At 42.7% G+C, this 72,089-nt stretch overlaps 1 long non-coding RNA gene across 1 annotated transcript; it reads right to left on the reverse strand.

Annotated features, from left to right (window-relative positions):
• Positions 1 to 12,770: 12,770 nt before the first annotated feature.
• Positions 12,771 to 34,017, reverse strand: LOC115476536. Its single transcript, XR_003943190.1, has 3 exons — positions 34,006 to 34,017; positions 19,043 to 19,049; positions 12,771 to 12,899 (listed from the first exon to the last, which is right to left on the reverse strand). It is a non-coding gene; the product is annotated as an uncharacterized LOC115476536 (long non-coding RNA).
• Positions 34,018 to 72,089: the final 38,072 nt, after the last annotated feature.

A 72,089-nucleotide genomic window follows, 5' to 3' on the forward strand; every position in this document is an offset into this window, starting at 1 on the left:
CCACCGTAGAAAATATTTTTTTCTCTTCTACCTGGGGGGGGGGGGGGGGGGGGGGCCCAGTGGTAATTGGCAGTGCGGCCACATTACTACTACTATAAATCATTTCTATAGCGCTACAAGTCGTACGCAGCGCTTCACAAATGAACATGAAGAAAAGACAGTCCCTGCTCAAAAGAGCTTACAATCTAAATTAGGACAGACAGACAGGACCAATAAGGATAAGGGTAAGACAGACAGAAGGACACATAGGGAAAGGGACTATTGAAGAGAGGAGGACAAGATAAGGTTATGAATAAGTGACAAGTTAGGAGTCAAAAGCAGCATCAAACAGGTAGGCCTTAAGCTGGGATTTGAAGGTAGGGAGGGATGGAGCTAGTCGTAACGGCTCAGGAAGTCCATTCCAGGCATAAGGTGCAGTGACACAAAAGGAACGGAGTCTGGAGTTAGCGATGGAGGAGAAGGGTGCGCGGGGTTAGCATGTGAGCCCTTACCACCAAGTAAATAAGAGGTGGTAAGGGCTCACGCGATAACTTGCCCGGCACTAATTTTGAACTTAGTGCCTGGTTATTATTGCTGAAAGTAGAAATTTGGTATTTTGACAGACATGCTAAGAGGTGGCCTGAGTGCACAGGAAAATCACCCATTAAAAGTAGCACAGACCACTTTTTAGCATGCCTTTGTAAAAGGGCCCCTTATTGTGTAATTATAGAATAGCGGTTAGGTGTGCTACTGCCATTTAATGCGTATAAGCGTACACTTTCCTGTGTGAATGGCAGTATTCTATAAATTAAAGCATGCAAATGGCATTTAAATTTAGGAAACCTGTTATAGAATGAAGTGGTAAAGGATAGAAGCAATATTGAATTACCTATTCTACTTTTACATTCGGCCTGAATATCACCGGCACCTGCATAAGACCCATCTCCTCCCCTACATGCCCCTTGACCCACCCCTGTCTGGTCAATTTTTTGGGGGCCGGTCAGAGGCGATATTCAGTGGCACTGCCCGGTTTAGTGCCGCTGAAGATTGGAGGTTGGGTGGGGACAGGCAATTTAAGCAGGCCAAAGCCTCTCCAGCCTGCTTAAATCGCTTTCAAAATCGGCCTCATTGCATCCTTTTTGGTCTATATCCTAATAGTCACATTAAAAGAACCTACATGTTTAAAAGAAGAGATTGGAAAGGAATTTCCTTTTCATGGCTGAATGGCTCATCCTTTGTTTTGACAGTTAGAGTTGCCCCTCTGTCATTTAACTGCTATATGTCACTGCAATTCTCGTGGATCCCTTACAACATCTCCATAATATGTTCCGACCATACTGACCCTGAAAGACCTATGCAAAAGTTCTCCTGCTTGCCTTTGCACATCGGTACCCAAGGTATAATGTCAATCCGTATATCAGCCCCTAAAAAAATGAAAGGACTTTTCCTATCTACTCCAGTTTAATCATTAGGATGAAAGGAAGCTCTTAGCCAATAGCTGGGCTATTAAGCTGTCACAAATACAATCCTGTCCAACCTATCAAGCAGCCTTGGGGGATTATTATATTCCATCTTCAGAAGCAGTCTTCAGCTTGATAAGCAAACTGTACAATTCAATATAGATCACAAATTGACCTAAGTCTGAGAGCAGGTTATCAGACATGTAGAAAGCATAGCATTTGAGATGAAGAGATGAATAGTGAGCTACTTAAGTGTACTCAGACTGCTTTGGGGGAAAATCTATTTGGCAGCTGATAAAAAAGTTTTATCTATCAACGGAACTTACTAAACTAGATCTTTTTACTAAATCTATTCAACAATTCTTTCACCTTCAGCTCAGATATTGTTTACGAGGGAGGTAGGGGGACCTCACTTACAGCTCCTTTTACTAAAGCTGTTAATATATGAATTAGGGTGTATTAACTGCTACCGCAGAAGCGCATTAACAGCTACTGTAGTGTCATGATGGTTTGTGTGTACTAATTCATTTAACTGCATATTGTTTTGGGGGCTGGAACTGGCAGAGAATGGACAGTGAGTGCACAGTAATTAATATGTGCTAACTTCCATTTGTGCTGTCAGTGTGATGTCAATTAGGGGTCCTTTTACAAAGACGCGGTAGGCTCTATGCGTGTGCAGGGTTTGCCAAAACAAGACTACCACCAGGCTAGCGCACCCCCTGGTGGTAGATTTGGCTCAAGCCCATACTTTCGGGATAAATTATTTTTTTTCCTACCCCACGTGGCATTTCCGGCATTAATTGCCAGTTGACTTGTGCTGACTGGTCACCATGCGTGTAGCATGTGAGCCCTTACCACTAGATCAATGGGTGGTGTTATGGGCTCAGGCTGTAAATAGGCACATGCTGATATCAATTTTACCGCAGGCTCTGTTCCCGGCCCGTTGAAAAAAAGCTCTTTTTCCATGACATGGTAAAAACTGGTCCGGCATGCGCCAAAACCTCACACCTACACTACCGCACCCTTTATAGAATTTTATTTATTTATTTATTACATTTCTATCCCACATTTTCCCACCTATTTGTAGGCTCAATGTGGCTTACATAGTACCGGAGAGGCGTTACAGATTCTGGTGTAAACAAATACAAAGTGATGTTGTGGTAAGCTAAAGTTCATGTGGCACAGCCACACTAGGGAATCGTACAATGGAAGAGTTGTGTTATGTCCATTACGTTCTTTAGTTTTGCTGTGTTGTAGAGATCAAGCATTTATTTTGGATCGGTAGGGTATGCCTTTTTAAACAGGTTAGTTTTTAGTGTTTTCCGAAAGTTTAGATGGTCGTTCGTAGTTTTCAAGGCTTTTGGTAATGCGTTCCACAGTTGTGTGCTTATGTAGGAAAAACTGGACACGTAAGTTGATTTGTATTTGAGTCCTTTGCAGCTTGGGTAGTGCAGATTTAGGTACGTTCATGTTGATTCAGATGTGCTTCTAGTTGGTAGGTCAATCAAGCCTGTCATGTATCCCGGAGCTTCACCGTAGATAATTTTGTGAACCAGAGTGCAGATTTTGAAAGCAATGCGTTGATTGGGAGCTAGTGTAGTTTTTTGTGAAGTGGTTTTGCACTTTCAAATTGCGTTTTTCCAAAGATAAGCCTAGCTGCCGTGCTTTGAGCAGTCTGAAGTTTCTTTAAGGTTTGTTCTTTGCATTATGTTTAGTGCCAATTCTCACACCCTAACTTTGGATGACAGATTTACGCCTGCTGAAACCTGATGTAAATGTTGGTACCACACATCAACTTTTTGGAACACCCTCGACACGCCCATGCAGCTCCTAAGGCCCCACCCCTATCAAGTGTTATAGAATAGCACACAAAAATCAAAAAGGGGTTGAGAACAAAAGCCAACTACAGCAACAAATTCAGTATATAAGTGTTCTCACAATTAATACAGGTAGAAGCATAAATGCAAGAAACGGAATGAAAAAAACTCAAAGAGCTCCAGGTAAAACTACCCTTAGGAGCTAGAATATTTCATCATCAGCATTAAAAGAATTGCCCTTTGCTGTTGCTTGTTGTTCAGCCAGGTTTTTGGAGCAATTGTACACCACTGATCCTGATGCAGCAAGGCGAAACGCTGGCCATCATCAAGGCTCTACACATCAATGGTTGCAACAATAGTGCTAAGTTATATATTTTTCATAAAATAGAATTGAGTTTTTTTCTCCTTCCTCCCCTTATTGCATATGTATTTATGAATCTTTCCTTTGTTGATATGTGTGGGATTATGGTCTTTATTTCATATTTTGTACTGTCTTCTTGTAGCTTGTTAGCCACATTGAACCGCATTTGTGCGGGAAAATGTGGGGTATAAATGTTATAAATATGTATCTGCAAATCCTAATTGGAGCCAATTAACTGCAATAATTGGTTGTTAGCACCCAATTATTGCTAGTTATCAGTGGTTACCCAATTAAATTTATTTATGTTATTTATTTATTTGTTTCATTTGTATCCCACAATTTCCCACTTATTTGCAGACTCAATGTGGATTACATAGTACCGCAATGGCGTTTGCCAGTTGCGGTATGAACAAATACAGGTGTTATTGTGGTAAAAGAAGGTTCATGTTTGGTAGATACATTGGGGAAGTTAGGGAGGGGGGATGAGGGTTAAGGTATGTCCATTACAGTCTTTGGTTTTGCAGTGTTGCAGGAACTTAGGATTTTGTGTTGGGTCGGTGGGGTATGCCTTTTTGAACAGGTTTGTTTTTAGTTCTTTACAGAAACTTAGGTGGTCGTTCGTTGTTTTTATTATCTTTGGCAGAGCGTTCCATAGTTGTGCGCTTAAGTATGAAAAGCTGGATGCATAAGTTGATTAGTATTTGAGTCCTTTAGTACTTGGGTAGTGGAGATTTAGGTAAGTTCGTGCTGATCTTGTTGTGTTTCTTGTTGTGTTGGTAGGTCTATGAGGTCTGTCATGTATACCAGGGCTTCGCCGTGCAGCCCTTAAAAGCAATGCGTTCTTTGATTGGGAGCCAGTGCTGTTTTTCTCGGAGGGGTTTGGCGCTATCATAAAGTGTTTTTCCAAATATAAGCCTGGCTGCTGTGTTCTGGGCGGTCTGAAGTTTCTTTATAATTGTTCTTTGCATCCCGCATAAATTCCATTGCAGAATCAGGGGGAAACCTATAAAGGGTGCCAAAAGTTTGGTGCCAAGATAGAGCACTCTACACGCTAATTCTAAAACAGCACCTAGGTGCCCGTATTCTGTTATATAATACTAGTGTGCATTGGCATTTAAATGCCAACATTTTGGTTTGTTCACGTACGCTATAACAATAGCAGATGTAAATGCATTTGCCTAAATGCCACACTTTAGCCCATGCCCAGCCCAAGGCCAACCCATATGTACACAGTCTTGCATTTACACGCTAAGGGGTCCTTTTACTAAGCTGCGGTAAAAAGTGGCCTATGGTAGTGCAAGCACGTCTTTTGGGTGCACGCTGGGCCGTTTTTTACCATGTTTTGGGGAAAAAAAGACATTTTTTAAGGGGCGGAAAACAGACGCGTACTAAAATAGAAACCAGTACGCGCCCATTTTTGGCCTGAGACCTTACCACCACCCATTGACCTAGCAGTAAGGTCTCACGTGCTACCCGTGCAATAAGCATGCAGCGTGTGGCAACTGCTGTTTACCGCCGGGTAAGCGGCCCGTGGTAGAAAATAGAAAATTATTTTCTACCATGGGATTTGGCACACGCCAAATTTGGAATTACTGCCTGGCACACACACCAGCCAGGTTGTAGTGCCAATTTGGCATGAACTGTACATGCGTAGGCCCTCCCGCACCTTTGTAAAAGGGACCCTTGGGGAGTTATTCTCTATAGCTTATCTACAGTGGAGAAGTAGCCTCATTGTTAATGTAGTGGGCTGATACCCTGGGGAACCAGGTTCAATTCCTACTACAGCTCCTTGAGACCCTGGGCTAGTCACTTAACCCTCCATTGCCACAGGCACTAAACTTAGATTGCGAGCCCACTAGAGACAGAGAAAGTACCTGCATATACCCCCTGATTTGCATGTGCAATTTAATAAGATAATGTGCCAATTAGTGCCAAAACTGCAACTAATTAGATTTTATTGGGCGTTATACACGTAAGGTTAAGTGCATGATCACACCTAAAACTTACATGTGGCCTGAAAAAGAGGAAACAGAAAGGGCATGGTCATTGGCGTTTTGGGGTGGAACGGGGACATAGTTTTGAGTTCCATGCATAACTACAGAATAAGGGTGCACTGTGCATAAATGTAGGCATGGGCATTTGCACCATGTTTTCGTTGGTGCAAATGGTGGCACCTAAATTTACACGTGACCATAACGCATAAGCATTATTCTGTAAATTGTGCTGAACATTAGGTACGGCTTATAGAATATCACTTAAGTAGGGGTTTTCGGCACAGATTTTTTTAGGTGCCGTATATAGAATCTAGTCACATATGTACAGTGCTGCGTAGATCTAGTGGTGCTACTGAAATGATAAATAGTAAGTTAGGAGCCAGGATGTTGTGTGTTAAGCACAAATTCCATATCCACAATTACGCACACTATTGCCATTATAAAATACTAGTGTAAGACTGCAGTTATGCGTGTAACTTTAGGCTTGAGTACTTATTCTAGCTCAATGGCTGGTGAAAATGCTCCATCTAACTGTTGTTGGTTAGGCAAGTAGCTATTAGTATTCTATTACATGTGCATGTAAGTGCTGGGCACATCCCTGATCTGTCCATGACCCTCCCAGGTCCACACCTGCTAGCAATTACGCGCTATGGATTTTGAGTGTTCAATTTCTAGAACCCCAACTTGGAGTAGTTACACACACAACTGCTAATTAGCTCCAAATAAGACCATTTATAGCCAATTGGTTGTTAAGGATAATTAGCAGGTAATTATTAAATTAAGTTACACATGTAACTGACACTGTTCTATAGCTTGCAAGTATAATATTGTATACGAAGCATAAAAATGGGCACGCAAGTTTATAGAATTAAGAGATAACCCCCAAATTCTATATATGGTGCCTTAAGTTGTGTGCATTAATTTGGCTGCACGGACAAATTGCATGCACAACTTAATTGATTAGCAAGCCAATCAGCTTGTTAGGCATGCCAATACTGAGCATACTTAGCAACCAATTAGCGGCACTAATTGGCTTTAATTAGTATTTACACACACAGTCGAAAAGGGGGCATGGCCATAGGCATGGAATGGGCAGGTTGTGGGCATTTAAAAAAAACTATGCGCACTATTATAGAATACATCCAATCTGCGCCTAACTTAGGTGAAGGTATTTAGGCCTGGTTTTTCGTAGCCTAAATGGGTACGCCTACATTTTAGTCATATGAACAGCACATGAGTGTATTCTATACACTATGCCTAACTTTAGGTATAGTTTATGGAAATATGCTAACCTCGTGGTTTTACGGCACCGATTTTTAAGACCTATTTTTATAATATCTGTTTGTTCTAAACGTCTACTATGTTACTCAAATTCTCTATGTAACAACATGTAATTATTTTATAATCTCTGCTTGTTTTAAACTTCTACCATGTTACTCAAAATTTCTATGTAACAATAATTGATTCTGTTCTAATCCATTACCACCAAATACGATACATTGTAAGCCACATTGAGCCTGCAAAAAGGTGGGATAATGTGGGATACAAATGCAATAAATAAATATAGAATTTCCCCCTAAGTGTGTTGTGTGCCTAAGACTATTACATATGGGTGTAACTGTAGCAATCATGCAGGTAAACACTAGTGTTCTCTAATGAATGCATGCAATTAGGCAACCTGTTATAGAATGAGAGGGATAGTATATTATGGGGCAAGAAATGGTAGAATGGGGGCAGGGAATGGGGGTGGACTGCTCAATAGTTAGCACATGGTACAACCACCTGCAGTTAGGAGGCTGTAAGTGCATCTGTGCTAACTGGAAATAATCCTGTGGTAGACGGCATGCCCCCAACAATTAGGGGGAAATTCTATTAATGGCACTCAAAATTCGGTGCCAAAAAAATCATAAGTAAATAAGTAATGCCATACTGGAACAGACCAAAGGTCCATCGAGCCCAGCATCCTGTTTCCAACAGTGGCCAATCCAGGTCACAAGTACCTGGCAAGATCCCAAAAAAGTAGAAAACATTTTATCCTGCTTATCCCAGAAACAAGCAGTGGATTTTCCCCAAGTCCATTTTAATAATGGTCTATGGACTTTTCCTTTAGGAAGCCGTCCAAACCTTTTTAAACCCCGCTAAGCCAACTGCCTTTACCACATTCTCTGGCAACAAATTCCAGAGTTTAATTACACATTGAGTGAAGAAAAAGTTTCTCCGATTCATTTTAAATCTACTACTTTGTAGCTTCATCGCATGCCCCCTAGTCCTAGTATTTTTGGAAAGAGTAAACAGACGAAACAGATGCTTCACGTCTACCTGTTCCACTCCACTCATTATTTTATAGACCTCTATCATATCTCCCCTCAGCCATCTTTTCTACAAGCTGAACAGCCCTAGCCACACTGAATGGTATTTTATAATGAGCGTTCCAGGATTGGTGCCCTTTATAGAACAGCATGTAGCACTGGGATCTGCACTCAACTTTGGGCATGAGGAGTTACACCACCTGAGACCAGCTGTAAATCTCAGTGTGCAAGTTGAGCGTGGATCCTCCGAATTCTATAACACTGCATGCATTTTAAGGGAATGCCCCTGACCCGCCAATGCCCCTACTACGGCCATGCTCCCTTTGGAGATCCACATAGAAGCATGTGCTATTCTATAAATAGGCGCGTGTGTTGTCATGCGGATCTGCCATTTACTATTTTTTTTATTTTTCCAAATTAATATCCTGCTTTAAACCAAAGCGGATTACAATCAAACATTCATAATTTAAAAAAAAGACAAAAATACATCATATTAATCAGTTCTCCAAGAAGTGTCAAAACTACAGTTTCGGTGCCTTGCATGAGTTAGAACATTTTTCCGTGCTGAAAATTCAGTGCAGAAGTAGTGCCTAACATTTGAGCCATATATAGATTCCCCCCTTATCCCTGAATTCTATATAGCACACCTAGAGGGACATAATCGAAAGGGACGTCCAAGTTTTGATGAGGACGTCCTCGCAAAACATCCCCATCCAGGGGCGGGGAAACCCATATTGTCAAAACAAGATGGATGTCCATTTTGTGTTTCAATAATATGGTCAGGGACACCCAAATCATGAAATTCGGTCATCCTTAGAGATGGTCGTCCCTAGACTTGGTCGTTTCTGATTTTTGACATTAATGGAAACTAAGGATGTCCATCTCAGAAACGACCAAATGCAAGCCATTTGGTCATGGGAGGAGCCAGCATTTGTAGTGCACTGATCCACCTGACATGCCAGGACACCAACTGGGCACCCTAGTAGATTTAAAATGAATCGGAGAAAGTTTTTCTTCACTCAATGTTTAATTAAACTCTGGAATGTGTTGCCAGAGAATGTGGTAAAGGCGGTTGGCTTAGCGGGGTTTAAAAAAGGTTTGGACGGCTTCCCAAAGGGCACTGCAGTGGACTTCCTAGGGGGCTTCCTAGGGGGCACTGCAGTGGACTTCATAAATTGCTCCCAGGTACATAGCTCCCTTACCTTGTGTGCTGAGCCCCCCAAAACACAATACCCACAGCTGTACACCATTACCATAGCCCTTATGGGTGAAGGGGTGACACCTAGATGTGGGTACAGTGGGATTGTGGTGGGTTTTGGAGGGCTCGCTGTTTCCTCCACAAACGTAACAGGTAGGGGGGGGGAAGGTCCTGGGTCCGCCTGTCTGAAGTGCATTGCACCCACTAAAACTGCTCCAGGGACCTGCATGCGCTGTCATGGACCTGAGTATGACATCTGAGGCTGGCAATCAATATTTTAAAATATGTTTTTTGAGGGTGGGAGGGGGTTAGTGACCACTGGGGGAGTAAGGGGAGGTCATCCCCAATTCTCTCTGGTGGTCATCTGGTAATTTCGGGAACCTCTTTGTGCCTTGGTCGTAAGAAAAACATGACCAGGTAAAGTCATCCAAGTGTTCGTCAGGGAAGTCCTTGTTTCTTTCGATTATGGGTTGAGGACGTCCTAGTGTTAGGTACGCCCATGTCCCGCCTTCGCTACACCTCTGATATGCTCCCTTGAACGTTGGCTGTCCCTGCAACGGAAAGCAGTTGGGGACATCCAAAATCAGCCTTCGATTATGCCGATTTGGACGACCCTGTGAAAAGTGCATCCATCTTCCGATTTATGTCGAAAGATGGGTGTCCTTCTCTTTCGAAAATGAGCCCACTAGCATTCTGCACTGAAATCCAAGCATAATCTGTAACAATGCGCATAACTTAATTGGCTTAATAAGTCAATCAGCATTGTTAACAACACTTAACAAGTAATAATGAACACTAATTGTCAATAATTAGAATTAACGCACACAACTCCATAAGCGTATTCTGTACCACACTGCATCTAAATTTTAATGCACGCAGGCAAAAAGGGGTGTATTATGGGCGGGGAAATGTGTTTCATGGGCATTCCAAAATTTACACGCATTGTTATAGAATATGGCCCTCTGCACCTAAAGCTATGCACCGGGATTTACACCACATCTTAACTGGAGTAATGTAGTTTTAGTTGCTGGAATATCAACTAAACGATTTCCATATACCATGCCTAAATCTAGGAACCACTTATAGAATACACCTAGGCAGAAATATATTTTGCGCAGATTTTCTAGGTGCCATGTGTAGAATCTGGCCCTTAGTGCATTTTAATTTTTGCATTGAACATGTGGTTAGTGCAAAACTTCATTATACTTTGGTAGCCAAGCCCTATGTCTGCCTTAGTGATCGCAGCACACAGTGCCATTAATTTGTATCTAAAAAGCGTACCATATTCTGATGTCAGTTTGGGTCATCTGTAGGAAAGTCATTAATCAGGTAAGACGGTTAACTTGAGGCTAATAATCTATCAGGTTCAGTTTGTTAATAAACCACTCTTTGGCCCTTGGATGTTAATATTTAATGAAGTCCCTGCATTAAAGGGAAGCCATAGAGAATTGTTTACTATGAATAAAATATTGATTTTGCTTGTGAATTTGTTAGTGACAGAACGAGTGTACATTAGCCTGTAAACAGCAAGCAGCAGCTTGGAAAGAGGCTATTAACAATTATTCAGTCAAAATTAGTGTTTGCACTTTTCCTGTCCATCGTCATCCTAATTGCTATAATTAGAGCACTTCTACTCATTGCCAAACAGTTTTCAAGATCATGAAGCCTGTGTTGTCAGACAAGTGATGATCTAGTGTAAGGAATGATACTACCCACAATTTTTCAAAAAAGTATAGTGAAGATGCACTCTTTTATTTACAAAGAATTTCTAAGTGTGTGTGTTTGAGAATCTTTTATGTAACAGCTCTTTTTGACTCCTTATTGTATTTTAAAGTAGTATTAATACTAGTCAACCGTTGCTTGACTCTGTTTCCTTTTGGTTTTATTCCCAGTCTTCCTTTTTTGTCCTATTTTTTAAAAACACTATTTTGGAAACAGGTGAGCGCCTTTCATAACATTGACAGCTATAACATAACCATCTTGTCTATCCCATCTTCATTCCGCTTTTTCATCTACAGAAATTCACAGCAATAAATCTTTTACTGAAAAATGAGTACCACAGTATTTCTACGTTAAAAGTAAACTTTAGTTCCTCACAGCCAAACCAGCTATCTAGAATCTTTTGTCACTCATTTGGATCTTTTTGAACGTGTTTGCTTGTCTCCATTGCAGTTCGAGTGGAAGGTGGCGCACATTACTGACCCTAATTTGTTACTTTTTTTTGGGGGGGGGGAGTAAATTACTACTGTCATCATTAAGGAACCTAGGGGTCCTTTTACTAAGGTGTACTGAAAAATGGCTTGCGGTAGTGTAGGTGCGGGGTTTTGGCATGCATGGCAATCCATTATTCAGCGCACCTGTATAAAACACCTTTTTAAAATTTTTGCCAAAAACGGACTTGCGGCAAAATCAAAATTGCTGCGTGTCTATTTTGGGTCTGAGACCTTACCGCCAGCCATTGACCTAGCAGTAAAGACTCGCGCAGTAACCAAGTGGTACTGACCTACCCACGTCAACTGCCACTTGGCGTGCATCTGTTACGCGGCACCCCAAAATAAAAAAAATATTTTTCAGACGCGCGTATTGGACGCGCACCAAAAATGAAATTACTGCAAGAGCCACAAGGTAGTCGGGCGGTAACTTCATTTTGGCGCATGTTGGGCGTGTGTATATGCTTATGCGGCTAAGTAAACAGGCCCTCTAGTGAGTACAAGGTAAGGCAGTCTCTGGTTTGTCCATATGCCTTGCCCATCAAAGAGTTAGCTCATCTAATTTTAGCACATTTTGGTCCCCCAGTATGTTTGCCAGCTAGAAGGTCCTTCTCTGGCGTAGGATGCCCCATGGACATTTAGCAGCTAGTTGCTGGCTGAGATTGAATTGTGCTGTAAGACATTTTGGACAAAATTCTATAAATAGTGCCAAAAAATTGGCACTAAAAAACCCAAACTAAGCGCTATTCTATAAGAGGTGCTGAAAGTTAGTCACCGTATATAGAACAGTGCTTAGTACCAGGATCGGTATCTAACTTTAGATGCAAGGATTTGCACCATATAAGCCTTATGCCAAAATTATCATTTATTGTTTATCACATTTGGTATACTGTTTCTCTTGTGGTCAAACCAAAACAGTTTAAATTGAAATTAAAACAATTAAAAACAACAAACATAAAGATACAAGGAACTCTATAAAGCTCAGATGCTCAAGACCAAACACTCAACGCAAACATTCTCCAATTCAATCACAAACAGGCATGGATTTCCCTTATTTTAAATAGCGCACATGAATTGTAGGAATGCCCCTGATCCGCCCATGACCTTCCCATGGCCAAGTTTCTTTTTCAGCTGTGCACATTGGAATTTACACGCACCATGTTATAGAACACGCCCAGAAATGTATAAGCGTAAATTCTAATTAAAGTTAATTAGTGCCACTAATTGGATGTTAACTACCAATTAACAGCACCGATTTGCTTGTTAGTCAATAAAGTTGTGCGTGCCATTTGGCCGTGCAGCCAAATTAGTGTGCACAACTTAAGGCACCATTTATAGAATTTGTAGGTCTGTGTGCAAAGATTCCCAGAACTTTAGTTTGGGTGAAGTTGGAGCTGAATCGTAGTGTTTGCACATACTGCCAGGTTCTATATATCGCACCTTAATTTCCATGCGGAAATCGAAGCATATTCTGTAACAATGCATGTAACTTAATTGGTTATCTAGCTAATCAATGCTGTCATTTGGATGTTAGCAAGCAATGATCAGCACTAATTGGCATTAAGATTTAGCTCACAACTCGCTAAGCATCTATATATATAAAACTCACCCTCAACGTTCTATTGGCTTCTGACGTCACTGAAGCCAAGGTTCGTATGTTCGAAGCTCTGAAGCCTCGAAAATCACAGTCTCTGGGCCCCGCCCTCGCGTCAAACCTTATGACGTTGAGGGCGGAGGCGGAGCAATTCACCGCCCTCGCATCAAACGTTATGACGTTGAGGGCGGAAGCGGAGCAATTCACCAACATTGACGACGGGTGGGGGGGGGGCCACAGGAAAGCCTTGCTAGCGCCCGTTTCATTGGCTCCAGAAACGGGCCTTTTTTTACTAGTAATCTATAATGAGATGCATATAAATTCTAATTAACACCAGGGGCGTAGCTAGACTTCGGCAGGAAAGGGGTCCAGAGCCTGAGGTGAGGGGGCACATTTTAGCCCCCCTCCCCGGTGCCACTGACCCCCTCTCCCGCCACCACCAACTTTGCCCCCCCCCCGCCGACAACCCTCTCGACCCCTCCTCCCGCCGACAACTCGCCGTCGCCTACCTTTGCTGGTGGGGACCCCAACCCCTGCCAGCTGAGGTCCTCTTCTTCCCGCAAAAGGCTTCCTTCTGTTTCTGACGTCCTGCACGTACCCTTGGCTGGCAGGGGTTGGGGTCCCCTGCCAGCAAAGGTAGGCGACGGCGAGTTGTCGGCGGGAGGAGGGGTCGAGAGGGTTGTCGGCGGGGGGGGGGGGGGCAAAGTTGGTGGTGGTGGGAGAGGGGGTCAGTGGCACCGGGGAGGGGGGCTAAAATGTGCCCCCTCACCTCAGGCTCTGGACCCCTTTCCTGCCGAAGTCTAGCTACGCCCCTGGTGTGAATTAGAATTTATATGCATCTCATTATAGATTACTAGTAAAAAAAGGCCTGTTTCTGGAGCCAATGAAACGGGCGCTAGCAAGGCTTTCCTGTGGCCCCCCCCACCCGTCGTCAATGTTGGTGAATTGCTCCGCTTCCGCCCTCAACGTCATAACGTTTGACGCGAGGGCGGTGAATTGCTCCGCCTCCGCCCTCGCGTCATCGAGAGGGTCGTCGGCAGAGGTGTCCAGGGCCAAATCTACGGGGGCCCAGGCCCCCTGACCCCATGTAGCTACACCACTGAGTCACACAGATGAAAAGGGGCGTGGGTTGTGGGCATTTCTAAAATCTTTGTGCGTTGTTATAGAATACACCTGCTGTCCCCTGATCTATATAGGGCACCTAGAGATCTGCACCAATTTCTATAACAATGTGCGTAACTTAACAAGCTTAAGCTAATAAGCGCTGATAGCACAACAAGCAATAATGAGCACTAATTAGCACTGATTAGAATTTAGGTGCAAAAGTCTCTACGTTTATTCTGTAAAAATGTGCACTGAATTTCTAACGTGCACAGGCAAAAAGGGGTATGGTTATGGGTGAGGAAATGGGCATTTCTTGAGCATTCTGAAATTTACACACCTACTTAAGGAATATGGCCCAGTGCACCTAAATCTATGTGCTGGGATTTACACCACATTTTCAATGCTGTAAATGGATGCGAGTAGAAATATCAACTAAGCGTATTCTATAATCGGCACCTAAATCATAGAATACCCTTAGTAAGCACTGATTTCAGCGCCAAAGTTTTCGGCACCATGTATAGAATCTCCCCCTCTGCACCTAATTTAGTAGTTGGGATTTACACCAAGTAACATGGCCTAAATGGCCACGACTAAATTTGGTCACATGGAGAGGCACTCAGCATATTCTGTATACCACATGGAAATTTAAGCCTAGTCTATAAAATGTAGGCATCCTTTAGAGAATACGCCTAGGTGTATTTTTTTTTTCTGCGTGGAATTTTCAGGCACCATATAGAGAATTTAGTCCAAACTTCATAAATTACATCCTCAGATAGCAAGTGTACATAAGTACATAAGTAATGCCATACTGGGAAAAGACCAAGGGTCCATCGAGCCCAGCATCTTGTCCACGACAGCGGCCAATCCAGGCCAAGGGCACCTGGCGAGCTTCCCAAACGTACAAACATTCCATACATGTTATTCCTGGGATTTTGGATTTTTCCAAGTCCGTTTAGTAGCGGTTTATGGACTTGTCCTTTAGGAAACCGTCCAACCCCTTTTTAAACTCTGCTAAGCTAACTGCCTTCACCACATTTTCCGGCAATGAATTCCAGAGTGCATTGTGATTAATAAAATAACCCCCAAAAATATGCTGTATTTGTGTTTGCTTAGTCTCATGATGTGACTGCCTTTAACTGAAAATCAAAAATTTCAAAATATAAATAGGTAATTCTTTTGACATTTTATTGTCCATTGTTTTACTTGGGTATACACAATAGCCCTGTTCTGTTTGAAATTGGAAAATCTTAATCAAAAAGTTATTAATTTCTCAGGGCCCCTTTTAGGAAGTGATGGTAAAAGAAGCCCTTTGGTGTCGTTGGCATGCGGGTTTGCTGCGTGCCAAGCCCCCCCCCCCCCCCCTTTTACCGCCGCCCTTAAAAAGGAAATTCCAGGTAGGGGATAGAAAAGGCCATGCGGTAAGTGAAACACTTGCTGTATGGCCATTTCCTGGAGGATTCCTTACCACTACCTATTTAGGAGGCAGTAAGGTCTCCTGCGCTACTCTGGCAGTAAGCCCCCGGTGCAAGAAAAAAAAACCCTGACACACCAGAAATGGCATACGTTGGGGCAGGCACCTCTGGGTTCCTGTAGGAGCCTGGTGGTAGTGCTAGATTGGCACATGGCAAAGCGGCGGTACAAATCCCACCGCTTTGTAAAAGGGACCCTTAATGCTGCCGTTTTACTAAGCTCCACGGTCAATTTAGAATAGTAAACCAGTTTAAAGCTTTATGAAGCATGATGAAATGTGTGATTCCAGCCTTTATAGGAAATGTTTGAGTGCAAGTACAGCTGTTTGCCAATAACAATAGCAAAAGCAAATTGCCAACATCCATTACCTTATCAGTTCAAATGAGATTACTTGCTACATCTACAAATGTAAACAAACCCATTAGCCCTGCAGTTTCTACTTTTCAAACAGGATTCGTGAGAGGTAGAAAATAGATGTGTGTTGTTCATTGACTTCAGTTACATAACAAAAACTTCTCTTAGAACTTGTCATAAAGGGAAACTGATCTGCACAGTCTCATTGGTTATAAATCCCACTAACATGTTTTTAGCAGTTTCTGAGAATGTGGCATGCAGCTGCTCCGTTGCGATGCTATGCACCGTAAGAACGGCAAGGCCCCTCCCCCCTCCCAACCCAAATGCCTTCCAAGATCCCCCTTTCAATGCCTGCTCCCAACTCTCACCCTCCCCCCCGGAAGCAACAGAAGACTCCCCTCTGGATCCCCTTGTCTCCCCCCACTCCCATCTCTGATAATACAAGCCCCTTCCGCACAATATTATCACACTTACCTGCTCGTTTGCCTGGTGATTCAGTGCGGAAATGGGCAGGAGCAATACCCACTCACTCCTGCCCATTGCAGCAGCCTCCCAAAAATGGCTGCCGTAACCTCTAGCAGCAGACTTGCAGTGCATCAAATATATATCAAATGTATGGCCCGTGTCCCATATGTAACTTATGACTTAGGGCTAAAGCAATGGCACAAGCCGCAGCCTTCAAGATATTGATGCTTAATGTTATTTCTGGCAGGGCTGCCGAGAGACTGGGTCAGGCCCGGGGCAAGGCTGCCCCCGGGGGCCCCTCCCCATCCCCCCAAGGTCGCCGCCACTGCTGCCCCTCCAAGGCCGTCGCACCGCAGTCCCCAGTCTCCACCCGCCCACCCCTGGCCACGTCAACAGCCCCCCTCTGTCTGCCATCAGACCGGGCCCCCTGCATTCAAATCACAGCGCCTCACCTCCATGTGAAAGTGCAGCAGCGCAGATCGCCTCCCTTCGGGCCTTCCCTCCCTGTGTCCTTCCCTCGTGGAAGTTACAAGGGTGGGACACAGGGAGGGAAGGCCCGAAGGGAGGCGATCTGCGCTGCTGCGCTTTCACACAGAGGTGAGGTGCTGTGATGTGAATGCAGGGGGCCTGGCCCGGTGGCGGATGGTCGATGGAGCCGAGGGCGGGTGGGTGAGACCGGGGACTGTGGCGCCGGGCGTGGGGAATTTTGTCCCCCCTGCCCCCCCCCCCTCTCAGCAGCCCTGATTTCTGGGTCCCCAGGTCTCTCTCTCAAGGAAAGGAATTTTAGATTTAGCTTATGCATTTTTTTTCAGTCATAGCAAGCTGCATTACATTTAGGTACTTTCCTGTCCCCAAAGAGGTCCTTTTACTAAAGTGTGCTTAATAGATTTACCCCCGTTTACTAATCTGCGCTAGCGCCGACAAAGCCCATTCACTTTGAATGGGCTGTATCGGCATTGCATGTTAATGAATTAGTGTCCGTTAAGTGCCGTGCAGCCCATAGGTACACAATGGGTTGCTCAGCATTTAGTACGCGCTAAATCCATTAGCACACCTTAGTAAAAAAGGACCCCTTAATTTGTACCTAAGTCAATGCTCAAGATCACAAGGAACTACAGTGGGATTTGAGCAGGGGTTCCCTGGTTCTCAGCCTGCTGCTCTAATCACCAGGCTAAACCTGTCACTCTTTTTAATATGGCCAGTTTGCCAGTGTTTTTTCTTTTTTTTTTTTTAAGTAAAAAAAAAAAGTTCCTTTCCTCAGTTTAATCCCATATTGTTTGTGCTATATTTAGACTTCATGAATCAATGTAAAGCCTACATCGAACTCTGAGGATGACCCTCACAGCTAGTTTAACTATAATAGCAATCTAAGGAGTTCTTTTATTAAGGTGCACTAACGGATTTTGCATGTGCTAAATGACGAGAAGCCCATTATATTCCAATGGGCATCTTATCATTTAGCGTGCACTAAATCTGTTAGTGCACCTTAGTAAAAGGACCCCCATAGTATGAGAATACCATCATATTCTTTAGATTTGTAAACAGTGAAAATCTGAGGAATAAAATAAAACTAAGTATGAAAGAAGGGATAATTTTAACAGTCAAATACATCAGGGCCCCTTTTACTGCCATTTGATAAAAGGGCCCTGTAATACGCCGAGCGGGTTTTGGGCGTGGCTGGTCAATAATACAGCTGGACAGGAGGTATGGATGCAACAGAAAAGTATTCATTTACAGGAACAAATAGTCCCGCTCCTGTTACTTCACAGGGGCCAGGTCGCAGCAAAGATAACCCTCTTTGGTTCAACAAGCCAATTATTAATATAGTAACATAGTAGATGACGGCAGAAAAAGACCTGCACGGTCCATCTAGTCTGCCCAACAAGATAAACTCATATGTGCTACTTCTTGTGTATACCTTACCTTGATTTGTATCTGCCATTTTCAGGACACAGACCGTAGAAGTTTTGCCCAGAACTAGCCCCACCACCCAAACACCAGCTCATGTACTCTCGGGCCTATCCTTTCCAGAGCCGAGATGTAAAGAGGGGCGCCACCCCAGTGGTTCAGCAAGCAGCCATAAGCCAGCCTCTGGCGGTGGCTCAAAACAGTCCGCGGCTGCTGGGTTCCCACACCCAAACCACAATACATTGCTTCTATTTGGCAGGGCGGGTTTCACCCCAGCCCAGCCCAGCCCAGCCTCCAACACCCTTATACAGTTCAGTGTAAGTAATGCCAAACATTCCAGCACTCTTACACAGTTCAGAAAACATTACTAATGGTGCAGTACTCTTATACAGTTCCGCTCCTTAATTCCCACACGTACACAGTAATTACATCTCGTGGCTTGCTCCAGCCATACACCATCACTTATTCTCAGGGCTTACCTCAGCCAACTCACAATGACTCTAATCCAGTCAATCAATCACACTCTGGTCTCCTGTGGTTCTCATCCAAGCACCTCTCTTGGCTAGGTCTCTGTATCAGGACCCAGCTCCTCCTGGGATTCTTCCTCCTGGGGCCTCTCCTATCTGCTCTGTCTTAGGGCTTTTTAACTTCCTGTCTGACAGGAAGCCACTCCTTCCTGAACAGGCAGCCTCACTTCCCCATAATGCACTGGATCCTGCCATAGTAGTTCTACAGTTCAGCCAGGAATGCAGCAGGTCCAACGTCCCCTGCTGTAGGATACCGGAACTGCAATTTCCCACAAGGAATATCTCTAGGGACATCTACACTAAGGGCCCTGTTTACTAAGCCGCACTAGAGGCGCGTTAGTTCTTTTAGCGCGCACTAACTGTGTAGGCAATATTCCTATGGGTGCCTACACAGCGTGCACTAATTTTGTGCATGCGCTAAAAACGCTAGTGCACCTTAGTAAACAGGGCCCTAAGTCCCTCAATGCCTCACAGGCACATAAAAATTTTAATTTTTGCTACATTTGTACTCCACGCTTTCCCACTCATGGCAGGCTCAATGTGGCTTACATGGGGCAATGGAGGGTTAAGTGACTTGCCCAGAGTCACAAGGAGCTGCCTGTGCCTGAAGTGGGAATCAAACTCAGTTCCTCAGAACCAAAGTCCACCACCCTAACCACTAGGCCTCTACTCCACTTGGCATTTCTATTCCATTAGAGCACCCGCTGTGGTGAAAAAGGCCTCAGCACGTGGCAAAACCCGTTTTACCACAGCTTAGTAAAAGGGCCCCTCAGTTCCTAATGTGTGTGCACGCTGCGTCAGAGTGAAAGTTCCTTTACAAAGACACCACGCCGTCTGGGTAGTTCCTGTTCCTGGAGGGCTCACAATCTAATTTTGTACCTGAGGCAATGGAGAGTTAAGTGATTTGCCCAAGATCACAAGGAGCAGCAGTGGGATTTCAATTGGGCATCTTTGGACGTCAAGGATGGTGCTCTAACCACTAGGCTGCTGCTCCTCTCATAGATATTAGACATTGGCCCCAGTAAAAGGGAATAACATACACTCCTGCTACATTATTACTTTACATAGCCTCCAAGACCCCTCCCAAAGGCCCACCTTCACCGAAGCAACAAATATGTAAATAATATAAAGAAAACCAAAAACATCCATCATACTTTCTTCTTACAGAGATTAAAAATGAAACACACACAAAACCCTAAAGGCTTTTTAAAAGGAAAAGCAATGCTAATTTGTTTATCTTATTAATCCTTTAAAAAAGAAGTTATGATAAAGGAGTCCCCACTGAGGACCATACTTTGCAACCTCAGTGTTATTTTAAGGTTTCCCTCTGGTTTACAGTGAAACCTTTCAACTTCTGTTCTATGGTGCATGTTGGCACGGGACAGGAATTTCAAGCAGGATTGTGTTAACCAATAGGATAAATTGATTCAATGTGTCATTTCTGTGTTCCATAACTTTTATGAGCAACTCTGCTGGTGGTAGAGTAGACCATATTGTATATGATGGATTGTGATTTCTAATCTGACCTGAAGACATGGATGATATTGCAATACATAGTGTGCTGGAGCCAGCTCGCACCGGCTCGCAAGAGCCGGTTGTTAAATTTTTTAACATTTTGCGAGCCGGTTGTTCTGGCACGGCGAGCCGGCTCCGGTAAACAAGGTAAGCATGGCAGGCGGGCGCCTCAAGCCATGCTTACCTCACCTCCCACAGCCTTCGTTTGCCTGCACCCGCCCCACGAAGCCCTGGGGGTTTAAATCTTCTATTTACCTCCATCGCAGCAGCCACATCAGTGAAAGCCTTGCCCGTCTCTATCCTTCCCTTCGTGAGTTCGTTCCCTCAGAGTCCCACCTTCTTCTCACATCATTTCCTCTTTCCGCGAGGGTGGGACTCTGAGGGAACGAACTCACAAAGGGAAGGCTAGAGACAGGCAGGGCTTTCAATGATGTGGCTGCTGCGACGGAGGTAAATAAAAGAAGATTTAAACCACGCAGGGTGGCACTGTGGCAGGAACAAAAAGGGGGATGTTGGGAGGAGAAGAGGGCACAGAGGTGGACGAGGGGCGCAGAGGTGGACGGTGGGGGGGCACATAGGTTGTTAAACATTTACCAGCACACCACTGCCCATGACTCTCCTATGCCTCTCACATGGGCACATCCCCTTTTGGGTGTGCACGGGAAAAGATAAGCCCCAAGTTTTAGAACAGCGCACAGGGAGATCCACCCACAAATTCTAGCTTCCAGCTTTGGCAACCTATATAGAATTGGGTGGTTAGTGATAAAATTGCCATTATATGCCAAGATTTATTTACATGGAAGGCTCAGAATGGAGGGGGTTGAATCAGAGTCTTCAGAAAGCTTTAATTTTGACTGGCTCTTCTGAGAACTCCCAAGATACCATCAATACAAGATCCATCCTATTGATCTCCTTCTCCAAGAGAGATAAACTGTTGGTACTGAAGACTAACCTTGGCACTCGCAAAGCAATCCACCATTGCTTGTCAATCAATTAATCCAAAAATAATTCACCCAACAATTAATTGGCACAAAATTGGCCGCAGCTCCTTTATTTAAATTCTACATTGTAAACGTTAACTTAACATATTTTATAACAAATCCCCTTAACCCTTTAAAACAGAGGCTAGTCAGTGACAACCCAGTCCACTAATCCCAACATATATTTTCAGAACAGCATCAATATATAAATCATATTCCAGCGAACTATGTGGTGACACCAAGACATCGCCTCAGCTCAACGCAATGTTGCACCCGAGCCTGTCACCATCCCTAACTGCTTCAATGTATTATATATATCCCACTTCCCCAACCTAATTTGGGTTTTCCTGCCCACTTTTCCCCACAAAGCTGTGACCCCCCACACCCTTGCAACCCCCACTGTACCAAAACTCCCAACACCCAGCTAACTGTAACCAAGTACCACCCTGCACACACCACACACCAGGTGAGAAAGGAGGGAAATCACAAAATCCCCCTGTTAAGATTCCCTCAAGCTCCCATAACTCCATCATGCTCCTGCTGCCCACCAAAACTCCCCAGCCTACCAAAAACCTTCCTCATAAACTATCCAGCCCGCCCTTCACTCACTCAGCCAATCCAAACACACCTTTCTTCTACTTAACAATAGTCTACCCCGATACCGTACCTCACCTATTCCCATGCCAATTCCTAACTTCCAACCTCGATTTCCCTTTTCACATAAAAATCCCCCAAACTTCCCTGGGGTTTTGCCAAGGTTAATAGCCCCCTGTCTATCACAAAGGGCCTCTCCTACATTAACAAAAAATATATATATTCTATTTTGTACAGAGAGAAGGCTTATTGTTGTCCTGGACATACCCGAATCCATATGAAACTTTTTCTTAGAATTGAAATCTCATCTTTTGCCATCAAGGGCTTCTTTTTTTTTTAAGTTCCCATGTAGGGCCAGATTCTATATATGACACCTAAAAAATCAGCACGGAAAACATTTCCGACTAAGAATATTCTATAAGTGGTGCGCAGATTTAGGCGTGGTGTATAGAATACGCTTAGTTCATATCCCAGTGCCTAAAACTATGCGCCTCCATTTACACCAGTGAAAAGTCCCGGTGTGTAGGGGGCCATATTCTATAACAACATACGTAAATTTTGGAACACCTATGAAACGCCTATTTCCCTGCCCATAACCACGCCCCTTTTGTCTGCACGTGTTAGAAGTTAGGAGCACTGCATTACAGAATATGCTTAGAGAGTTGTGTGTATAAATTCTAATTATTACCAATTAGTGCTCATTATTGCTTAAGTACTGTTATCAACTCTAATTGATTAGCTTGTTAAGCCAATTAAGTTACGCGCATTGTTATAGAATATGTCTGGATTTTGGCATAGATCTCTGGGGAGCCCTTTTACTAAGGCGCAGGAGGACTAACGCGAGCGGGTAGCACATGCCAAATCGGCACTACCGCCGGGTGCACATGTGCACCCAGCAGTAATTCTCAATTTGGCATGCACCAAATCTCACATTAGAAAATAATTTTCTACCACGGGGGGCATTCCCGGCGGTAATCAGAAGTTGACATATGCTGCATGGTTACGGCACGGGTAACGCGTGAGCCCTTACTACTAGATCAATGGGTGATTGTAAGGGATCAAGTCGTAAATAGGTGTGCGCTAGTTTTAATTTCAACGAATGCTCATTTCCCGGCCCATTAAAAAAAGCCCTTTTTTCCCAGTCACAGTAAAAAAAACAAATGTCCCAGCGCCCATATGGTACACAGGCCACTTTTTACAGCGGCTTAGTAAAAGGAACCCTAGGCACGCTATATAGAATCTGGGGGGTAATGTGTTACATAATATCAGGGGTTGCATGTATACTAGCAGCTAGGGCTCTTCAGCTTGGAGAAAAGACGGCTGAGGGGAGATATGATAGAGGGCTATAAAATAATGAGTGGAGTGGAAAGGGTAGACGTGAAGTGTCTGTTTACTTTTTCCAAAAATACTAGGACTAGGGGGCATTCCATGAAGCTACAAAGTAGTAAATTTAAAAAGAATCATAGAAACTTTTTCTTCACTCAACCTGTAATTAAACTCTGGAATTTGTTGCCAGAGAATGTGGTAAAGGCAGTTAGCTTAGCAGGGTTTAAAAAAGGTCTGGACGGCGTCCTAAAGGAAAAGTCCATAGACAATTATTAAATTGACTTAGGGAAAATCCACTGCTTATTTCTGGGATAAGCAGCATAAAATGTGTTGAGCTTTTTAGGGATCTTGCCAGGTATCTGTGATCTGGATTGGCCACTGTTGGAAACAGGATGCTGGGCTTGATGGATCCTTGGTCTGTCCCAGTATGGCAATGTACATCTGGAAAAATGTCTGTCTGGGAAAAGTGTGGGTTAGATGTATGAGCAGATCTTTTTGAGTTTATGTGCATTTTTGGTAGGCAACTGTCCTTTGTGATGTCTGTTGATTAGTTCATATAATTTATCCTTTTATTCTCCTCATGATATGGGCTGTTGAATTATTATCTATGGAGCCCTTTTACTAAAGGGTGCTAAGTCTTTAACAGGGGGGTTAGCATGGAAAAACAGGCATTTTGCCTGTTAGCACGTGGTAAGCTGAGCATTAGTTATTTTTTAAAAATAATTTTGTAGGGTGCATGATATAGGTGGAGAGTGGGTGTTCACGCATTATCCAGGTAGTGTATTATGATCAGTGTGTGCTAACTAGATAATGTAGTTAATATGGGAGTGCCTAGCACCTCCTAAATAGAAGGTAGCAAGGGGGTCTTTTACAAAGGCACGCTGGCATTTTTTAGCGCGCTAAAAACACTAGCACACCTTTCTGAGTGGCCCTAAGTGCTCCCACATTGAGGCCCTTTTACTAAGCTGCGTAGGTGCCCACACGTGCCCAACGTATGTCAATTCAGAGCTATCACCCGGTTACCACATGGCCTGAGCGGTAATTTCATTTTTTATGTGCATCCACTACATGCGCCGGAAAATATATTTTAGTTTCCGGCATGCAGCGCTAACCGGGCAGTAATTGGCATTGTATGTGCACAGACAATTACCACTGTATTAATGCATGAGATCTTACCACTAAGTCAATGGGTGGCGGTACAGTCTCAGGCCCACCATGGACACGTGCCAATTGTTATTTTGCTACACATCCATTTTTGGACCAAAGAAAGGCCTTTTTTGCAGGCGCGCTGAAAAAAGCACCAGCCCGCGTCCAATACATGTGTCTACAGCAGCATAGGCCATTTTTTGGTGCACCTTAGCAAAAGGACCCCTAATTGTTTGCAGGTCTCAAGCACTTGTTAAACCACTTAGATATAAACAGAGTATAATTTTTTTAAATAAATAAGAGAAAGTTCATGTACCTCCTTTTTAAAAAAAAAAAATCTATTTTAGCTATTCAAAAATAAATTGAATTTTTGTAGGTGTGATATCCAAAACCACAATCAAAACCAAAAAAAGCTTTTCTAATCAGTGCATTTCTAATCAGAATGCACTGTATCAAGCTGAGAGCCACAGTTTTCTACAGGAATATACTGAATAGGGATCTGGCAATTAGCAGCACTGATTTTCCAGCCAAGTTAGACTGCAGAATATTTTATGGGCAGTTGCTAATGCTTGTCACTAATCATTAAAACCACAAGTCCTGGATGTTCTGTGAATACGAATGGAAATTAAAACTGCAGCAAACAGATCTATTGGGTCTACAGTAGAAGCAATACATGTGGAATGATTTTTGAGTCTTACATTTAGTAAATATTACTACTACTGCTGCTACTTATCATTTCTATAGTGCTACAAGATGTATGTAGCGCTATACACTTGAACATGAAGAGACAGTCCCTGCTCCACAGAGCTTACAATCTAGTTAGGACAGACAAACAAGACAAATAAGAGATAAGGGAATTACTAAGGTGGGACTGATAAAATATGGGTACTGAACAAGTGAGTAAGGGATAGGAGTTAAAAGCAACATCAAAAGGGTGGGCTTTTAGCTTAGATTTGAAGACGTCCAGAGATGGAGCTCAGGAAATCTATTCCAGGCATATGGTGCAGCAAAATAAAAGGAAAGTTAGCAGTGGAAGAGAAGGGTGCAGATAAGAGAGATTTACCCAGTGAAGTGCAGATAAGAGAGCTTTACCCGGGGAGGAGTGTAGGGAGAGCATAAGCCCCTATTGCAGTTGGTCAGTTTATCTGTAAGCATGTTTCTTTGCACTTGCACAAAAAACCAATATGCATATGAAGCAGAGAAAAAGAAGGTAACAAGGAATAGAGGAGCCAGTCCAGAGAGGAATGGCCCAGTGACAGACCACTTCCACCCCTCCCCATGCACACACACACACACACACAAACACACACACACACACACACACACACACACACACACACACACACACACACACACACACCCATACACATCCACCTCCCACATAGATACAAAAACACACCCTGATGCCCTCCTCCAACCTCACCACATACCAGTGGCGTACCAAGGGGGGGGGCGGTCCGCCCCGGGTGCACGCCGCTGGGGGGGGTGCCGCGCGCCTGTTGGCTCCGCTCGTTCCGTGCTCCCTCTGCCCCAGAACAGGTTACTTCCTGTTCCGGGGCAGAGGGAGCAGGGAACGAGCGAAGCTGACAGGCACGTGCCCCCCCCCCCAGCAGGTAAAAATGCACCCGGGGGGGTCCTTTCGCCGGGGCTGGGGGGTCGCGCTGCAGCCAGGGGGGGGGGGCACATCGACGATCCGCCCCGGGTGTCAGCCACCCTAGGAACGCCACTGCCACATACCCTGCCCTGTCCTTTCTCCCTCCCCTTTTCCCTTGCATGCATCTTATTTATTTGTGACATTTATATCCCACATTATCCCAAACAAGTTTGAGTTCAATGTGGCTTACAATAAACAGTATTGGATACATAACAAAGAATAATGCATAAGAAAGTAACAATCCAATTTTACAATACAGTATCATAAGCCTACCGGGATAGCAATGGACGCTTAACATTTAGAAAATCTATTATGAATAAGAAATTGTACATGAAAGTTAATGATAAATAGAGTAATAACCAATTCAGGTAATAATTAATTGTTTGAGATATGGTTGTTCTTTGTGATGGTTTGTTTGAATAAGAACAATTTGAGGATTTTGCGAAATCTAGTTAGTATATTCCTGTATATTTCTTATTTTGGGTGGTAAGGTATGCTTGGCTTTTAGGGGTTTCCGGTTTAGGTTTTTTTTTTTTGTATTTTGTCAGCATATTTCCATTTTCCAATCCCATAAATCTGTATTATGTGAAGGTCTGTCCATTCATTTTTAGGAACTCATATCTGCTATTTAAATAACAGCTTTTAATCTAACTTTTTAATTCTTATGTGCTCTAGGAAAATGTTGTTTTTGCTATACACAACCATTTTCATCTGTTTTCTCTGTTGTGGAAAAACTTTGGAAGGGAAGATAAAGGGTTGAAATGCTACACCTACTGCAAGGAAAGAAAGCTGTTCTAGCAGAGCACTGGGAAGGGAGACGGAGGCTAGTTTGGTATCTCTGTATGGGTGGAGAGGTGGGCAGATGCAGCAAAAGTATAAGCTGACAGCTTTGGCTAACAGGATAACAGAGTCAGACATGTGAAAATGATCTCTAAATTAGTATCAGACTTTGTGTAAAATGAATTGTTATTTATATAACCTGAAGGTTAAAGCTTTTTTTTTTGGGGGGGGGGGGGGGGGGGGGGGGGTAATAATCAGCCAGCAGGTGTCAGCAGAACACCACCACTGAATTTATGCCAGGATATTCAATGCTAGGCCATGTCCAGGTACTGGCATAAACCCCCGAATTTTATATAGTGCGCTTAGGGGTCCTTTTTCTAAGGTGCGCTGAAAAACAGCCTGCGGTAGTGTAGGCTTAGGGTTTTGGGCACGCGCAGGTCCATTTTTCAGCACGACTGTAAAAAAGGCCTTTTTCAATATTTTTGCTGAAAATGAATGTGCAGCAAAATCAAAATTGGTGCGCTTCCATTTTGGGTCTGAGACCTTACCGCCAGCCATTGAGCTAGCGGTAAAGTCTCATGCGGTAACCATGCAGAAATGACCTATGCGCATCAAATGCTACTTGGCGCTTGTCTGACATGCACGTGCAAAAATAAAAATTAGTTTTCAGACGCGCGTATCAGACGCACGCTAACATTGAAATTACTGCAAGAGCCACTTGGTAGCCAAACAGTAACTCCATTTTGGCGCACGTTGGGCGCTCATAGACGCTTACATGGCTTAGTAAAAGGGCCCCTTAGAGATCCGCACTGAAAACCAAGCGTATTCTGTAACAACGTGAATAACTTAATTGGCTTAACAAGCAATAATGAGCACTAATTGGTAATAATTAGATTTTATGTACACAACTTGCTAAGAACACGCAAGCATAAAGGGCATGGTTATGGGTGGGAAAATGGGAGTTCCATAGGTGTTCCAAAATTTTGGAGGTGTCTTGATGAGCCTTCAAGTACCCACCTAGTCATGCTTTTGTCATCAGTCCTTCAGGTGGGAGGAGAAGGAAGTTTTATATCTCTTTGGAGCAGTGCCCTTTTGTCTCTGTTAAGTGTTCCCAAAGGGAGGGGGAAGAGGGATTTGGAGTTCAGATCAGTTTACCTGTTGCAGTTTCAATAAGTCTTTTAAAACTGTATTTTTATATTGGTACCTGATCCAGTAAAATCAATAATTCTGCTACACATTTAATTCTGACAATTAACTTATACCATAACAGTTATAGAATATAGCCCAGTGCACCTAAATCTACACACCAGGATTTACGCCATGTTTTCATTGGTGTAAATGGATGCGCATAGTTTTATGCGCTGGGATATCAACTAAGTATATTCTATATACCATGCCTAAATCTATGCGCCGCTTATAGAATACGCTTAGGTGGAAATGTTTTCCACACAGGTTTTTTAGGCACCATATATAGAATCCCCCCCTTAAATGTATGAGTAAATGGCAGATGACGTTTAATGTGAGCAAGTGCAAAGTGATGCATGTGGGAAAGAGGAACACGAATTATAGCTAAATAATGCAAGGTTTCATGTTAGGAGTCACCGACCAGGAAAGGGATATAAGTGTCGTTGTTGATGATACGTTGAAACCTTCTGCTCAGTGTGCTGCTGCGGCGACTAAGAAAGCAAATAGAATGTTAGGTATTATTAGGAAAGGAATGGAAAACAAAAATGAGGATGTTATAATGCCTTTGTATCACTCCATGGTGCGACCGCACCTCGAATATTGTGTTCAATTCTGGTCACCGCATCTAAAAAAAGGTACAGAGAAGGCCGATGAAAATGATAAAGGGGATGGGACGACTTCCCTATGAGGAAAGGCGGAAATGGCTAGGGTTCTTCAACTTGGAGAAAAGACGGCTGAGGGGAGATATGATAGAGGTCTTTAAAATAATGAGTGGAGTGGAACGGGTAGACGTGAATCGCTTGTTTACTCTTTCCAAAAATACTAGTACTAGGGAGCACGCAATGAAGCTACAAAGTAGTAAATTTAAAACCAATCGGAGAAAACTTTTCTTCATTCAACGTGTAATTAAACTCTGGAATTCGTTGCCAGAGAATGTGGTAAAGGCAGTTAGCTTAGCAGGGTTTTTAAATGGTTTGGATGGCTTCCTAAAGGAAAAATCCATAGACCATTATTAAAATGGACTTGGGAAAATCCACTGCTTATTTCTAGGATAAGCAGCATAAAATGTATTGTACTTTTTTGGGATCTTGCCAGGTACTTGTGACCTGGATTGGCCACTGTTGGAAACAGGATGCTGGGCTTGAGGGACCTTTGGTTTGTCCCAGTATGGCAATACTTATGTACTTACTAGTAAAAAAAAGGTCCGTTTCTGCCTTTGATGAAACGGGCCCTAGCCGGCTCTGGACTCCCTTCCCCTCCCCTTACGGTTGTGTCCCTGGTGGTCTAGAGGTACCTGTTCGGTCGGGGCAGGAAAGAAAGACCCCCCTCTTTCCTGCCCGTAGCGGTGCTGGTGGTGCCTTGCAGCATCCTGTGGGATTCCGGCTCTCGGCGTTTCAAAATGGCCGCCGAGAGTTGAAGTCTCGCGAGGCAGCTTGAACTCTCAGCGGCCATTTTGTATCGCCGAGAGCCGGACTCCGACACGATGTTGCCGGGCAGCTAGCAGCAGTGCTCCGGGCCAGGAAACCGGGGGTTCCTTCGTTCCTGGCCATGCAAACAGGTACTGCTAGACCACCAGGGATAGTGGCGTAAGGGGAGGGGAGGTGACAGGGGGGAGGGAAGGTGATGAGGGGAAGCGTTTGCTACCGGGTGCGGGGCGGTACGTTGAAAGGGGCGGTGCGATGGGGCGAAAGTGGGCGGGTTGATGGGCACGTCGTTGGCTGCAGGTATTTTTTGGAAGGGGAGGAGTACTGCTCCCCATGCGTTGTTTTGCCTCGCCCTTGGCGTCATAACGTGTGACGCGAGGGCGGGGCATGCAGACATGGTGAGTGTTGTGGCTTCACCACCATGAAGTTACGAACCGGTGTGTGAGTGCCTGCAGTGACGTCAGTGTCCTCAGAACGTTAAGGGTGCGTTTTATTATAGTAGATGAGGGGATATTCAGTGGCACTATTCAGGTAAGTGCCACTGAATATTCCCTCAGGTCCCGCTGGTGCCAGTTAATCTCTTACCTGGTTAATTGTCTTTGAATATCAACACCTAGGTTTTTATTTTCTCAACTTGCTAGGGTTCGGAATAGGGGCGGTAGGACTGTTGATGTGTTTTGGGAGAGAGAAATATTTGTGTGCTGTGAGGGAGATGCTGATTTGATCTGGGGAATAACGTGTTTGGGGTTTGTTACAGGATCAGGATCAGAGAGGTAGAAGTTGTGGATGTTGGTGTAGGAAACTGATGGCAGGAAGGAAGTTTGGGTTTGGATTGTGTATAGTGTATGCTATGTCACTGGGCTTGAAGTAAAGGCAGTGCATGACAGCTGGTGCAGAAACAGAACTGCTGTCAGCTGTTTGTTCTGATTGGCTGCACAGTCAAGGAAGGATTCTAATGATAGTTATAAAGAGTTGGGAGGGAAGTGCTAAAATGAATGGATGTGTATTTATATTTATTAGGATTTATTTAGCGCCTTTTTGAAGGCATTCCCTCAAGGTGGTGTACAATAGGAATAAATCAAACATGAGCAATAGATAATTACAGCAGTAAAAATATTCAAATAACAATAAAAAGTATGGCATGTTATACTACTTACAATGTCAACACAATATGTAATATAACATTTTAATTGATAGTGTAGAGTATAAGCAAAGTTGAAACAGGTAAGAGAGTAAGAGGAGTTTGACAGTAAGGTGACTAATTTAAAGAAAGTTGCACATGAGCTCAGAGAGATGGTTAAATATTATCTCAGCTAGGGAAGGAGTGGATAAACATGTGGTTGCTGTCTCACAGAAGTCACAAAAATGCTGAAATGTAAAGAAATTAATGTTTATGTCAGAAGGGTTAAATAGTTTGCGTAAGAGAGAGTGATGGGCTAGATTATATATATAAAAAATCAGCGCTAAAAAAAACCCTGCCTAAGCGGTATTCTATAAGCTGTGCCTAAACTTTGGCATGGTTTATAGAATTAAGCAAATAGCTAATGACCCAGCATCTCCAAATTTTCACGCTACATAGGGGTAATAAACTCAAGCAAATAGCTAATAACCCAGCGTCTCCAAACTTTCATGCTGCATAGAAACAATGATTCTCTTTGTAATAAATAAGTCACAGACCTCAGTAGCGACTCGTTTCACAAGGGCAAAACGCTCTTCGCTCACCTTGCCTCCTCACTGGTCTGTATAGACTTTTAGGGGTCCTTTTACTAAGCTGTGGTAAAAAGTGGCCTGCGGTAGTGTAGGTGCGCGTTTTGGGTATGTGCCAGGCATTTTTTTTAATGGGACAGGAAAAGGGCATGTAGTAAAACTGAAACCAGTGTGTGCCTAAAACTGGTCTGAGCACTTAACACCACCCATTGATCTAGCAGTAAGGGCTAACGGGCTACAAGCGCGGTGACAGGTTGGTGAACGCCAAGTGCCGAGTACCACCAGAAATGCCATGTATGGGAGGAAATAAATAAGTAAATCATCCAGGCATTATGGGCATGCAGCAAATTTGAAATTACGCCAGGGGGTGGGGTAGCCTGGTGGTAGTCTCATTTTGACACATGCTGCACATGCATAGATCCTAATGCGCCTTTGTATAAGGGCCCCTTAATGTTTTTTATATTCAAACAATCTATATTGAAAACGTTTATACATTTTTACATCTAATATAATAATTCGCACCTCCAACGTTCTGAAGCTGACTCCGTGGCAGCTTGGAAGTGAAGCCATGAAGCCCTGAAGTGTTCATAGGCTTCGTAATAGCTCCGCCCATGGTAACACGCGTAAATGGTAGACATGCATTAAATGCTAATGCGCCCATAGGAGTATATAGACGTGTTAGCGTTTAATGTGCCTTAACTTTAAAGGTTTGTTAAAAATGCAAACATGCCTTAATAAACATACCCTTAAGTTTGAATATTAAGAAAATTAAAAGTATTAGAAGTCTGTCCAGACCACTGAGGAGGCAAGGTGAGCCAAGAGCTTTTTGACCTTGTGAAATGAGTCACCACTGAGGTCTGTGACTTATTTATTCCAAAGAGAATCATTGTTTCTATGCAGCATGAAAGTTTGGAGACGCTGGGTTATTAGCTATTTGCTTGAGTTTATTACCCCGTCCACTGAAATAATTGGCTTATGGTTTATAGAATTAATGCTTAAGCATAAATTTAGGCAGGATGACAGTTATCAAAAATACAAAAAGAGGCCTTTATTCATATTTATTTTAATCTATTCAATGCTAAGCTCACTAGTGTGTGCTTACCGCGGCTTGGTAAAAGGGCCCCTTAATAAGGTAGTGCTGTCTTTGACCATTCCCTTGTTACTTATAAGTGATCTATTAACACAATGATCAATGAAGTAAGGAATTAAGATACAAGCTAATAAACATTTTCTCCATGTGAAATTTAAAAAAAAAGAAAAAAATATATTTAAGCACAAACTGTAATCCAAGGTTCTGGATCGACGGAGAAGTTAGACACAGAGCTTTAGCTTCTGATGATAAGAAGGTAGCTGTCAGAGCTCTGTGTGAGGAATAATTTTGAATGTTTGACAGTTAGTACTGGATGGTCTGTGAATTAAAGGGAAAATAAACAGGAATCTTAACGAACATAAAATAGATAATAATTTGTAAGGAAATAATTTATAATTTCTCACAAATATATTTACAGTGTTCAGTGTGGAAAAGAGTGAGATTGATAGAGAGTATAAATGAGATTTAAAAAAATAATTGTCGGAGAGCTAGTTAGGGAGTTCTAATTATGTTTTATGTTTAAAGATTGATAAGTTTGAGGTCACACTTAGAGACTACACACATAAAGAGAGACAGGTTATATTGTTTATTTGGTAAAGATAGCACAGTAAGGAAACAGAAGAAGGTCCAGAAGATCAAGATCGAGAACATTTTAACTGGGCCCCAGCAAAAGACAGAAGAAGATAGTTTCTACAAGAAAAAAAGAAGAAAACATAAGTATTTGAACTGAGTACACACGGAAAAGTGCGAGAGAAGGGGAGGGAGAGAAATAGAGGGTATATTTACCTAGGTTTGAAGAAGTGGTCTTGAGATAATTTCTCTGTAAGATAAAAACACAGAAAGAATCAGTTGTTAAAGGGAAAACAATTATCAAAATTTAAAGAAAGTATTACAGATGGAGGAGATAAATTTGGTACTTATCTGATGTCATTTTTTTTCTTGAATTGGTATTGTATCCTTAAGGATTGATGTTTATGCTATATGTAAAGAAAAATTAGATGTTGGTAAAATTTGCTTAATTTATTTTTAACCTGAGTATTTAAGTATTTTTAAAAAGTAATTTTAACACTAACAACTTATACAATAAACCTTGATTTATTCTTGTAATATTATTTAATCATCATTATTTGTTACTTAATTTAATCACAGTATTGTAACATCTTTTCTCTAGTTTAAAATCCATTTTAGTTTAATTTTCTCCTCATATACTCACTATTTCAGGACAAGGACATCAATTTATGTAACTATCTAATTTATTTTCAAAAGAGATCGCCGGCCATCTTCCAACACAAATCGGGAGATGGCCGGCGATCTCCTGAACCCGGCCAAATTGGTATAATGGAAAGCCGATTTTGGCCGGCGCCAACTGCTTTCCGTTGCGGAGCCGGCCAGACTTCAAGGGGGCATTTCGGCAGGGTACAGAAGGCAGGACAGGGACGGGATGGGGGCATGGTTACGAGATGGCCGGCTTCGCCCGATAATGGAAAAAAGATGGACGGTTCTGACGAATATTTCGCCAGCTTCACTTGGTCCATTTATTTTTACGACCAAGCCTCAAAAAAGTGCCCCCATTGACCAGATGACCACCGGAGGGAATCGGGGATCACCTCCCCTTACTCCCCCAGTGGTCACCAACCCCCTCCCACCCAAAAAAAAAGTTTTAAACATTTTTTTGCCAGCCTCTTTGCCAACCTCAAATGTCATACCCAGCTCCCTGACAGCAGTATGCAGGTACCTGGAGCAGTTTTTAGTGGGTGCAGTGCACTTCAGGCAGGTGGACCCAGGCCCATTCCCCCTACCTGTTACACTTGTGGTGGTAAAGAGGAGCCCTCCAACCCCCCCCCCAAAACCCACTGTACCCACACGTAGGTGCCCCCCTTCACCCCTTAGGGCTATGGTAGTGGTCTAGAGTTATGGACAGTGGGTTTTGGGGAGATTTGGGGGGCTCAGCACCCATGGTAAGGGAGCTATGCACCTGGGACCAATTTTGAACTCCACTGCAGTGCCCTCTAGGGTGCCCGGTTGGTGTCCTGGCATGTCAGGGGGACCAGTGCACTACAAATGCTGGCTCCTCCCATGACCAAATACCTTGCACTTCGCCGGGTTTGAGATGGCCGGGCCCGGTTTCCATTATGGCCGAAAACCGAAGCCAGCCATCTCTACACCCGGCGATCTCAACATTTGACCTAAATGCTGAGATTTAGCCGGCACCAACCATATTGTCGAAAGAAAAGATGGCCGGCCATCTTTTTCAAAAATATGGTTTGCTCCGCCCCTTTGCGGAACCGGCCCCGAAGATGGCCAGCCATCTATTTGGCCGGCGTCATTCGATTATGCCTCCCCCCCCATATCTCTGTTTCAAGAGAGATCCTTATATAAAACAAAAAGTGAGGAGAGTGAAACTTCACATATATGTTTGACTTTTATCACTCAATGTCATGTTATTAGATTGAGTCACAGATAATTTTCCGCTCGTTTGTTTGTTCATTTATGCTATATATTCAGCCAATGTCTGTTGTTTCATTCACCATATTCATGTCTATGATATATTTGTAACAATATTCTTCATTTGTCTTATTGTTCTACTTAGGTTACAAAGACCCCTGAGGCAGGCCTTTGGGCCGAAACACGGCCGTGTCGGGTCATTTTTATGTATATTATGTTACTTTTTAATTTTTATTTTTCATGTGAATAAATATATTTTTTGGTATCCTCATTCACTCTCCTCACTTTTTGTTTTATATCTCACGGTTTCGTGAGGGTTTTTACCTCCTTTTTTGTTTTTTGCTTCAAGAGAGATCCTTGCCTGAGGTAACTGCTATCATGACATCCAAAGGCAGGTGGAGTGAGATCACATTTAGGGCTTCTTTTACAAAGCCAATCTTGCTATTCCCACGTGGCAAATGAGAGGAAGCCCATAGGAATTAAATGGGCTTCTTCTCATTTGCCATGCTAGGAATTGCTAGCACAGTTTAGTAAAATAAGCCCTTAGGGACCCTTTTGCTAAGCTGTGGTAGGGCCTACACACATGCAGCATGCATCAAAATGAGACTACTGCCAGGCTAGCACAGCCCTTGGCGGTAATTTCAGATTTGCCAGGTACTCAATTCTGGCTGTAGAAATTATTCTTTTATTTTCTACCGTACGCGGTATTTCCATTGGTAATTGGCAGTTGGCGTGCACCGAATGGTTACCACACATATAGCGTGTGAGTCCTTACTGCTACATCAATGGGTGGAGGTAAGGGCTCAGGCCATAAATAGGCACGTGCTAGTTTTTATTTTAGCGCACACCCATTTCCCGGCCTATTAAAAATATGCTCTTTTTCCCAGACATGGTAAAAAATGGTCCGGCATTCACCAAAAACAAGCGCCCTCACTACCGCAGGCCACATTTTACCGCAGCTTAGTAAAAGGACCCCTCAGTGCTTTTGTACAAGTGCTATAACCTCTGGGGGGAAAAAAGCAACATGAATAATTCTATAAAAGACGATTAAAGAAAAACAGTTTTTTCTTAATAAATGCAACATGTATACTCTATTTCTTATAACAAATCTTTATGGTAATGTACACTATTCTTTACAAAAATCCTGAGTATGTCACACGGATAAAAGTTAGAAATATTAAACAATGAAAGCACAAGATTTGCCATTTTTTTGGATAACAGTTTTTCGGCACAGGACTGTAGGATTGACATCATTCGGAAGCGTTTTTGTTTTCTGACTTTAAGTGGGATTTCAGTATCTACGTACAGTTTTTCTTTACAGTGGCATCGCTGTGTGAATCATCTGTATATGAGCATTTAAACTTGCTTTGACCCCTGACACAGGTGCTTAGTCACCGAAACACGGCCCGTGTCGGGCCACTTCAATTAAACAACCCTTTGTCCTGTTCTTAAAGCTCTACTTGTGCTTTTTTGTTTGCTTTGGTTTCTTGCTGTCTGAACCTTCTCTTCTCCACTTTCTACTTAGTGCCAGGGTGGCCTGGAAGCAGAATTAGGATTGGGGCATCACCTATATTCAGCAACAGTTCCCAGATAAGTATCAAGCCATAGGCCTAACTATGGCCTGAAAATTATCCAGGTGCCAGCACTGAATATTTACCCCACAGTTTCCAGTGAATGAGAGATGTTTCCTTCTTGTGCCTTACTGTATACAGGCCTTCGGACATCAACATATCACATCCAGGAGCAAGATGTACAATTGCTTCCAAGCCAGTATAATAATATCTGTATTTATCTGTTTTGCAGGGTTTGTTTCGGGGGGGGGGGGGGGGGGGGGTCTTGTTTGCTTATTTTAGTTTTGTTATTGCTATTTCATACTGACTATGAACCAGCTCTGTGACCCATGCTGCAATCATCACTTATTTGTCTTTATGTTTAAATTAACCTCTCCTTAACCATTCATGTATCAGTTTTTGAATCAATTTGTGATCACTGAAGTAATTCTCTATGGGGTCCTTTTACTAAGCCAGGGTAAAAAGTGATAGTGCGAGCGCGTCTTTTGGGTGCTCGCTGGGCCATTTTTTACCGTGTCTAGGAAAATGGCCTTTTTTTAAGGAGCTGGAAAATGGACATGCGCTAAAATTGAAACCAGCTTGTGTCCATTTTTGGCCTGAAACCTTACCACCACCCATTGACCTAGCGGTAAGGCCTCTTGAGCTACCTGTGCGGTAAGCGTGCAATGTGTGCCAACTGCATTTACTGCCAAGTAGGCGCCCCACAGTAGGAAATAGAAAATATTTTCTACTGCATGTTTTCAGCATGTGCCAAGTTCAGAATTATGCCCAGGGCATGCGGTAACCGGGCAGTAATGCCAATTTGTCATGTGCTTGACATGCGTAGGCCCTTACTCACCCTTGTAAAATGGCCCCTATATTTTCTCACTGCATTTATACTTTAGCCCGTTGTTTTGCCTTGTTTTCTGCTCTAATTCTTCAAAGAGCTCTGTGGCTTCTTTCCCACGTGTGCTGATGGACTGTCCCTCGTTCTTTCTGTTCTATGAATAACAGTCTGCCAGTGTATAAAGCACGGTGATTAATTAGATATTTCTGAGATGCTGCAGAAATTCTCTCTCAACAAGAGGAACCAAAAGTGGATTTAATCAATCTCTGGAGTAAGTCCATTTCACACCAGCAGCATCTCAGGAGGGAGAAGGGAAAAAGTTTAGAAACATTAAACTTTAATAAGGAGATCGCTCAAACAGATTGCTGTATGAACCATTAAGCTGATTCTCAGAGGAGGCTTATTTTTAAGTTTTTATTCACCTTGTCAAATAGCTATTGTTATCCGTGTTCAAGTGTTATATTTACCTACATATAAGAAATGCTCTAGTGATATCAATCAATGCAGATTCACCTCAGAGCTCTTCATTTAAACTATGCTGAGTATGTAAAGCTAAACTAAGATCCTGCAAATGCTGCAGTTGTAGAGACAAGTGTCCATCATGTAAGAGAAAAATTATTTTTCTTATGAATGCCTCCATGAAACCTTCTACACAGATCATTTCTGGAGGTGGAATGCTTATTGTAACATGGGGTTCTGTTGAATACTTAGGGGTCCTTTTACTACTACTACTACTACTATTTATAATTTCTATAGCGCTACAAGGCATACGCAGCGCTGTACACCAAGCCAAGTAAGCGTCTATGCGTACCCAACGTGTGTCAAAATGGAGTTACCGCACGGCTACTGTGTGACAATTGCGGTAATTTCATTTTTGGCGCACGTCCGATACACACGGCCAAAAACTAATTTTTATTTTCTGCCCCGCGTATTGAATGCGTGCCAGTGGCATTTGGCGCAGGTAGGTCATTACCGCCCGGTTACCACATGAGACTTTACGGGTAGGTTAATGGCTGGCAGTAAGGTCTCAGGCCCAAAATGGACGTGCGGCAATTTTCATTTTGGCGCACGTCCATTTTCGGCAAAAATTTTAAAAAGGCCTTTTTTACAGGTGCGCTGAAAAATGATTCTGCGTGCGCCCGAGACCCACGCCTACACTACTACAGGCCATTTTTCATTGCACCTTAGTAAAAGGACCCCATAATCTCCTGTTCTCTGTGATCTCCAGCAGCATTCTGCACCAAGATTGGAGACCACAGAGAACAGGAGATAATATGCCCTGATGCAGGTGACGAAACATATCTATGTTGGCAGCTATCCTCCTACCACGCTAGATTTCTAAAAGATAAGTGCTATTTATCTAAAAAGATCTAAAGATTTTATATGCAAAGATATGGTGAAAAAAAGGACTGATGAAGAATTCATGTGGAAAGTTATATCCCTTTGAACAACTTATGTAGGGATAGATCTACTGTTGACTGGTCCAAAAAATATTAATTAAAAAATTCAGATTGTGTTTGGTTAAAGATCATGGGCCCTATTTACTAAGCCACACTATAGGTGCGCTAACATTTTAGCATGCGCTTAAAATTAGCATGCTAGAGTCACCCTAAAAAATTAGCGCACCTATAGAACGGCTTAGTAAACAGGGCCCAATAAGATATATATATATATATATATATATATATATATATATATATATATATATATACTAGTAAAAAAGGCCCGTTTCTGACACAAATGAAACGGATGCTAGCAAGGTTTTCCTTGGAGTGTGTATGTTTGAGAGAGTGTATGCGAGAGTGACTGTGTGTGAAAGAGAGAGTGAATGTGCGAGTGTGTGTGTGTGTGTGTGAGAGAGAGAGTCTGTGTGCGAGTGTGTCTGTGAGAGAGAGAGTGTGTGTGTGAGAACGAGAGTGTGTGCAAGTGCGTATGTGAGACACAGTGTGAGAGAGAGAGTGAGTGTGTTTCACACAGATACAGTATGTGCAAGAGAGAGAGAGTGTGTGCGAGACACAGACTCTCTGTGAGACTGAGTGTATGAGACCAAGAGAGTGTGTGAGTGACTGTGTGACACATAGAGAGTGAATGTGATACAGTGTGAGACATAGAGTGTGAGAGACAGTGTGTGAGAGTGAGAGACAGAAAGACACTGACTGTGAGAGAAAGAGAGTGTGTGAGAGAGAGTGTGTGTGTGTGTCAGAAATACCTCCCCCCCCTCTCTGGTGTCAGGCCCCCCTCCCTCCCTCTCTCTGGTGTCAGCCCCCCCCCCCCCCCCTCTCTCTCTCTCTCTGGTGTTTGAGCGTTACTGTGCAGGATGCTGAGCTCTAGCTGTGCTTCAAGTAACTGACCAATCCTATTTAATAGAATGCACCTCCAACATTCTGAAGCCGAGAAACCTCGTGTGGTTGGTCACTTCTGCTTGTGACGAACCCGGAAGTACATGATATCAATTGAGGAGATGGATACAGAGAGCAGGAATGCCTCAGCCATGCAGTCAGCTTCAGAATGTTGGAGGTGCGTTTTATTATATAGGATATCTTTGCTGGGATAATCCCGAGAGTAATATAGCAAGGCTGGCACTGAAGACGGCTGAGGGGGAAGTCCTTGACACAGCTTATTGAATAGGCGAAACATGCATGTCGGACAAGTAAAAAACCCCAGTCTGACAACCTATAAATATAAGTACTTAAGACATTACTAAAAAAGAAAAAGAAAAAAGAAAAATTATTAAGAACAAAGCTTAACGTTAAGCCGATGAGGAGGTGGGTGCTATAGCATTGCCATTGGAAAAAGTTTTTGGTAATGAGCACTGCTGAGGCAGAAACTAGGAAAAAGTGTAAATGCTAACATAAGTTTGAAAAGTATAAGAGGGAGAGTAAATGTATATACACAGGACCAATTATTTTTTAAGTGTTATACTGACGGGACATTTTTTTGTGTGAACTATTCTATAAACAGCACCTAAATGCTGTAGTGAACAACTAGAAAGGGGCGTGCCCATGGGTGGGTCAGGGGCGAGTCTTCCAGTTGTACGCATAAGTTACAGAATACCTATCACTTATGCACGCAACTCCAATTTTAGGCACTAGCATTTACACCAGCCTTTGACATGGCATATGTGTTCACACCTAAAGTTTTTCATTTCTTCTGCCACCACATTTTAAAGCATGCTACACATCTTTATACTGAATTACTAAACCATAAAAACTTTTTGAAAAGGATCTTCAGATATCAGAACACAAGTACTACAACTCAATAAAATGTCTTTAAAGCAATGCTGTGCAAATAGTCATTAATCCATATATCGATAGATAGATAGATAGATAGATAGATAGATAGATAGATAGATAGATAGATAGATAGATAGATAGATAGATAGATAGATAGATAGATGTATTGCATTGCACATTTAAAATGAATAAAGCTACTTAGCTTCAAACAACAGCTGGAACGTCTGCCAACATGGCCAAGTTTCGCTTTCTTCTTCAGGGCAGAGGTCTAATTTGCTACATCCAATTTCCTTCTTTTCCAATGCTGAGAAAGAAATTGGATTTAACAAACTGGACCTCTACTTAACTGACGATTTACACAGTATTGCTAAAGACATTTTTTTTTAGCTGCAGTACTTGTGTTGTGATATCTGAAGATCCTTTTCAAAAACTTTTTATGGTTTCCTAACAGCATAAAGATGTGTAGTATGCTTTAGAATGTGATGACAGAAGAAATGATCTAATTGCTGGGATGACATTTGTTGGAGTTATATGTGTCCCACGCACAGGAGAACTTACATCCTATTCTATTATGGCAAGTTTTTTTAAAGTCCCAAGGAATTGATAAACAATTGTGTGTAGATAATAGTATGATATTACACCAAAGTAGAAAAACCACAAGTCCAAAACTACATTTCCCTTTCTAATCCCTTTCCAACTGTGTATAGAAAGGTTCTCATTCAACTGTCCCTGAAAAGAGAAGGAACTGCATTCTGTTTGCTTTTCTTTTGGGTGGGATTTAGAGAAAAATAAAAACACTATATAAAAATATGTCCATAGATATTTATCAGGGATATTATGAAAACTAGATCTGTTTGCTGCACTTAATACCAAGTTGACCATCTCTACTGTGGATGATGTTCCATAAAAATCAATATTTAAAAAAAATCACATTTGTCAGCTACAATAATCTCATCAGATTTATTTCTGAAGTAGCTTTATTGATTTTATAGTGCAAAGTTGCTTTTGCAAATATGACTCTTAAATTACAGTCAAGAGGAGAAACAAACCAGACAAATCCACACGTACTGGTTGCAGGGCAAAAGATTAATATAGCACTTATGGCTTGCAGAATAGAAAAAAAAATTGAATGATTAAATTGCTCTCATTAGCACTGTTAGAAGAACCACCAAAACAGACAAGGGTCATGTTTCCAATACAGAGCAATAAATGTAAGAATAATAATAGCAGCACACCATGCTGTTTGGTCCTCACATAAACCTTCAGATTCTATATATGGCACCTAAAATTAGGCGCTGATCCAAGATGTGTGCCCAACTAAACTGGGTAATGAGCCAATAAATCCCAATAATTGGGTGCTAATTGGCACCAATTTGAATTTGCGTGAACATCTTTCTACGCGCTATTCTATAACAATGTGCATCCAATCCCATAGCGCACAACCCAAAAGGGAACATGGCCATGGTAGATGCATAGGCAGGTCAGAGGCATTTCTAAAATTTGTGCATGCAGTGTTATAGAATACCAGAGATATGCACCCAAATTGAGCACTGGGAATTACATCTGGTTTCAGCAGGCATAAGTCCTGGCACCCAATGCTATTCTGTACTGGACACTTATCTTTGAGTGCCTATTATTGAATAGCATTGGGTGCTGGGGTTTTTTCAGCACCGATTGTTGAGCACCATCGACTGAATCTAGATCAAATTGTTTAAAATAGGTAGACATCAGATAGATAGCTGTTGGCACGGCAATCAAGAATCTGGGACCTTTGTGCATATGTCATATGTGCACAGCAAATTAAAACATTATTGAGATCAGGTATGGATTAGCATATTTCTTCCAAATAGCTGAGGATCTTACATTTGCAATAGTAGTTGCTATCAAAAGACTAAAGGAAGCTTTAGGACTTATTAACTGATCTGGTCCTTACAGAAAGAAGCACACTACTAACTAGTAGCAATTAAAAATATATACTTTAGAGGAGTTCAAGATGGCATCAGGGAGATCATATGCTCAACTATGAGCTCTGTGTTGACTGCATTGTGGGTAAACAAAGGTAAGACTCATGTTTCACCTGTCCAGGTGCAGATTTCTATTGTGAACTACACAGTGTTGGCATCAGTGGCTTTTTCAGCTATATTTTGGAATAAGGGCATCAAGGAGAAGACCAAGTCCAGAGCAGATGTGATGCCTTGTTCATCCTTGAACGCCACAAGATCCCCCCTAGGCTCAGAGTCAAGCCAATGTCAAGTAGTCAGCAAGGATCCAGCATGGATGGATCCCTCTCAGCAATGAGTTTGGTATCTGGGCTGGCATCTCTGTCTTGTGGAATAGAAAGATGAACTATTCTTTGGAGGATGAAGAAAACTGAAGAAATAATGTTGGGAGATATGTGTCAGGCAATTGGTGACTTGGAGAAGTCAGTATTGACTAGATTGGATACGACTGTGGAAGGTTCAGGCTCTCTACAGGCTCAGGTAAAGCACTGAGATGAATGCCTTAGTAATCAACAACTTAAGCTGGAGAGTCTGGAAAAGAAACTGAGTGAAACCATATCTTACCTGTCAAATTAATTAATGATCAGAATTTGGTCCATCAGAAATTATTGATAATTGTAATCAATGTTTGAACCTGAGGTCTATTCATATCTATAAATCCCCTATGATGTGTGCAATGGACATGATAAAAAAGGAAAGATCTGCATAAGGGCAAGCTAAGGCCACTTTTTACCACAGTATAATAAAAGGTCCCCAGGGTAATTTATGATATAAGCCACAGAGCAGTCTGTGGAGGTTGCATTGAGTTTCTATTACACCCTTTTCTCAGGGCACATTTCTCAAAGCTGGAAGGTTGATGAATTTCACATGCACTTTAAAAATTCACTTAGAAAAATACAAAAGTAAAAGTGGAAAACATTTTCTCTGATTCTCATTTTCCCTTTGTTTACATAGCACTTGACAAGCAATGATACTAATATCACAACTACCACAGTGGATTTCTAAAGACTTTTTCTCAGCAAAAGAAATAGTCAGCTGCAAGTCATATACTGCATTAATTGAAAACCAAAAAGTTATTGCTTTTTAGAGAAAAAAAATAAAGGCTTAACTGCTCTGCATAAGCAGTTTAGAAAATTACAAAATGAAAAATGTCAAGTATTAGTATGTACATAAGTTATTTAAAATAAACATTAGGACATTATTTTAGCAGGAGCAAAATCACAAATGAAAGAGGACAAGAAAGTTGAGCCACAGATCAAAAATAATGGCTGGAAATGGGACTGTTGGCTTAGATTGCAAATTCCTGTGCACAGTAAATAAAACTACCACAATAAACAAACAAAACAAGATAAGGAATATTAAAACTTGTAATGCAATTTGCATTTGTAATCATGGTTCTAGTCTTCTATTCATTGTATGAAGTAGGGCTATGTATGGCAACAGTGCTTCTCTCATAACTTATTATCCTGGCCAGTCTATGACACTTTTTCCTATAAACGGAACAGAAGAAAATATCCAGGTACTTTGAAAATACCTTAGAAAGAAAGTCAGAGTAATATCCTATAATGCAGGTTCTTAAAGATATAGAGCAGTCTATGATCAATCATAGACTGTGGCTCTGTCGACTGTGGAGGAGTGGCCTAGTGGTTAGGGTGATGGACTTTGGTCCTGGGGACCTGAAGAACTGAGTTTGATTCCCACTTCAGGCACAGGCAGCTCCTTGTGACTGTGGGCAAGTCACTTAACCCTCCATTTCCCCATGTAAGCCGCATTGAGCCTGCCATGAGTGGGAAAGCGTGGGGTACAAATGCAAAAAAAAAAAACAAAGGTTTAGAAGAAAAAGAGAAGAACCAGTCTGTTCAAGAAGAAATGCACAGAGAAGGAGTGGAGATGACCAAGGATGTAAATCAATGGCTTCACCTGAAGAGTGTGTTCAATTAGCAGTAACAGCAAAGCTGGTAACTATGGTGAAGCCATCAATGTTTAGGCAGGAAAACTTTGGGGGGACCCTTTTACTAAGCCGCGTAGGTGGAGTGGAGTGGAACAGGTGGATGTGAAGCATCTATTCACGCTTTCCAAAAATACTAGGACTAGGCAGCATGCGATGAAACTACAGTGTAGTAAATTTAAAACAAATTGGAGAAAATGTTTCTTTATCCAACGTATAATTAAACTCTGGAATTCATTGCCGGAGAACGTGGTTAAGGCGGTTAGCTTAGCAGAGTTTAGAAAGGGGTTAGACGGTTTCCTAAAGGACAAGTCCATAAACCACTACTAAATGGACTTGGGAAAAATCCGCAATTCCAGGAATAACATGTATAGAATATTTGTACGTTTGAGAAGCTTGCCAGGTGCCCTTGGCTTGGATTAGCCGCTGTCGTGGACAGGATGCTGGGCTTGATGGACCCTTGGTCTTTTCCTAGTGTGGCATTACTTATGTACTTATGTGCCTACTGCACCCAACGCACGCCAATTCGGAACTACTGCCCGGTTACCGCATGGCCCCGGCGGTAATTTCATTTTTTACACGTATCCACAACATGCACTGGAAAATATATTTTATTTTCTGGCGCGTGGCACTAACTGGGAGGTAATCAGCATTGAATGTGCACAGATGATTATTGCTTGGTTAACACGTGAGACCTTACTGCTAAGTCAGTGGGTGACAGTAAGGTCTCAGGCCCAAAATGGACACGTGCCAATTTTAATTTTGATGCACGTCCACTTTCGTCCCCCCCAAAGGCCTTTTTTGCAGGTGCGCTGAAAAATGGACCTACGTGCGTCCGATACACGCATCTACAACAGCACAGGCCATTTTTTGGCACACCTTAGTAAAAGGACCCCTTGGACTTTTGTTCATGTGTCATTGATTGTGTATCTAACCAGAAAAGGTTTGGACACCTGAAGCAGGCACATCACTGAAACATGACCATGCCAAGTCACTGGACATTTATCTTGTATGGCTGATTTATCTTCTTGACCATCTCAGCTTCCTCTGTATGATAACAAAGGCATCCCAGAAAGGGTTGACTGATTTTAATGAAGGCATTGTTTTGCGTAACAGGTAAAATGATGACTGTTTTCATGGTGCTCAAATTAAATAATCCTCCTCATGTCAATGGATTATTTTACCTGCTCAGCATTTTTTTGAACAGTTTTATTTTGAATAGTTTTATTTATTTCTCAGTTTATATACTGCACTATTGAACATTCTAGGTGGTTTACAAGCAACACATACATATTAAAAAGATGTATACTTCTTGACTATTTCTCTTCCAAATATGGCAAACGCTCTTATCTTTATTAATGCCCCTCCTTATATATCCAACATCACCACCATGTAGGCAAAATGATTTTCTTCATTAGACAATCCCCCTGATATTCAGCGCTATTTAACCAGCCAGAATGACTGCTGACCGGTTTAATAGCGCTTGAATGATTATCTGCCAATATTCAGCAGGGGATAACTGGCTATCCCTAGTTAGTGGCTAGCAGATAGCTGGTTGTATTGCCCAATAGAACTGGCTATGAAGCTGAATATGGCCAAGACCGAGCTTATTGTCTTTCCACCCAAACCCACTTCTCCTCTCCCTTCACTCTCTATCTCAGTTGACAACACCCTCATCATCCCCGTCTCATCTGCCCGCAACCTCGGAGTCATCTTCGACTCCTCCCTCTCCTTCTCTGCGCATATCCAGCAGATAGCCAAGACCTGTTGCTTCTTCCTCTACAGCATTAGCAAAATTCGCCCTTTCCTCTCTGAGCACACCACCCGAACTCTCATCCACTCTCTCATTACCTCTTGCCTTGACTACTGCAACCAACTCCTCACTGGCCTCCCACTTTGCCACCTATCCCCCCTTCAGTCCGTTCAGAACTCTGCTACACGTCTTATCTTCTGCCTGGACCGATATACTCACATCACCCCTCTCCTCAAATCACTTCACTGGCTTCCGATCAGGTACAGCATACAGTTCAAGCTTCTCCTACTAACCTACAAATGCACTCGATCTGCAGCCCCTCCTTACCTCTCTACCCTCATCTCCCCTTACGTTCCTACCCGTAACCTCCGCTCTCAAGACAAATCCCTCCTTTCAGTACCCTTCTCCACCACCGCCAACTCCAGGCTCCGTCCTGTCTGCCTTGCCTCACCCCATGCTTGGAATAAACTCCCTGAGGCCATAAGCCAGGTCCCCTCCCTGCCCATCTTCAAATCCCTACTCAAAGCCCACCTCTTCAATGTCGCCTTTGGCACCTAACCACTTTACCTCTATTCGAGAAATGTAGACTTCCCCAACTTGTCATTTCGTCCGTTAGATTGTAAGCTCCTTTGAGCAGGGACTGTCCTTTTTTGTTAAACTGTACAGCGCTGCGTAACCCTAGTAGTGCTCTAGAAATGTCAAGTAGTAGTAGTAGAATCACACAATAATTTTTGCATGCAATTTATAGAATATTGACTAAGGGCAGTTAAACATGTAACTGCTAATTGGTACTAATTAGTGCCAATTACAGCCAATCAACTCATTAAATTAATTTACTTCTGCAAGTGTAAAGTTGGGCGTGCATCTTAATAGAATTTCAGGAAAAATATATACTGAAAAGTATCCCCCAAGCCATTTGTTTTTAAAAAAACTACAAGTCCCCCCCCCCCCCCCCCCTTTTGAGCTCTTATCCTACCCTCAACTCCCTTTTACTAAAAATGAGAAAGGCTGTTTTCAAATAGCTTTATGGATTTTAAATGCCTGACTTGCCTCTGCTTTCACCTTCTCATACCTTTCTTCAGCAACAGGGAACACTTAGTTCCTAACATTCAAATTGTGTTTTTGAACTTACACAATAAAAAGATTAAAGTAATTTTCCTTCTGGCTGGTTGAGAACTAGAGGCAACCAAGGTAAAAAAAAAAAAATACAATTGGCTCCAATTCAACAATGAGGTTTTCAACAGTTCTCTGCTTTCTACTCTGAAGAGCATTTCTCATGCATTCAAATCTATTTAAGACCTATCCCAGTAAACTAAGGGCCCTGTTTACAAAGGCATGCTAGTGTTTTTAGCGTGAGCTAGCATTTTTAGCATGTGCTAACCATGCAGATACCCATAGGGATATTATGGGCATCTTTTCTATTAGCTCGCACTAAAAATGCTAGCTTGTGCTAAAAACACTAGCATGCCTTTGTAAACAGGGCCCTAATGATGGATAGATAGGATGATGTTCGAGGCCGAGGTACCAGAAAACCATAAGTCATGGCTGTAATTACATATGATATTTATTGTTTCATTTTATGCTCGTTTTTTGTTTTGTTCTAATTTTTTACACTTTGTCCACATTGCTCTTAGATTAGTTCCCCTGAAGATGCCAATACATTGATGAAACATGGTCCATGTCGGGAACCATGAACATTGAACAATGGATATCGTATTTATAAAATCACAAAATTGAAGTCTAAAAGTTTTACTCCGACTTGAGGCTCGCATCAGTTCCTGCATAGCAGTATCCTACTGACAATTGGAAAACGACGCATCCACTAAAGTTAAGTAGATACCAGGTCATAAGTTTTTGAAAGCTGTATTTTTAGACTGTTTTAGCTGGTATACTACTATATAGTGGAGTAGAGGTAGGGAGTGCTATGATGGTGGTAATAGTGTTTTTACATATCTCGAGTCTTCGGATCGCTGTAAAACACCAAAAAAACTGAGAACAATTTGAATTTTTATTCACATATATTTTTTGCATAATAAGTTTTCTTATAAACCATACATTTAGTTTAGGCTGTGGCTTATTTTTATCTTTGGTTCCTGTAAAAATTTCCAGTATACTGATTGGGGACCGAAAAAAATTTCCTTTAAACCCATTAGTGCACACTAAATCTGTTAGCGCGCCTTAGTAAAAGGACCGCTTAATTAGCTAACAAACTACAGTGCCAATAATTGCCAATTAACAAGCACTTGATATTAATTAGCATCAATTAGAATTTACATTCACAACTAAGCTTATTCTGTAAAGTGATGTGCGTAAATTCTAAGGTGCATACCTGAAAAGGGGGGTGTAGCAATGGGCATGGAATGGGTGGGTCATGGTCGACAAACAAGGAAGAAAACAAACCTTCACACTGGTCAAGCCATAGGTGCCCGGTATAGGAGGCTTGGGGAGAGCTCAGGTCCGCTCACTTGCAAAATCTTTTACCTGAAGTTGTGATTTTCCTTTCTCCCCTGCCCAAGTCGTCTAGCAGCAATGCTGACTGAGGCAGGCATGTTCTGCTGAAATTGCTTAAAATAATACAACCAGTGCTATATATGTCTTTGGTGTGGGAAGAACTTCTCATTCGGGGTGAGCTTGAAGTGAACAACATTCAAATTAAAGAGAACAGGTTTGGAGGGAGGTGTGCAAGTGAGACTGGGGAGAAATAAAAAAGAAATAGTGTAACTGTTAAAATCTTTAAATAGTTCAAAGTTTTTCTTTTTTTTTCTGAGCATGTATACCGAGAGGAGGGCATGACTGCAATGATGTGTGCATAATTATCAGGTAACCTGGGATAGCTACAGCTAAAAGCCATTTCATTGGCTGATGGTTCCAACAGTATATTCAAAGAGGAAGTTTAGCTGACATAGAGGGGCATAATCGAACGAAAACGTCTATCTCCATGGATGTTTATCTCCGAGAACGGGTCCGTGAAGGGGCGGAACGAACCGTATTTTTGAAAAAAATAGACGTCCATGTTTTATTCGACAATTTGTGAGCTGGGGATGGGCCTGGGTCCATCTGCCTGAAGTCCACTGCACCCCCTAACAACTGCTCCAGGGACCTGCATACTGCTGCCAGGGAGGTGGGTATGACATTTGAGGGTGAAAATAAAAAGTTGTGAAACATCATTTTTTGTGGTGGGAGGGAGTTAGTGACCACTGGGGGAGTCAGGGGAGGTCATCCCCGATTCCCTCGGGTGGTAATCTGGTCATTTAGGGCACTTTTTGGGGCCTTATTCGTGAAAAAACAGGGTCCAGGAAAAGTGCCCTACATTCTAGCTACAAATGCATACTTTTTTTCCATTATCGGCGAAAGGCGCCCATCTCTCCTCGGCCGATAACCACACCCCAGTTCCACCTTTGCCACGCCTTTGACACGCCCCCGTCAACTTTGTACGCTTCCGCGATGGAGTGCAGTTGAAAACGTCCAAAATCGCCTTTCCATTATACCGATTTATTCGTTTTAGTGAGATAAACGTCTATCTCCCGATTTGGGTCGCAATATAGGCGTTTTTCTTTTTCAATTATAAGCTGGATAGTGTTGACAGAGCTGGTAAGTGAAAATCTGATTGCTTTTTTTGTGTTTGTTTTTATATAAAACATTCTTGGATAGGAAGAGTTTGTGATATGTGAAAATACATTTTGCTTTAATGAAATTGCTAAACTTTAGAGTCAGAGACTTATCAATGAGGGATACATACAGTGCTTTTTTTGTGCCGTCACTGAGTAGGGAAGGCTCAAGGCTGGTTAAGAGTGGCTGTCTGAGGTGTTCCCACTTCCTTCCCAGACCCAGACCATAATAATTTGAGGAAATTGTGGCACGCAGCGCATGTTGGACTTCAGGAGAGGTAGGTGCTGAGTCTGAAGGGTTTAAGTCAAAATAAAAATATTAATATTTTGTTTCATGCAGATCTCTTTTGTTTAAATAACAAAATGGGCTATAAGTCCCTAATACTTTTGGTTTTCCTATATTTTGTTTGTGATGACTTATACTGTGCCAAAATTGAAATTTGAAAACTCTTATCTCTATCTGGTCATTAATAAAAGGAGCTCATTGTGAACACTATCCACCCTAAAAGGGTGTTTTGTGGCTCTACATGAGAATTGTGATATTATGATCCCTTGTTTCATATTGTTGACGGTCTTCATTTTCTGTATGTGTGGTATATTGGTGTATTAATGTCTGCTCAGTGTAATATTTATGGTACAGTAAGGTTCTGAGTGTTTTTGCACAAAGTTGTGCATAGTGTTTTGCAGTTGAGTGATTGTGGTTAGTATATGCTTTGAGCAACCACTTTATTCTTTGGCATATGATAAATATCTAATATCTAAATTTAATAAAAGGTATTAATTGTGACTATTTTATTTTTACTTATTTTTTTCTGTTTGTTGTCAGACAATTATGGATGTAAGCTCCGCCCGTGACCACACCCCTAACCCCACCCCCTTTAGCCTCCCCAAACAGTTCGGCCACCGACCGCCTATGGGTCAAACCAAAGAACAATGCCACAGCAAAGGAGACAAAATGGATGATGTCAAGAAACTTCTACCGGACTCAAAAAAGTTCACAGCAAAAGTTTATTAATAAATCCTGGACTTGACACGAGTCGTGTTTCGGCAACTCGGGCCTGCCTCAGGAGTGTCTATATATTATTGCTATAATGATTCCTTGCAGAAGAAACGTTGAAGAAGAAATGGTCTTCTCAAAGTGTACAGCTGAAAAAGGCTATAAATACGCAATTTTTTTAAGGATTGCTTATTTATAGCCTTTTAAAGATGTAAACTGTGCACTACAAATGCTGGCTCCTCCCACGGCTTGCATTTGGACTTTTTTGACATGGATGTCTTTGGTTTCGAAAATCTCCAAAAGTCAGAAACATCCATGTCTAGGGACGTCCAAATTTAAGGATTTGGACACCTATGATGGTATTTTCGAAACAAAAGATGGACGTCCATCTTGTTTTGAAAGTACAGGTTTCCCCGCCCCTGGATTTCTTCTTGGGGACATTTTCCTTTACACTATGTAGATATTACCCAACTTCAACTGACCAGAAATCACATTGAATCTTACACATCTCACAATAGAATTGATTCAAGCATATCCCAAAATGTGGATCAAAATTTCTCGTAGCTCATTCCTCATAAAGTGTGTGTGAGGTGGAAGGGGGTTAATTCTATAAAGAGAGCATCAACATTTAGGCACCAAGAAGGCATGTAAATGACCAGAATACCAGTGTATATCTCCGTAAATGCTTGTTCTGCTCCCATTGCAAGGAGCAGATTACATGTCTGTGTATTTATTAAGTTATTGCAACCCATCCTCTCTTTGAACCTGGTGTCAGTCTTACTTTAGCAGATGGATGTAGTCGGGTAGTTTACCTCAGAGTACATAAGAACATAAGAATAGCCATACCGAGTCAAACCACTGGTCCATCTAGCCCAGTATCCTGCTTCCAAAAGTGGCCAATCCAGGTCATAAGTACCTGGCAGAAACCCAATTAGTAGCAGCAATCTATGCTACCAATCTGGGGGCAAGCTTTGACTTCCCCCATGTCCATCTCAATAACAGACTATGGACTTACATGAGTACATAAGTATTGCCATACTGGGAAAGACCAAAAGTCCATCAAGCCCAGCATCCTGTTTCCAACAGTGGCCAATCCAGGTCACAAATACCTGGCAAGATCCCAAAAAAGTACAAAACATTCTATACTGCTTATCCCAGAAATAGTGGATTTTCCTCAAGTCCATTTAATAATGGTCTATGGACTTTTTCTTTAGTAAGCCGTCCAAATCTTTTTTAAACTCTGCTAAGCTAATCGCCTTTACCACATTCTCTTGCAATGAATTCTAGAGTTTCTTCCATATGGGAGGAGTTCCATCCCCTTTTATCATTTTGGCTGCTCTTATTTCAACCTTTTCTAATTCCGCTATATTTTTCCAACGGGGACAGGACAAATAAAACCTTGCCCCCCCCCCCCCCCCCCAGTGTGCAGCATCATCATCCCCTTCCCCAGGTGCAGCATGTCCCCCCCCCCCCCCCGGCACATCACCTCAAAACACCCCCCCCCCCCTCGGGTGCATTGCTTTTTACCTCCTGGGGTGCTGGGAGCAGTTGCACAGCTGTCAGCTTCGTTAGGTCCTGCTCCCTCTGCCCCGGAACTGGAAGTAACGGAGGAGTAGGGACCCAGCGGAGCCGACAGCAATGTAGCTGCTCCCTGCACCCCTCCCTGCAGCGTGGATCCAGGGTGGACCGCCCCTACCGCCCTGTCCTCAGCATGCCACTGCCTGTATTTCCCAAAGTCATACAGGGGAGTCAGAACTAATTAGATAAATTCAAACCCAGATACAGATGGTGTTATAAAAGATGTTTATTAACAGAAACTGTTGTTAAATGTTTCCTGTAGTTAATCTATTTTGTGATAATTTTAAGAAAAAAAAGATATTGCACAACCCAATAAGTTAATATTTCAGATAAAAACAATAAATATGTGCTGACTAAAATTACAATCCAGCTTATTTTCGAACGAGAAAGACGCCCATATTTTGACCCAAATCGGGAGATGGGCGTCTTTCTCCCGTGGGCGCCCAAATCTGTATAATCGAAAGCCGATTTTGGGCGTTTCCAACTGCAATCCGTCGCGGAAACGGGTAACGTTAACGGGGCGTGTCGGAGGCGTGTTGGAGGCGTGGTGAAGGCGGGACTGGGGTGTGGTTATCGGCCGAGGAGAGATGGGCGCCTTTAGCTGATAATCGAAAAAAAGGCGTTTTTAGCGCGATTTTGGGTCACTTTTTTTGAACCCTTTTTTTTTCCACGAACAAGTCCCAAAAAAGTGCCACAACTGCCCAGATGACCACTGGAGGGAATCAGGGATGACCTCCCTGGACTCCCCCAGTGGTCACTAACCCCCTCCCACCAAAAAAACCCCACTTTATAAACTTTTTTTTCCAGCCTGTATGCTATCCTCAAATGCCGTACCCACCTCCATGACAGCAGAATGTGTTCTATCCCCTGACAGCCTTTCCCTGGTTCTGATGTGGCTCTCGGGTGAGTGTGACACCTTTTCTGTTATGCGCACTGCAGAGTCACATCAGCAATGCATTGTGGTGGGTGTAGGGTATTGTGCTCCGTGATTCCACTAGCTTGTGGTAAATGCTCATGATGTTGGTAGTTGGTAGGCTGTACTCCCATGGTGCTTTCCCCCCTGCTTACTGGGTCAGAGTGTGCCCTGTTTTCTTTCCGGTAGTCCATGAGGTAGTGGCCATTTTTGTAAGCCAGTTTTAGATCCCTTTCATGTGTTAGCCACGTTACAGAACCTAGTTCTTACCTTGAATGTTGCTGAAAGAGGGCATTGTACAGCATTCTGCCAGCTCTGACCTACTGCTAATCTCAGTACCAGGGAGACTCGTTGCCAGTGGGGCACAACCTCTGATCTGCAGTTAACTGTGAGTAAACGTGCTTATTCCAATAAAGGACGTTTTCGGAGAGATTAGTTTTCAGGTGTCAACTGGTGTGCCAAAGTTATACAGCAGCAACAAGTCCTAGAGGCCTGCGTGTATGCAGGTCCCTGGAACACTTTTAGTGGGTACTGCAGTGCACTTCAGGCATGTGGACCCAGGTCCATCCCCTCCCCCTACCTCCCATGACCAAATGGCTCAGATTAGGACGTTTTTGAGCTGGGCGTTTTTAGTTTCCATTATCGCTAAAAAAAAAAAAAACAAACGCCCAGCTCAGAAACGAACAAATCCATGGCATTTGGTCCGTACAAACCATATTATCGAAAAAAAAGATGGACGTCCATTTTTTTCGAAAATACGGGCTTCCCGCCTCTTCACATACCCATTTTCGGACATAGACGCCCATGGAGATAGGCGTTCGTGTTCAATTATGCTCCTCCACGTCATTAAATAATTGACTGACTAACTCCTAAATATTTTGTAAACAGTGAGAGTTGGCCTGCAACTTCAAGCAAGAATGTTCCAACGTACAGATTCCAGTCAGAATCGGATAAGTAAAACTGCTTTTATTTCAGATGCACATCACAGGACTACTTCCTGGACTCTCGGGTAATTGAAATGTACGCAAACTCTTTGTAATTCGAGGGCCGGTACACAAAGCTTACCGTACAAGGAACGTCTGATTTTGACTGGTTCTGTCCTGTTTAGCATGCATGTTACTTAGCGAGTAATGCACAAAGGGGTTCTGCGTCTATCTTACTGATTGCGGTAGCAGGCAATGATTTCTATCCCGAGGTAAAAACACTTTCGTGGCTTAGTAAAAGACCCCCCCCCCCCCCCTTTGTGAATAGGCGCATGCTAATTCTATGACTATATATTACAAATTACATAATTTATTCCTTTAACAAACATTGCCTTTTCACTTCTTGGAGTGTATTTGAAAAATACTCTGTTTTTAAGGTAAGCAAAACTCTAGTTCTTGTGTCTAAGGGGAATGCAGCTTCATTAAAAAATGTTAGTTCCTCATTAACTAATAGAGAAGAGTTAGGATCAATAAAAACATGTATTGCCCTAAGGAATGGGTTAGTTCAGTTCTTTTCTGTCCTTAAATAAACCAGAGAGACTACAATATTTAATAAATACTTTTGACATAGATGCAGAGCAAAAGACAGTTTGAAGGAGGAGCCTAATGGTTATAGGAATACTGATCAACTTATAAGATTATTTCTTCCATAAAATATTATTTTATTTAGAGACATACAAGTTGATATTCAAAGGTATTTATCCAGATAACAGCAGCCATTATCTGGAGAAATACCTTACCTGGTCCTAACCAAAGATATTTAGTAGCACTAAAAGGTGGGCAGGTCAGAAGCGGTGCTGGGGGCTGCACTAGGGAGGAGCCTGGAGTTAAGCAGGTGCCGGTAATATTGAGTGCCAGCACCCACATAGCTAAGTGGTCTAATTTAGGATAGCTCAAAAGCAGTCCTAAATTAAGGTGCTTAGCTTTGCAGGTGCCAGCTCTGAACATCGGGCCGGCAACCGCATAACAAAAACCCTCTCTCTTCCCTCCCTTCGCAGTTCCTGAGGTTCCTCCCCTCCTCTTCCATCTCTCCCAATGAGAACCTCGCCTCCTCCCCCCCCCCCCCCCCCCCTCAATGTCAGGCGCAGCCAGTTGATCTGGTTAAACAGGGATCCTTGTCAGGATTATGCTGTATTGATTGACGTGAAAAAACCGTTACTGTTGAGGTGGATCTAATCTGGGACTGTTCCTGGATTTTCACAAGTGTGGATTTTGCATGTGCCTTTGTGAGAAGATGCAAAACAGATAAGTGCATGTACTATGTTACTGCTTGGGATGGATTCTCACTTGTTATCCCCTTTTAGTTTAGTTTGTTGGTGGATTTTTTTTAATGCCGATGATAAGATTTATGGCAGCTATTTGCATTGTGAAGCTATTGCTGCTATGTTAATTTGAGGCTTTTTTCTTCAGCCACTTTTTTTATAAAGTATTAAAGAAGAGGTTACAGTGACATCCTTCCGAAGTACATCTTTAAGCGATAGTACATATGAACATAAGAGTAGCCAAACTGGGTCAGACCAATGGTCCATCCAGCCCAGTATCCTGTTTCCAACACTGGCCAAGCCAGGTCATAAGTACCTGGTAAAAACTCAAATCGTGGCAACACTCCATGCTACCAATCCCAGGGCAAGCAGTTATTTCCCCATGTCTGTCTCAGTAGCAGACTATGGATTTTTCCTCCAATAACTCCAAACCTTTTTTAAACCCAGATAACGCTAACTACTGTTACTACATCTTCTGGCAAAGAGTTCCAGAGCTTAACTATTCATTGAGTGAAAAAATATTTCCTCCTATTTGTTTTATAAGTATTTCCATGTAACTTCATCGAGTGTCTCCTAGTCTTTGTACTTTTGGAATGCATATAACTTCCTTGAGTGTCTTCTAGTGTATGTACTTTTGAATGTTTCTTTACAACATCCGTATAATCTGCCCCTTTCTTTCCGAGCACTCTACCAAAACCTTCATCCACACCCTTGTCACCTCTCGTTTAGACTACTGCAATCTGCTTCTTGCTGGCCTCCCACTTAGTCACCTCTCCCCTCTCCAATCGGTTCAAAACTCTGCTGCCCGTCTCGTCTTCCGCCAGGGTCGCTTTACTCATACTACCCCTCTCCTCAAGTCGCTTCACTGGCTCCCTATCCGTTTTCGTATCCTGTTCAAACTTCTTCTACTAACCTATAAATGTACTCACTCTGCTGCTCCCCAGTATCTCACCACACTCGTCCTTCCCTACACCCCTTCCCGTGCACTCCGCTCCATGGATAAATCCTTCTTATCTGTTCCCTTCTCCACTACTGCCAACTCCAGACTTCGCGCCTTCTGTCTCCCTACGCCTGGAATAAACTTCCTGAGCCCCTACGTCTTGCCCCATCCTTGGCCACTTTTAAATCTAGACTGAAAGCCCACCTCTTTAACATTGCTTTTGACTTGTAACCACTTGTAACCACTCGCCTCCACCTACCCTCCTCTCTTCCTTCCCGTACACATTAATTGATTTGATTTGCTTACTTTATTTTTTGTCTAATAGATTGTAAGCTCTTTGAGCAGGGACTGTCTTTCCTCTATGTTTGTGCAGCGCTGCGTACGCCTTGTAGCGCTATAGAAATGCTAAATAATAGTAGTAGTAGTAGTACTTGTTCTACACCACTCAGGATTTTGTAGGCCTCAATCTTCTCCCCTCATCTGTTTCTTTTCCAAGCTGAAGAGCTCTAACCTCTTTAGCCTTTCCTCATGTAAGAGGCATTCCATCCCCTTTATCATTTTGGTTGCTCTTCTTTGAACCTTTTTTAATTCCGCTATATCTTTTTTGAGATACGGTGACCAGAACTGAACACAGTACTCAAGGTGAGATCGCACCATGGAGCAGTACAAAAGCATTATAGTATTTTCAGTCTTATTCACCATCCCTTTATTAATAATTCCTAGTATCCTGTTTGCTTTTTTGGCCACCGTTGCACATTGAGCAGAAGATTTCAGCATATTATCTATAATGACACCTAGATCTTTTTCTTGAGTGCTGACCCCCATGATGGACCCTAGCATCAGGTAACTATGATTCGGATTATTCTTTCCAATATGTATCACCTTGCATTTATCCACATTAAATTTCATCTGCTATTTGGATGCCTAGTCTTCCAATTTCCTAAGGTCTTCCTGCCATATTTCACAGTCTGCATGTGTTTTAACTACCTTGAATAGTTTTGTGTCATCTGCATTTTCGTCACTTCACTCACTTTTCCAATTTCCATATCATTTATAAATATGTTAAATAGCACCGGTCCCAAGTACAGATCCCTGCGGCACTCTACTGTTCACCCTCCTCCATTGAGAGAAATGATCATTTAACCTTACCCTCTGTTTTCCATCCAATAACCAATTCCTAATTCACACCAGAACATTGATTCCTATCCCATGACTCTTTAATTTTCTCAGGAGTCTCTAATGAGGAACATTATAAAAGCTTTCTGAAAATCTAGATACACTACATCAACCGGATCACCTTTATCCACATGTAGTAGTTGTTTAAGCTATGCAAGTTGATGTCTATTGCTGACTATGATTGGATTTTGTGTGGTACATAAGGGCTTCTAAAATAAGGACCATAATCTATTTGTTTCTGTTCCTCTCTTCCAAATGTCACATCTCTTAGTAAATTCCAAAGGGCATTTTTGTATTAAACTAAATGTCAAACTTAAAGGTACACAGCTACAGAGAGGATTATGGTAAATGACTGCACATCCATTAAAGATTGTTTCCTTCTTTTCCCTCCACCCTTCACAGTCTGATTCAGTATGAAAGTAGCCCACCCATAGAGTGTGGCATACTTAAAACTGATAAATACAAAATGAATGCTGTTAAAGTGCAGAAATTGAGTGGGTGGGATATGGACAGTTCAATGTAGAACACCACAGGTAATGTCTCCGGGGGCCTGGTATGGTCAACAGTAGTATAAATGCATATTTATATTTAAGAAAAGTGAACAGTGTGCATGGGGAGATCAGCATTCTTGGTACCTTTGCGACAATGGCTACAGCACAGTCTTAATTAAAGATTTTAAGTTTTAAAAATGTTTCTATATTACAAAAAAATTCAAACTGCAAAATTCATTAACACGTTTTTTCATTGCTGTAAAGACAAAATGAACTTTCTTTCTTACAATATCCATACAGCATATAGCAACCAATACTATATAGAGCATCAATCTAACAAAAGTGTTAGAACAGTCTACAATACTGGGAGCAACAGAACAGCCCTCTTCCTGTTGACTTATGTCAATACACCCTTTTATCAGTATGAGTTGAACCCCCACCCATCCCAATCTTATTGACACATTCATACATCCATAGTCTTGGCCCTTCCTTGCTTTCCTTCTTCCGCTAGGCATCCAATCCATCGCAAACTCCACTTTGTCTAATTCTTCCCACTTTTTAATCTCCAAATGGTCATAGAAAGCACCCCAAGCTTCCACATAATCTTCAGAAACCTTCAGTGCTGTCCACTTCACATTCCTTCTTTCAATCTGCATTATTTCTATCACTGCTCAGTCATGAGTGTTTGCACCTTAATCCATCGAAGCAGCAGCATACATTTCCATGTCATCAAGGACAACTATATAAAAGCCTTTCATCCATGTCTCCCAATGGCCATTCCATTTAGTCCCCCCCCCCCCTGCCAAAAAAGCACTATTCCCTGTTCTGTACCCCTGTAATCCTCTCAACAAACATTTATACTGCCTTCCAAAACATTAACAAAATATCATGCTTCTATGTTGCATTTACCACAGTTTGTCATTTCTGCCAGCCCTATCCTATGCCATTAATGCAGTCCATGTAATTACACATACAGAGTTGCCAGGTTACACAGTTCTGGGATGGAGATTTCCAACAACCTTATCCTAATGCATTATTGGACTTGCAGCACTGATTTCAATGGGTATAATCAGGAAGTACAAATAACACAATGATTTTCAATGTTAAGTTTTAAAAAAAGAGCTGCCCAAAAACTCATCTGGAACTGGGTAACCAAAAACACTTTTGGAAAAGTTGGCTTTTTCTCTGATTTTCATAGATTTTTTTTTTTCAGTTTGTTTCACACATTCATTTTGGCTAAAAAAAATAAATAAATAATACCTGTTAGAATGTTTTGACACTTAAATTGATTAAACACATGTAATTTCAGAGTAATGCATGTGAAATCAGTTATGTACAAACTAAGTACCCAATATTTAAAGCAATTTAACTAGACAGGAGAGGTTCTGTTCAAACATTGAAGTTAGAAGGATTTGTTCTTTTTTTAATCTCATTTTAATTTCTTACCTATTGTTGCTTACTTTCAATGTTTGAACAGAAAGAGTCCCAATATTTTATATGGAATGCCAGATTATTATGTTTTAGGGCTATAGAAACCTCATATTTTTTAATCACACAAATATGGCTCCACCATTCAGTGAAATTTAAACTTTGAGCTGTCTTTCCAGTAGCAGAGGGCATCAGAACATAAGAACATAAACGTTGTCATACTGGGACAGACCCAAGGTCCATCAAGCCCGGCATCCTGTTTCCAACAGCGGCCAATCCAGGCTACAAGTACCTGGCAAGATCCCAAAACAGTGCAATACATTTTATGCTGCTTATCCTAGAAATAATGGTTATAGGAATTTAAGCGAGATATTGAGTCCAGCGGATCTTCCCACAACTACATTGGCACCCGATAGACAACAAGGCAGCCATACCAAATGTAATAAAACAGGCTGCAAAACTTGTGCCTTAACTATTGAATCTACTAAGTTCAGCCACAATGGCACAACCTATCAATTGCAACATCAAACAACATGTCGTACAACATATATTATATATTACATCATGTGTCCCTGCAAGAAGATATACATTGGCAAATCCAAAAGATCATTAAATGCGCGAATGGTTGAGCACAGATCACGGATAGCAGCCAACACTATGGGTGCTCCATTAGTACAACATTGCATCATCAAACAACACCCCAGTGAGTCCCTAAAATGTATGGTTATTGATCACATTATTCCCAATACCCGAGGTGGTAACATTGACAGGTTATTGCTACAAAGAGAGACACGCTGTATCTATCGTCTTAACACATTAGAACCCCATGGACTTAACACCTATTTACATTGGAATTGTTTCCTGTAATAGTCAGCATGTTTAGCTAACGCCCACGTCATGATCAGTAGGCGGAGCTTATACATTTGAAAAGACGAACGCCAGCGCCATTTTTTATCAGATCCTGCCTATACTGAGCACCGTTAAAGTGAGACCAGACGCCACAGACTTATACGGTATGTAAAGACTTAACAAAAACAAGCAGATGTATAAATTAAGCATATGTTCTCCATGTTTTAATAGATATATGCCTATCGCCCTTGACAAAGCAAACAACTGCGAAACAGGCTCCTGTCGGGTGGGCATGGATTTTGGAGATCTGAACCAGACTCGATAAATGAAGTCTATGAAGCACGAGGGACACACTAACTGCTTGATTTAAAGCAACACAAAGCAACTCGTAGCTTCTAAGAAGATTGAGATAAGTTATATATATATTCATTTTTGCTTGCATTGCTTTGCATTGCTGTAGTTGACTACAACAGAGCTAAACGTTTTGAAGATCTAGAACTCCATGAATGCATAAAAAACAATTATATAAAAAAGTGATATGGTCACAGTGTGATATTTAGGCACGTATATTTATAAATTGAACACAAGCAATTTCACAAAGAGCAAATACTGTGCATTATTGGAGGCTGGGGGCAGTCAATGATTATACGTTGTCACAAACACATTGGCTCAATATAAGCCAGACACATATAAGTATCCTAGTGACTGTATGAGACGTCCCCTACATACATATATTCTACCTCTGTTGTGTCAATGTGCTCTCCTTTCATTGATTTGCGTATCCTAGAAATAAGCAGCAGACTTTCCCTCACATCCATCTTAATAATGGCTTATGGACTTTTCTTTTAGAAAGTTAACTAAACCTTTTTTTACACCCCGCTAAGCTAACTGAATTAGCAAAATCTTTTTAAAACCCTGCTAAGCTAATTGATGTCTCTGTATTTTGTTTAATACAGGAGGAAATACATTTCTATTTTAATTTCTTCCATGTTGTGGTAGCTGCCTAGTTTGACATGGGTACTGAACAAGTGAATAGGAGCTTTTAGCATAGATTTGAAGATGACCAGAAATGGAGCTTGATATACTGACTCCGGAAGTCTATTCTAGGCCTGTGGTGCAGCAAGATAAAAAGAATTGAGTCTGGAGTTTGCAGCAGAGGAAAAAGGGTACAGATAAGATAAACAGAGTTCCCATGGAGGAGTGTAGGGAGAGATAAGAGTGGAGAGGTGCTGAGGAGCAGCAGAGTGAATGCAATTGTAAGTCAATAAGAGGAGTCTGAACTGTATGCAGAAAAAGGAAGCCAATGAAGTAACTTGAGGAGAAGGCTAATATAAGCGTAGTGGAGTATATGTTGTACAGCAGAATTTTGAACAGATTGAAGAGGAGAGAGATGGCTTAGTAGGAGACCTGTGAGAAGCAAGTTGCAGTAGTCTAAGCATGAAGTGATGAGAGTGTGGATAAGGGTTTTGGTAGTGTGCTCAGAAAGGAAGGGACACATTTTGGTGATATTATAGAGAAAGAAACAACAGGTGTTAGCAGTCAGCTAGCATAATATTAAATAGTTTATGGTGTTGATCAGGCAAGGATATATCAGGATTAAGAGATCTTAGTATATAAGTCCTAAAAGAAATAAGCATATTTTGAGGAAGGCTAAATATCTGTAGTATTCGGTACCAAATAAGATTCCGGTATGTTTTGACATTATTACAATAGTAGATCATACGAGATAGTGAACCAGAGTCCCATTAACATAACCAGCATGCATTTGATAAGTTTTGCTGGGAAGTCTTGGCAAGTCTCTCTGGAGTCCAATACACTAGGTGGAGAATAAAGTAGGAGGACTGAGTGAGGCAGCAGATTTACGGCCCTGTTTACTAAGGTGCACTAGCAATTTTTAACACACCTACAATTAGTGTGCGCCAACCGTGTAGGCACCTATAGGGATATTGTAGACGCGTACACAGTTAACGCGCGTGCATGGTTAACGCACGTTAAAAATGTTAACGCGCCTATAGCGCGGCTTAGTAAACAGGGCTCTTAGTTGGTCATAAAGTTTTAGTCCAATAAGTAGGCCAATCTATTGTATCAGTGTCAATAGAGAGTTCTTTTCCCAATAAGACTCCACTAAAAGGGAGTACCTGTAGATGCGTCTTGCAGTTTCTTGTAAATGGAGGATACCATTGCTCTTGTGCTGCTTTTTCATGTAACAAAGTTTTTTAAAAAAACTTTGCAGGAGAGGATACGTTAACCCCCCCCCCCCCTTTTTTTACAAAGCCATGCTAGCAGCTGCTGCTCTGTGTCAGCATTACCGTGCGGCTTTGTAAAAAGGGGGGGGGGGGGTTAAAATCAAAAGCATGGTGCCATATCCCAAAAAAAGTACAGATTTTTTTCAAATTTTTCCTGAATTTTGGTGTGAGATTTTTTTTTTTTTTTTGCAGTTTATTTCATATATTTTTTTAAATAAAATGTTCATGTACATGAGAACATTTTAACATGTGTTAGTCAGTTGTACACACACTAAATTGTGGGTTTATGCATGTACAATCAATTTCACATGCACTAAAATCTAAGGTACTAACTAATACACGCATCTAATGCACATATGTTTGAGAGTGATGTTGAGAAGCTGTAGAGGAATCAGATTAGAAAAAGCAGTGGTATCATCCTACTACCACACCCATTCTGGATGATCAACTATCATGCCGAAGCTTCCAGCAAGTATATTGTACTGAGTGCTTTGTTTAGCAGGCAGAAGCTTCTAGCAATAACTGAAAAAGGATCAGAAGAGAACTCCACCATACTTTTTACCAGTACAAAAATCCATAGCAAACAAAAATTTCAAATCAGCCAGGGCCCTCTTCCCAGTACCCTATACACTTATGGTTCGATGAAAAGACAAATCAATATACTTTCACACCTGGGTACAGTACCCCAAAAGACAGTCACACAAGCTTCCTCTTCCTATAACTTGAACATGTAATACTCGTAGGCCTCCAACAACTGAATGGGAGCTTTCTCTCTCAATTTCCTTACAAAATAAAAATTAAAAAATAAGGCTGACTCCTTACTTTCACTGACTTGAGCTCAGCTTTCAACAGCCACCACAATCTGGATAGTACCAAACCATCTTCATTATTTAAGCATTCTGATTCCTATCCTCAACCGCTGGCTGTTAATACAAAAGTCAATAATACAAATTAGAAATACCATAGAACATCCTCCTGATGTAGTTGTCAGCATTTCTTGGCTGTATTCCCGCTTCAGCCAATACATTCCAATTATACAAGTCTCTAGTACCTCTTTAAAGTTCCAGCTCTTTCCAGATGTCAGCAATGAGGTTCTGATAACATCTTGGTCTTTCTCTCTGTCTTCTCATGGCAGGACATTTCTTCCATAACTTCTAGACCATCCTTCTTCCAGGTTCTGGGTTGGGCTTCCTTTCAACTCTCTCCTAACCGAAGGGAATTTACATGCCCCACAGGTAATTAGTATTTCTCCTCCCCCATCTCTGGGACTGGACTATTTCCCATCATTATTCATGGAGCTGAAGAGTATCCTTAATTAAACTCTGCTAGCCCACCCCAAGAGCTCTCATCCATTACTCCCATCCCCCTTCCTTTAAGGGACATACCTAAGAAGTGCAGGGGTTACCTCTCTCTGGTACTAATGAAATATCCTATCTATCTTGAACCCATCAACATGCATACAGAGGGTAATCTAAATGTGAGAACTGCTTCTCCACCCTCTTATTACACTCTTCTAACCACATGACAGGCCCCTTAAGGATTCAGCCTCTGCTCCCCAGCACGCAACCTTTACCCTAAAAGGTATCCAGACAGGAAAGTGTGCAAGATGAACAGCCATCAAAAGGTGCCTTGGCTGGCTCTGTTTATGTCTCCAACCAGGAGGGGATGAACACTTTGAATGGAGAAATTCTTATATATTCTGTTGTGGATTCAGTGAAACCACTGATTGTAGGTCACAAGGAACAGTCAAGTTAGTCTAAAGCTTTCAACTCTTGCTTCCTAGATTTTTGTAATGAAAAACTAACAGCATACTGTGAGCATTATACCCTGTGCTACGATGGTGCATTCTTAACCAGTGAAGGCAATGAAAATCACAGTAGGAGTAGCACTTGATTTACTTCATGTGGTATACAATTTAGTAAAGCCTGTGAAAAATAACTAACAATAAAATGTTACCATGGGCTAATAAAAAAGAACATTAGATAAATAGTCCTCTGAATGATTCCAGATTTGACCTGAAGTTGTTGAAGAAAATGGCTGCTCCAGGTGACCACTGATGATTTTGTATGTTTCATAACTGTTTATCTCAATTTATCCATACAACTGAATAGGAAAGCCATAATGAAATACCTTCAGGAAACTTACATGGAGTTTTCAGAGGTTCAGTGATTATTTGCCTGCATCTAACACCTTCCACTTAATCATCCTTTTCTATGGTAATTTAATTTTCAGTCTAACAGACAAAAAATGACTTGCTTAATCTGCACATTAGTGAAGACTAATTAACTAAATAGAATTCAACAAGAAATGACATCCAGAGGTGGCTAGTTCAAATCCCACTTCTGCTCCTTGTGATCTTGGGTAAATCACTTAACCCTCCACTGCCTCAGGTACAAAATTAGATTGTGAGCCCTTCAGGAACAGAGAAATACCCAGTGAACCTGAATGTAACTCACCTTGAGTTACTACTGAAAAAGGTGTGAGCAAAATCCAAATACATAAAATAGGTTAGTTAGTTAATGTGAGGTGTAACTGAAACTAGCTGTGTGATAAATTGAATTAATGCTGAATGCAACCCCCAGGAAAAATTATCTATCTGCAGGTCAGAGTCGTTGTATGAACTTTTCAATGCTTCCTTGGAGTCAGGAGGAATGGAGATAAGTGAATATGGCTCCTCTTCGCGAAAGTGGAAGAAAGAGGAAGCTGGGAACTAAGGTACCTATCATAGAATTGCCCTTATATGTCTTGAAAGGTTTTAAAATGCATTTTAAAAAATGTATTAAAACAAATGTGTGAAATAAACTGAAAAAAGAAATCCCCCCAAAATCAGACAAAAAAGCCCAAAATAAACTGAAAATGTACTGAAAATCTTTGCACTATGCACATCCCTACTGCCATCATGTTCTCTGTTTCTCACTGAAAATATCTCTCTCTGAAGACTATTACATAAAGAACTTGGGTGGGAAAGTGCACACAATATTGAGGAGCACAGGAAGGTACAAAAATCTAGCATAAATCACTGAGAGAAAAAAGCAGTAAAGAGTGCTCCACAGGAGACTGAAACATATTGAAAATTGCTTTAATGGCATGGAATAAGATACAAGCCATCAATCAGTCTGCAATTCCTGCACATTATCATGAGGGCAACGAAACTCACTCACCTGTCAGGAAATCCCGGAAGAGACTTGTAAAGTATAGCACTAGAGAAAGGTCAAGCGTTGGGAGAAGAACCCTAACAATATCCAGGAAAGGGGGAGGGATCAACAGGAATCAAGTACACTGACATTAGCCAGGAAGAGTAGAAAAATGTTTCCTGCTCTGGAAAGGCGAGCCGGGAGGGAAGAAGTCTTTCCTTAGAAGACCACATATGTTATGCTGTCATTCCACGCAAAGAAGGAGTGCTCCCACCAGGCTGAAAGCTGTTAAAAGAAGCAGAACAACCTATGTGCTTACTTTTCTTTATAGAAATGGAGGGCTTCTCTCCTAGGGCTCCTTTTACTAAGCGGTAGTAAGCCCAACGCGGATTTCCTGCTCGCTAAACAGGAAGTACCGCCGGGCTACAGCAGCAGCCTGGCGGTACTTCCCATCCCTAGCGTGCAGTCATATCCGGCGCTACAAAAATACACTTATTTTTGAAGCGCCAGCGTGTACCCAGCAGTAATTGGGCAGTGCCGCGCACTACCCGGTTACTGTTGGGGTAGTGCGGGAGCCTTTACCGCCATTTCAATGGGTGGTGGTAAGGGCTCCCCCCTTAAATGGCTGTGCGGCAAGTGCTTTACTTGCCACATGGCCGTTTCCTGCAGGAAATACTTTCCTTTTACCTGCTATGATAAAAGGGGGCCTTGGTGCAAGTGAAAAACACAAGCAGATGCCAGCGCAGGCCCCCTTTTGCTCCAGCTTGGTAAAAGGGGCTCTTAATGCCTAAATTTAGGTGCCCCCTTATAGAAGTAGGTGCCTGCGTTTATTTACCCCTTGTGCACATACAAATGTCTAGAGTAGGAATTCTTATGGTTACTATATGTCTGGTTTTACCCGGACATGTCCTCTTTTTGAGGACACTGGGGGGTGTCCAGGAGAGCTTTGCCAGCTTGCCCTTTTGTCCGGGTTTGTGGACGGATTTGAAGGCTAGCGGGCGGGCAGGCCTCAGGGTGTCCTGTCCTCCCCTCCTGTACCTTATTGTCGTATCCTGGTACTCTAGTGGTCTCTTCGGGGCAGGAAATAAACCCCTCTTTCCTGCCCAGCGTGGCTGCAGACCCATCTCCACTTCAAAATGGCTGCCGAGAGTTTAAGCAGCACCTCGTGAGACTTCCAGAGAAGTCTTGCAAGGTCACTGCTTGAACTCTCTGAAGCCATTTTGAAGCGGTGCCGGGAGAACGAGGTCTGCAGCAGCTTCAGGCAGGAAAGAGGGGGCCTATTCTATAATGGAATCTTGGCAGTTTGTTTAATGCTTGTTTTAAGCCATCCTTAAAGATTTTTTAAAAGACCTTTCTAGGGTATCTTTTAATTTACTTCACGTTCATTTTTTCACCTTTACTATGACATAGTAATTAGGTGACTACTGCAATGAAAGCAAGGCAGTATGAATTTCAGATTAGACTGCGACTTTTGAGGGAGAGAGAATGGTAAGTCTCCTGCTGTTATACAAACTGCTTTATTGTGTTTCATCTCATACCCTAGTGGTGAATCCTGCACATACACCATTTTGGGTTTGTACAGCATTGTTTTGGGGATCTATCTATCTATCTATCTATCTATCTATCTATCTATCTATCTATCTATATACACACATCAAATACGTTTTTAAAAAATATATTTTGTATATCTTTTATATGGAAGTTATTATTTATATCATCGTCTGTTACAATTTTGATTTATATCATCGTCTGTTACAATTTTGCCTTGAAACTAATTTCAGTTTAATTTAGTAATGATCTGCATGAAAAATTTACATACAAATCAGTGTGCACATTAGTTGTTTTAGTAATTATTTATATGGTGTTATATTCATATATTATGTTTATTTAGTTTTTGTGTTGACAGTTTTATTTGCCCCAACACAACTCCTGGTAAGGGTGAAACACGACCGTAACGGGCTTTGTATTTTAACCTCAACATGTTGTAGACACCTCATAGATTTATCAACAGACCATTGCTTCATCAATCTGCTTGATTTTACCTCCATCTTGTAAGACAGAAGCAGAGCAGAATGTCCCAGTCTCTCCAATCCAGAGGGAACAGTGATTTTAGAAAGTTAAATGTAGGGGAGGGAAGGGGGAACATATCCTTTACCACTAGCACCACACACACGCACACAGATATGAGAACAGCACACACACACACACACACGTTAACTGACTCTCCAGACAGCATAAGAAACCCGCTTCCTACATCACCCAGCTATCCCTGGGCATATGGATGTTGAGAATGCTGTTGGGGGGGGGGAGGTTGTTAGTGGTGGAGGGTTTGGATGGTTGGTATGGGGTGGGGACATATGTGGGGAGAGATGGGACTTGCCTCATGGGGACTGGAAATGTTGGGCTGTACATATTTCCCTATAGTCGTGCCTTGGAGCAGATATTACGTCCAGCATTTAGGTTTCTCCATGCAGACATGCATTCCCAATGTGAAATAGGGAATGCACATCTGCTTTGTTGTCCTGTCCAGACCACTTGCTCTCCCCACTTCCCTTTCCCATTTAGACATAGTGAGGTTCCCCACATATGAAAGGCCCCTGTACTGAAATGGCATTTAAACATCTGGGCCTCTCTCTTTGACTTGAACCACATCGGATTGGATTTCCTTTATCACCGTGATGTTTCCAGTCATCAAGGTCAGCATGCTGCTTAGTTCCTCCATAATAGAGGTGAGTCCATAATATCAAAGGCTTACCAGAAGGAGGATCATGTTTCTGCCTTTTTGTCACGGAACCCAGTTTAAATGCAGCTTCTATCTCATTCTGTTTAGTAGCAGCCATGGTCATGTGCCTAGGTAAACACCCGCAGGTAAGATTGAAACACTCAGGATTTAAAGAAAAAACCCCCCCGAATTGAAAGGTATTGTGCCTGAGAAGCTTCTGCCCTCCATATCCATCTAGTCAGTGATCATGTGCCCCCCCCCCCCCACCCCACAGTTTTCAACTTTGATCCTTGTGGTTCCCAAGGAGGTCTGGTTTTCCGGGTACTGGTATGGTAAAATTATGTATAATCATACCTGATAATTTTCTTTCCATTAATCATAGCTGATCAATCCATAGACTGGTGGGTTGTGTCCATCTACCAGCAGGTGGAGATAGAGAGCAAACTTTTGCCTCCCTATATGTGGTCATGTGCTGCCGGAAACTCCTCAGTATGTCGATATCAAAGCTCCATCCGCAGGACTCAGCACTTAGAGAATTACACCCACGAAGGGACACTCTGCCCAGCTCACCACCGCCGAAACGGGGGAGGGGAATTAACCCAGCTCATCCCCACACAAGTGGGGGAGGGGAATCCGTCCAGCTCATCCCCGCGGAGCGGGGGAGGGACACCACACCCGCCGATGCGGGGGGATCTGGCTTATCCTGCAACCGCAACCGCGGGAGGAGCTGACTGACCCTAACACCGCCGAAGCGGGAGGGGTACAAAACTGCCCTACAACCGCACGAAGCGGGAGGGAGTGCCGGCAGAATTTTAAGTCTCAATCCAGCCCCGTAAAACGGAGGGGAGAGGAATGCAGCAGCTCACTGTAACACAAACTCGTCTTAACTCTTGAAGAATCCAAGTGAAAAAACTTGAACACGAAGTCTTTCTGAAGTAACTGAAGACTAAACTTGAACCTGAAATGCAACCAGAATAAAAACAATACAGATATCTGGGAGGGGCTATGGATTGATCAGCTATGATTAATGGAAAGAAAATTATCAGGTATGATTATACATAATTTTACCTTCCATATCATCAAGCTGATCAATCCATAGACTGGTGGGATGTACCGAAGCAGTACTCACCCAGGGCGGGACATAGAAATCCCTGACCGCAACACTGAAGCTCCAAACCGGGCCTCCGCCCGAGCAGCCACAGTCAAGCGGTAATGCTTGGAGAATGTATGGGCCGAAGCCCAAGTTGCCGCCTTGCATATCTCTTCCAAGGAGACGGAACCGGCCTCTGCCATCGAGGCCGCCTGAGCTCTTGTAGAGTGAGCCTTCAGCTGGATAGGCGGCACCTTCCCCGCGGCCACATAAGCCGCTGCAATGGCTTCCTTGACCCATCTTGCCACTGTAGGCTTAGCAGCCTGCAGACCCCTACGAGGACCTGAATACAGGACAAAGAGATGATCCGATTTCCGGAAATCATTGGTCACTTCCAAGTATCTGATGATGACTCGTCTCACATCCAGATATTTAAGAGCAGAGTACTCCTCTGGGTAGTCCTCCCTACGAAAGGAAGGGAGACATAGCTGCTGATTCACATGGAAGCGAGAAACAATCTTGGGCAGGAAGGAAGGCACTGTGCGAATAGTCACTCCTGCCTCAGTGAACTGTAGAAAAGGCTCTCGACATGAGAGCGCCTGGAGCTCGGAAACTCTTCTGGCTGAAGTGATAGCCACCAAAAAGACTGCTTTCAACGTCAGGTCTTTCAGAGATGCCCTTGACAAGGGTTCAAACGGCGGCTTCTGCAATGCTCTCAGCACCAGGTTGAGATTCCACGCAGGCACCACTGAGTGCAGAGGAGGGCGCAGGTGATTAACTCCCTTGAGAAAGCGCACCACATCTGGCTGCGAAGCCAGGGAAACACCCTTCAGGCGGCCCCTGAAGCAAGCCAGAGCCGCTACCTGGACCTTAAGGGAACTGAGCGACAGGCCTTTGTCCAGACCTTCTTGCAGGAACGCCAACACTGAAGAAATTGGAGCAGTGAAAGGAGAAAGAGAGCCTGCTTCACACCACGCTGCAAAGATACGCCAAACCCTGGCGTAAGCAGTAGAAGTAGAGCTTTTCCTCGCTCTCAGCATAGTGGCGATGACCTTGTCTGAGAAGCCCTTCTTCCTCAGACGCTGCCGCTCAATAGCCAGGCCGTAAGACCAAAGGGGGAGGGATCCTCCATCACCACGGGACCCTGATGTAACAGGCCCTGCTCCACTGGCAGCCGCAGAGGATCGTCGACTGAGAGCCTGATCAAGTCCGCATACCAGGGACGCCTGGGCCAATCCGGACCCACCAGGATTATCCTGCCGGGATGCTTTGCCACCCGGTCTAGTACCCTGCCCAACATGGGCCAGGGCGGGAACACATAGAGAAGCTCTTGTGTCGGCCATTGTTGGAGAAGAGCATCTACTCCCAGGGATCGAGGGTCCCGTCCTCTGCTGAAGAAGCGCGGCACTTGGCAATTGGCCGATGACGCCATCAGATCTAGGCTCGGCTGGCCCCAGCGCTTCGTGATGTCCAAGAACGCCTGAGCAGATAGCTGCCACTCTCCGGGCTCCAAGGTATGGCGACTGAGAAAGTCCGCCTTGACATTCATGACTCCGGCAATGTGGGCCGCTGACAGCTGTTCCAGGTTCGCTTCCGCCCACTGGCATAGACTCATAGCTTCCTTGGCTAGAGGGGCGCTCTTGGTACCTCCCTGGCGGTTGACATAGGCCACAGCCGTGGCATTGTCCGACAGGACCCGTACAGGCTTCAACACCAGTACCGGGATGAACTCCAAAAGCGCCAACCGAATGGCCCTGAGTTCCAGGAGGTTGATAGACCACTTTGCCTCTGCAGGAGACCAGAGCCCCTGCGCTGTCCTTCCCAAGCAGTGGGCTCCCCAGCCCGATAACGAGGCGTCCGTCGTGACGACAATCCACTCTGGGGACACCAGAGGCATTCCCGCAGACAACTTGTCTGTCTGCATCCACCAGCTCAGCGCCTTGCGCACTGCTGGATCCAAGGGAAGACGCACCGCATAATCCTCCGACATCGGAGTCCAGCGCTGCAGCAGAGAGTGTTGTAGTGGTCTCATATGAGCCCTGGCCCAGGGCACTACTTCCATCGTGGCCGTCATAGAGCCCAACAGCTGCACATAGTCCCAAGCCCGAAGAGGAGAGGCTACTAGGAACTGGTCCACCTGAGCCTGAAGCTTGACAATCCGATTGTCTGGCAGGAACACTCTGCCCACTTGGGTGTCGAATCGAACTCCCAGATACTCCAGGGACTGAGTCGGGCGCAGCTGGCTCTTCTCCCAGTTGATGATCCATCCCAGGGAGCTCAAAAGAGCAACTACCCGGTCCACAGCTCTGCCGCACTCTGCATAAGAGGGGGCTCGGATCAACCAGTCGTCCAGATAAGGATGGACTTGTACTCCTTCCTTTCGCAGGAAGGCCGCTATGACCACCATTACCTTGGAAAAGGTCCGCGGAGCAGTAGCCAACCCGAACGGGAGGGCTCTGAACTGGAAGTGTCGGCCCAGGACTGCAAAACGCAGAAAGCGTTGATGAGGAGGCCAGATGGGAATATGCAGGTACGCTTCCTTGATGTCCAAGGATGCCAGGTACTCCCCTGCCTTCACTGCCGCTATAACAGAGCGGAGAGTCTCCATGCGAAAGTGCCGCACTTTCAAGGCCCGATTGACCCCTTTGAGGTCGAGGATAGGCCGGACAGAACCTCCTTTCTTTGGTACCACAAAGTAAATGGAGTAACGCCCCTTGCCAAGCTGACTTTCTGGCACCGGAACGA

Source organism: Microcaecilia unicolor, chromosome 8, assembly GCF_901765095.1.
Source record: "Microcaecilia unicolor chromosome 8, aMicUni1.1, whole genome shotgun sequence".
Taxonomy (NCBI): domain Eukaryota; kingdom Metazoa; phylum Chordata; class Amphibia; order Gymnophiona; family Siphonopidae; genus Microcaecilia; species Microcaecilia unicolor.